The sequence below is a fragment of the Rhipicephalus sanguineus genome, unplaced genomic scaffold, assembly GCF_013339695.2.
Source record: "Rhipicephalus sanguineus isolate Rsan-2018 unplaced genomic scaffold, BIME_Rsan_1.4 Seq1364, whole genome shotgun sequence".
NCBI lineage: Eukaryota > Metazoa > Arthropoda > Arachnida > Ixodida > Ixodidae > Rhipicephalus > Rhipicephalus sanguineus.
Genome location: NW_023614593.1, coordinates 1 through 52864, shown reverse-complemented (window position 1 = coordinate 52864; position 52864 = coordinate 1). Strand labels below are relative to the sequence as shown.

The window sequence follows — 52864 nt, the reverse complement described above, 5'->3', positions numbered from 1 at the left end:
AACATATATTCTTGTTGATATATAGAAAACAATGGGTATTATATACTTTTCAAAATTTATATACAAAACAAACATTCGGGGTCAGTGGACCCTGAATGCTTAGTAATAACCCCAACAAGTTCTGGCAGATAACCAACCCTAACTCATCCCTGGCATCGGAATTTCTAAGGACTGTGAAGTTTTATCCGACCTAGACTTGCCAATATGTTTTTAATTCTGTTTGTTCATATGTTTTTACAACTGAACCTCTCATGCATTTTTCTTGCATATGCTGCTCCTGTCATGCCTTCAATGCCTGATGTTATTTTTTCACCAGTCAGAATATCTGCACTAAGTGACATTCATAATTAAGTTATCCTCATCAGCCAGTGCTGATGAAATCACCTCAAAGGTTTTAAGAACTGTCAGCTAAGATCTCTGCCATGAATCTAAACCTGCTGTTCTCACGACCATCGCTACCAGGCAATCTTCCAGACGAGTGGAAAAAGAGCAAGGTAGTTCCAGTCTACAAATCAGGTAATGCCAATCGCCCTTAAACTATTGCCAAACATGTCCCATATCCATCACTGGTGTCGTTTGCAAAATCATGGAACACATCATATTTTCACATGTTATGAATTTTTTGAACAGCAATAACTTTTTCCATCTGTCACAACATGGCTTTCATAAGGGTCTATGGTGCAACTCAGCTTCATTTCCTACATGACCTCTACCCAAATCTTGATAATAAACATTGTAACCGACATATTTTTTTTTTTTAGTTTGCAAAGACATTTGATAAAGTAGCTCATCAACGATCACTAGCTTGCACTCTAATGTCATAACATGGATGAAATAATTTTTTCGTAACCAATCACCATCTGTCATTATTAACAGTACTGCTTCATAATTTCTCCCAGTAACATCAGGCGTCCCCCAGAGTTCAGTTTTACGTCCCCTCTTATTCTCATATGAGTGGTCTACCATGTCTCCTCTCACATTCGAATGTTTGATGACTGCGTTCTTTGTTGATCTGTCAATAACAATAACATTTTATTGCAGAATGATTCATTCTGAATGATTTAATACTAAGAACTGGTGTGACCAGTGGATCATGGTCTTAAATACTTAAAAATGTAAATCCATGCCAATTTCTCACAGCCATAATCGATATCACTTCCCTTTCAGACTTGAGAACACCTCCATTGACAGTGACTAATTCAAGTACTTTAGGCAGTACGATCATACATGACTTCAATCAACTGCATGATGCTCTCATGTGACCAACATCACATCATCTACAAGCAAAACTTAGGTTTTCTGAAACGTAACACTTGCGCGGTGCTTCTCAACATGTAATTTTACTCGCATACAAAACATTGCTTAGACTTAAACGTGAATATCCCTCACCCTTATGGAATTCTCACCAGATCTACCTCAGCAGCACTTAGAATCCGCACAAAATCGCGTCGTAAGGGATATTTATTCATCATTCTCATTCGATATCAGCGTTTCGTCGTTAAAAGCCGATTCTGGTTTGGACCCCCTCGCACAGGAGTCCTCAAACGTTCTGGCTTTGGAGAACCTCAACACGGTTTTTCCAGAGTGCCGCGGAACCCCTAACTTTTCTTGAGCATGAAGACAATCGAAACCGGGGGGTGACGCCTATCTACGCGTGCAACCACAGTATAACACTGCCTGCGTTGGCCTCTCTTTCTTTAATATCGAAGGCCATCGCCGTTGATGTAGAGCTCCCTCGCCGCTCCGCGAGTCGCGCAAACCGCCCGCCGACCATACACTGCATGCTACAGGCACCGCACAGCGTAAGCAATGTGTTCACGCAAACGAAGTGCCGGACGTACAGAGGCCTGTTTTATTTTTTGCAAAATGAAAAAGGAGGCATGCCCATCGCACAGCGAAGCGGCCATCGACCGATACACTGGTGGTAAAGCTAAGCCTAAATGACGGGTCCGCATAAGTCGTGCAAGTTTCATGGCACGCACGTACTAGACGACGAGTCTTTAATTCTGCTACTACGCGGGTCTCTCGCTGCCCGCAGACGCCCGATATGCGGATGCGGCGTACGATATGGCTTCGATCGTTAAATGCAAATGCAATGCAAATTTGCATGTCTCAATAAATAAATTAGTTGCGAATGGGACTGAAACGGGAGCGGGTTGTATTCGTTCTGGCCGCTCGCGGAACCCTAAGATCTATGTCCGTCACTGAACCCCTGGGTTCCGCGGAACCCAGTTTGAGACCCATGCCCTAGCACATTGTTCTCGTCTCGCGAACTTATCATTATATCATAAATTTTGTAACAGTTTACTTCGCCATAGACCCAACAATTAATCGACCCCTTCGTGCATTTCACTGTGCACAGGCCATCAACTTAACGTCGCTCGCCCGAGTGTGCATACGTGCATACTGTCGCTTGCTCATCATCATTTTTCCATTGCACAGCCAAAGGCTGGAACGGCGGAACGGCCTCGATCCCCAACCACATCGCTCCCATCACCACCTCACCTGCATACTTTGCATCTTGAAACCCTTCTCTCCAGCTTTAGAATCTCTGGCATGCATTTAACTTTCTGGTAATGCATATCCAGTTTTTTTTTTTTTAGAACCCATGCATATGTACCAGAGCAGTGTTACGGAATGGGCGCCTCCATTCCATTCCAATTCCATTCCGGGGAATCAGAACTTGCCGCAATTCCATTCCTTTCAATTCCTCGGAATGAAGAAACTGAGCCTATTCCCACTCCGGGAGTGGCTGGGCAGTTCAATTCCATTACTGTAATTCCTCAACGTAGGAAAGGCATCTTGATAGTTTTATCGAGTTAAGAATCAATGCCCCATAGCGCTGATGTCATCAGATGCATTAAGAACTGCAAAAGTACACAAAACACGTTACCAACGTTGAGGAATAGTAGCTTGGTGACATATCTTGTGCAGTACAACCACCCTACTAATTCCGATAGGGGCAGTATTTGCATGGTCAGCATGTTTGAACGAATGGTGACGTTTTAATATTGCTTAATAGGTTAAGTGTGTTAGTGATTAAATGACGGCATAGCATACTTTTATACTGACAAAAGTAGTATTCAAGAAGACTAAGCAGTTTCCCCGCGTCTGGAGCAGTCGTGAATATGGAGAAAACTAAGATTTTGTTAATGGGGAATAAAACCCTCTAGATCTGCTGGTATTAGTTGGAACAGTGCACCGCTCGGGCACCTTGTGCCTTTGCATCGAATACGGAAACTGCGCCACACTGCTCGTCAGCACTCACGCTTGTCAAGCGCGCCTCGCAATCATGGATGGGGTGAGGAGAACTTTCTGTGTTCGCCTGTGTGCAGGTATGCAATGTCTTCCTTGTTACAAAGGTTATTTATGTGTGTCAGGTACTAAACTGCTTGTGAGATAAAGATCAGACTATGCATAGATGCCACTTCCATGTTGGGGTATCAATGGAAACCAATGCGCAGGGATAATTTGTTTCTCCCTTTGGTATCTGCTGGGATAATGCATTTGTTTGTACACTAACTTCTGCCTTGGTTTGTAGTAGGCGCATTGCTTATTAATGTACCGTGCTTGTAATCAGCCAAGTCATTTTAAAAATACTGCCTTATTGTTAAATCAAGGCTCTGACTTACTAATGTTTGAAGTTTGAAAAACAGCACGTAAACGAAAACGTGCTCTATTTTTGGAAAAAGAAGCAATTCCATTCCCATTCCATGCAAAAGGTGCTTACTTCCATTCCCATTTGTCCAAGCGTTGTCCCCATTCCACTCACATTCCATTCCGGGGTCGCGAAAATGTGGAATGATTCCGGAGTCATTCCAGTTCTGGAGTGGCAGCTCCTCAACACTGTACGAGAGAGCTTCTGCTTATACTTGACTCTTAAATGAGATACCCTACGGTTTGTGTGGAGCACTTGTTCGGAATGTGCTTGGTAGCACACACTGCGGGTGTACTATTGAATACAGCTTTTTTTTAGGAGGGAATCGAACAGCGCTGTAGATGAAATAGAGAGAAGGCAACAGAACATGTATTGTGTGCATCATTTTCTCCCAAGCTTGTCTTTATGGTGCTGTTCAATTTCTTTCTCATAAAGAAATGCATGGCTTAATCCAGCCCATGCAGATGCAGCCTACTAATTAAGACACCTGCTAAATGTGACCCAGCAAGCACAGCCCTAACTTGACGCAGGATATTTTGGCACTATTGTGTATCAGAAGATTGCTTAGCATAGACACATGCTAAAAAAAAATGAGCGGAGGATTTAGTCATAACAAAAGAAAATAATTATATTCAGGAGGGCGTAGATGCAATATTTTTTCTCACCTTGGTCTCTGGTATTTATCTGTTTCTCTGTTGACACAATCACATAACTCTGTTTAACATAGAAAAGAACCCTGTGAGCAATTTGTCACCTAATCCCTCCCCCCTACTGGGCTTGTTTGAATGAATCTTTACCATAAAGAAGAGTGTTTTTCTTTGCTGTGTTTCACGCAACATGGCTAGAGCAGTACAGGGACTATGCATGTGCCCCATGGCATCAACAAAGCCAGGGCCGTAACTAAGGGGGGGGGGATGAGGGGGTTCTGACAGCCCCGAAATTTTTTCATTCTTTAACTTTTCGGGTGATAGTCAAATATTTGCATGCCTTCACAGCGACCACATGTTGCCAAAGTTGGCCGTTCTACACACAAACACCCCCCAAAGAAAATCCCTGGGTACGGCCCTGAACAAAGCCACAGAGGAAGCAAGGGTATGAATATCATTTTATTTTAAAGCACACAAGACTGTCACATCCTATTTTGAAGCTCAAGGGTATGAGATAGAGGAAACCAACTTTTTTCGTACACACTGTGAATGAAATACAAAATTTATTGTTTTTACAAGCTCGTCCAGCAAGAAGGCAAGAATTAAGGTGTGTCAGTAATTTGGCAGCATGGTAAACATGATGGAATACAGCATGATGGAATAAGACATATAAGACAGTAGCCCTGTTAGAAGCCCCTTTGTGGGTGGTCTCCAGGCACACATGCTTAATTCCAGACAAGGCATCCAGCATCTAATGCTTTAAATGTTTGGGTGTAGAAAATGAAAAATAGGCAAATGAGTCCATTAATGTTAACGAAAAGTGTGATGTGGCAAAAGCAATGTGGTAATGGGTCGAGCACAACTTGTGGTCTTGATCTTGGTTTTTTTGAGCTGTAGAGGATGGGCACGTTTGGAAATGGCTCGACCTGATTGCACAGGTAATAGTAGCAATACTTCGAGAAATATTTTCAACAGGTGGCTCATTGAGCCCAGTGCTTTTTAAGGGCAGTGGGAACTCTTCATGGAGAGGACAACAATAAATTTATCTGTTAGAAGATACAGCATCTGCCATACATTAAATGACAATGCACCTTCTGCTGCTACCTGCAGTGATGTGAAGCACAATAAAATTCAAGCGCATCTTTGACTTGCAGGTCAATGCTTGTGTCTAGTGAGCCCAGAATTCAGTCGCTATAAGACACTGACTTCATATATCAACTCCTATATTGAAAAACAAAAAGTGATAAGTGGAAATGGACAGAGCATGTAGCAGTGAGGTTTTTCAGATACTCACCACAAGCCTGATGTGTGTGTTGTAAGCAGCCATGCAAGCAATGGCACCTGTGTTGTTCTAAAACCTAATGGGATATGAAGGGGGTGGGTCTTTTTTCGAAATTTCTGTTGGTGTGGCAAGCTACCACTGAATAAACTGTCTTCTGCCTGTTGTCTTCTTCATATATAACGGAGGCAGTGAGGATGGTATAGTGACCAATGGCAGTTGTGTATGAGTAGAAGTTCAGTCACTATGTTGGGCACAGAGCCAAGTGCAAAAGCCAGCCAACTATGCATTGGACATATACCTCAGCTCTGTCCATCAAACAATAATCTGGAAGCCTATATTAAGTGCTTTGATGTGTTTGCTTGCATGAGCAGTTTCATTGATGAGCAAGAGTCTGGTATTTTTATCACAGTGCTTGGAAACAATGTCTCCACTATGATGCACAATGTGCTTTACCCATGTGATGGTTCTGTTTTGGTTTGGCCAGCTAAGGACGCCGAAGAGCTGAAGCGAAGGAGGAGAAAGATGATGAAGTTGTGCAGGGGCCTGCTGCCGAGTTCGATTGGGCCCTTGACTTTGGACCATGTGTGCTGGGCAGCCGCTTCATGCGGGTGCTACTGAGCCCACAACTACAATGCAATGGTCCCACACTGCTACCGACACCCTCCTACACAGCTACCCGCATGCCACACGTGTGGCAACAAGTGCACAGTCAATTATACCCTTGCCTTTTGGTAAATTTAGACTGTGTATTCGCATGGATACACGAAGATAGATGGCAACAACAAAGGGCAAGTTCGATTTCACTCGCTCGCTTCATGGGTATGCTGAACTATGCTAACTGTACTGTGAGAGCAGACTTTTGGGAAAGTGAGACACAAGGGGCCATTTTTGTACGTTCTGTACCTGACATTATCACAACTAGCCATACTGGTATGTGAAGTCACCAGAATCAATACTGTAGCTCACCATTGTCTGAACGTGCACTACGTGAAAATGGACTTTAATGTCAAAATAGAAGATTGCCACATGTGCTTGTTTTATTATTTCCGTGTGACTGGGCTTCACTCACGAAAATGGTTACACGTGTTACCACTTGGTGCAGGCCACGCCAGAACGCGTGAGCACCTTCACAAGTATATTAGACAGTTCCAAGATGACATCATGCATAAAAGACAGAAGCCGAGTTTTGCATGGGTAGTGCATACAAAAGACGTATTGGAATTTGCTTAAAAATGAGTTGGTTTCAAGAAATGCTCCGAGAATGTGCCCGATCAACAACTGTGCTTGCCGCTATCATTGTACTGTGAGTGTACTTATTTTTCTCCACACAAGCTTAAAGAGTTTCATTTTTACCAGATTGAGTTTCGTTCACTTCACTGTCACACCCACGCAATAATACATTATGAGCATTGACCGAGCTTTACACGTGCTTACAGCCGTGTCTGTATACAGGAGATAACAAAGTGCAGTGCAAGGCACTGACGAGGTCAATAATTACGCAATGCATGTGACAACTGCTTGGCCAAAACAGCATCACCGCTGGGCCAAGGATCAGTTTTGTAGCATGGAGGACCAATCAACATGCTCAGTGCTACGTCAGGATCCCGGTGGGAAATATTATGCCACTTCGACCAAAAAGAACTGGTCAGGCAACGGAGGTGCGGGAATTATTTCCCGAAATAGAGCACATGCGCAGCTCTGTGATGGTTGTTAAATGTGATTGCCACAGCCTTCTGTATGAATGAGCAAGCAAGTTTAGGAGGTGTACAAAAAGAAGACTGGGCCTGTTTACCAGCGCAGCTCTATTAAGCAAGTCACGTCAAGTCCTCAGTTCCCACATTAAAACAGACTTCGCATGAAAAGCGTGACAGTGGTGAACATATTCACAAGACCTGCCATGCTACAAAAGACAGACTTGAACAAAAGTACCCTAGCTGTCCAATGTATTCTTGAACAAGGAAATGCAGCAATTATGAAAATCTTTTGAAAGGTGTCAGACAAGCCTGCTGAAGTAAAAAAAAAGCAAGCAGTGCAACTGCTCAAGAGCCTTAATCCAGGAAAGCTGGTCAATGGGGTAAAGAAAGAGGCAGGCCACTCTCTAGAGGTCTTATTTTCCACTAAGACCCACAAGCCTAACATCCCTTTCCAAACCATCGTTTCTGAAACACTTGGCTTCAGGTGATGTCTTGGTACTTGCAGAAGAACTTGAAATCCCTTGTTGTTGCCGACTACTTCCTTGTGTCCAGTTCCAACATTGTTGTGGAATACCTTAGGCACAATTATTCGGGAAGGTTAAGGGCATTTAGTCTTGACATTGATTGTCTATAGCACTCTTTACCACAAGTCCCTCTGTTGCAGAATGCAAAGGACTGTATAAGCAATCAGGATGCCAAACATGCATTCACTACTCGCTCAGGTGTGTCTGTTGGTGGTCTCCTTGAGGTGCTACCTGGATTTGATGTTCATCATATGGAAAGGGAAAGTTTTTGCACAGCAATCTGGTGTGTGCATTGGTTCTTGCGTGGCACCCATTCTAAGCAGCGAGTATGACTGCTTTAGCGACGGTAGATAGGGCCACTCAGAGCAACCTTTTTGGCCTAGCAGACAAGATTATTCATTTTGTTGACGACTACTTGTTCTTCACTGACAGGTGAGATTTCAATTGAAAAATGGTTGACGTAATGAAGGTGTTCAGGGAACAAGGGCAGGGACTCATGTCCACTTCAGAAACCCCCAAGAACGATAGATTGCAGTATCAAGACATTAGTGTCTCTACCACGACCTACTGTACTCCTGACCTGCCCAGATCTTCCCTCTCCAGCGCCCACGTTCTAGTTCATGCCTCCTGCCGCTAGGGAAGTAACCTACGAGCGTTGTGGCGCTAGTCAGCACCTGTTCGCTGACATCAGCTTTAACGCTCGTGGTGATGTTTCGCCAGCGTAGAGCGCTCACATCGTGTAATTAGTATGCATAAATGCACAATACTTTTAAAATAAAAATACGGAAAGTGAATTAGAACGTTCTTTGCATTTAAAAGGACACAGCCGTCCTACACTATGCAAGTCTACGGCTTCTCACGTTAGTCAACCAGTGCGCAGTAAATACTTAACCGCACTGAATAGCTTACTTGACCCTTGGTCTAATTTTGCAGAAACAGTCACATAATGCCGGCAGTTCGTCACATAATACGGGCGCTTTTACTCCAGCGCCGTCTAAACGGTTGCAGAGTAGCAGACGAACAGATTATAGGAAGCGCCACCTAGGGCTAGTGTTTGAACGAGAGCGGGGACGCGCGCTCCCATAGGAACCTCACTATCTGGGCAGGTCAGGAGTACAGTAGGTCGTGGTCTCTATGACTCGACTGCTCTAGTCATAGACCACCCAAAAGTAAAACAAAGCCAGTGATTAGAAAAAAACAAGCTTATTTATCTGACACATCAAGAAAAAGGAAAGTCCACGCAGCTCGAAAGGTTCACTGGTGACTGACATTTCTTGTAGTTCGCTGAGCTCTCCTCCTTGCATAACAAACACTCTCCCACAAAAACAGCTATTGACAGTGGTGCATGTGTCCCCCATTTTATAGCCCAGTTCGGAGGGGATTACAGTAACAGTTTTAGTCAGGCGCGCTTTGAATGCTCAAAGGCCAAGAGGCACGGGGGCTGTATGCTCGATGCGTGGAACTTTCAAGAACTCAAAGAGCCAAAAAAAGAAAAAAGAAACACCTGTCCACAACATCCACCCTGATTTGGTTTTTTGCCCTGATGAGATACGCTGGCAGTATAAGCCAAGATTGCAAAAGGGTTTGCACAGCTATCAGTCTGGCCACTCTACACTTGTAGAAAACGGCATTGCTAATTCATTTATCCAGACTGCCATTTCAAAATCTTGCCTGCACCCATAGGCGTGCGCAGGGGGGGGGGGGCAGGGAGGCGGCCGGCCCCCTGGTCACCTAAGAGGGGGGGATGCAAAGTCTGCCCCATACATTGACTTAATAGGGAGGGGGGGAGGGCACTGTGATGAACCTTCGCACCCCCTGAAGGGGAACCCTGCGCACACCTATGCCTGCACCTGATGATAAGAGACGGGTTACCCTGGTGCAGTAATAGTGGCTACAAGTGATAGTGGCAAGTTGGTGCCGCCAGAAAGAAGTGAAGAAAGGCCACTTTGAGTGATGCCCTATGTTCATGGTGTGTCCCATCACTACGAGTGGTGACTGCTATAATGTGAATGTGATTTTTTCCACCAAGAATAAGCTAAAGGGGATTTGTGCAAGACTTCAGTATTGACAAAAAAGAAAAGCAAGAGGGGAATGCACCGTGAAACACGGCCTTTGATTTGTGCCGTGCGTTAAGGGGGTAGTATAACTGATTCTCTTTTCATGTGAAAAAGTTTACGTAGGCCAGACTGGCCACTGTATGAAAATTCGTCTGGCAAACACCGCACCTCTTTGAAACGTGCTCCGACATCAAATTTGACCTTGCAGTGCAGTCACTGTGGATGCAAGCCGCTGTTTGAACTAGCCTCTGTTTTATTCCGTCACAGGGTACAAGTAACTCAACAAATAACTGAGGCTTGCATTATCCAGAGGCAAGGCTCCGTGTGTCTGTAGACCTCTTTGATAAATAATTGTCATTCCTTAACATACCTGCCTAATGTTGCACTTTGTAATTGCAATGCGTGCATGGTTTCATTTTGATGGTTTTCTTTATGACAGAGTTATTGTTGTGTATTTTTCGATACTGCATCTTTGGGTATCATTGCAGGCGACGCATGCGGGGTTCCTTACTTGGTAGGGTCAGTTTCTTCCTTGATAGAGTAAAGGGTTTTTTAGAACTGTCATTTATAAGCGCGATGCGTGAGATCTTCGTGATTAGAGTTAGTATATATTCATGTATGTTCCCAAATAAACATGGGTTGAAGTTCAGCGCTTGTTCTGTCTACGTCTTCTTTGCCTCCGTTGTTTATGCGCTACTCATTCCGAAGTCATGCATCTTTACAAACCTGCCAAACTTGCCGCACTTTCGATCGGATGGAATTTCGTGACCGCAATGGACTCCCTTCCGCATAAGGCAATCGCGATTAAGGAACTCGCGCTCAATCGCGATCGAAATGTATTCCTCAATCGAGACGGAAAAGCAGCTTCGCTGAGCCGACACAATCGCGCAGTTTGCCGAACGCTTTGTATGGTCATGCAAGTGAAAAACGTACTTTCCTTGAAACGCGCACAGTATAACTGGTACAACCAGTACAACGAACGGATGGCCACAAATCGACCACCGCACACGCACCACACAAAGGCACCACACAAAAGCCATACCGAGCACAAATTACGTAAGTGTGCAGCCGATAACACACGCATTCAAAGACCAACGATCCCATTATTCACTCCTCAACAAGCACACAAGTGTATGGGTGTTCTCTGAGCACACGGGCAACGATAAATAGCCGCACACGAACATCGACGTAAGTGTGCAGTCGATAACACACACACAAAAAATAAAAAATAAAACATGCCTATTGTAGGTTGCCTGAATCGTCGTCGTAAAGTTTAGGCAAAAAGCCACAATCTTTCACAGATCCAAGCCAAGTTGCGTGAAAATAGCGTTTGCTTATTCTGACCCGCGTCAGAATAACGAAGCGCTATTTTCACGAGGGTCGGAATAGTCACTGCCTGATGGCTGCTTTGTTCACGTTGGTGTGCTGCATCGTTGACCGCCGATTTATCGAGGAACGTTTCAGTACGGCTCCTTTAGCTTGATCGTTGTTGGTGTTTTGTGCTGACTTCTCGTGTGACCGCAATCTCCGCCGATGGCAACGCCAGCGAACCGGCCCAAGTACGACGCCAATGACTTCACGACCAAAAGTAGAAATTTTGCGTGCTCTGAATAATGGGCTCTCCCTACAAGAAGTGATGAAGAGTGATGAAAGGGGATCCTTGTATCGGTGGCAAAAGAAGCAAGGAACGAGTAACCGTACTTTTAGCCGCTAACGTGACAGGAACAGAGCGCTTGCCGCTTCTCGTTATCGGAAAGGTTCAAAAGCCACGCTGCTTTAAGAACATCAACAATCTTCCCGTGGATTACCGTGCCAACCGAAAAGCGTGGATGACGGGTGAAACTTTTGCGGACACTGCAGACATCATGCGAGCTGCTGAGCACCTTGAAGGGCCCAGAAAAATTGTGTCCGCGCGAATATCTGCTCAAAAACAGACAAGCATCCGCGATTACATTGTTAAGTAAAGGTATGTTGAAAAAACTCGTGCATTTATTGTGTTTATTTCGACCATTCGATAATTCGGACATTCGGTTAATTCAGACATTTTTTCCGGTCCCTAGAAATCCGAATTAACGAGCTTTTACTGTATAACATATTTTACTGGCAATAGCTTGCATGCTACTATCACTTAAATTCTGCTACTATTTGAATTTGATGCTAATTACTGTTTGCTTTGACTTTGCTTGCAACCAAGAAAGCTGTATTCGCACAAGCCTGCCTAGGCTTAAAAATTCCACCACAAACTGCATTTCGGCACCAGTGGTTTAAAGCACTGCTGCACTAAGTTTGTTGGCCTATCAACAAACTCCTTTTATAAGTTACACAGGTGCTCACTACTATGACCTCAAATGAAAGAGCGAGAAGTGAATTTACATGTTGAGTTCTTTTCTGGCCACAAATTTGCCCCACTAGAAACTTACATCCTTCACTGACACTTCTCGGTTGTGTTCCTGCGTCCACCGTTACAATACGAGCATGTGGTTGATGAAAGCACATGAGAAGCCATTGCTGGTGTTCAGAGACAGTGTGCATGGTCAGCAATTATCACTCTTTTTACCTGTCATGTATTTGCATACAAGTGTCAGCTGCTCTGATATATGTTTCCTGTTAACATATTATTGTGCGCAGCTACCCCCCCTCCAACAAGTAATGGCCACAGGGTACATTGGGCACTTAAGTACAAATAAATAAATTCGAGTAGGTAGCCCAGCTCACACTTACATCTGTTCGTGATCAGTGCGCAATCGCTCTTGAACACGAGCCTGCATGAGTGAATGGATGCGGACCAGCTTGCCCGACAGGGATGCCAGTTCTGCCACAGCCCTTTCGTGCCCACCGACACCAGCACCACCTGCACCAGCTGGGGTCTTGCTGTCGGTGGCTGCCACTGTGCGGAAGGGTGGAACCGTGCCCACCGGTTTGCCCGAGATGGATGACTGGGCTGCGTCTTCGTCACTGGGGCCCTGACCTCCGAGCCCATTTTCCGAGGAACCGCTCACACCGCTAGGTAGGCTGGTAGCGAGGCACTGGTTTGGCCTGTGTGAATGCAACGGCCATAAGTGCAAGTGGGCTGCTAAATCTTGTGACAACATCAGTAGCTCAATCACAGCTCAGATTCATAAGGCTAGTGCCAAGCAAAACACAGGGAATGAAGGACCCGTGCATTGCACAGACAAGCAACCATATCAGTCGACTGGTTCTTGCCTCAAACTTTACACAACTATAAAGAGAAGCAAAGAGGAAGCAGGAAACATGTGATAGAACTGTTGCCACAGCTATGATATCTTTCTTCATGCATTCTAAGAATGGCATGCAAACACTGAGGTCTCCTTCAGGATTGCCAGGTTTGGCTACTTTGCACCATTTTGGTAACTTTTTTTAGGTTGGTGGTGGCAAAAAAGACATCTTGGCTACTTGGCTACTTTTGGCTACTTTCTCGTTCCCTCAATTTGAACCAAATAATCATATCTTGTGATGTCGCAGCCACTGGCATTCGAGTATGCGGGATCAAAACATGGCGGCATAGGAGTGCTTCCAGTTTGAAAAATTGAATTTGGTCCTTGCATTACACAAAATAAAATACTTTTGGATATGTGGTTGGCCCTTGGAGGAAAACTGTTGCATGGGTCCAGTGACCACGTATTGCTGAACACAACATTAAACTGTAATTGGAAGTGAACAGGACAACCAAAGCGATCTGAACCCAGGATGCTCTGCACTCATCAACATTAGAAATTGTCTGTGGTATTTCTTGGGATTAGGTACCAACTGTGACTCGGGAATATAAACTGCTCGGACTCCATCATCATGTGAGAAACGATTGTGAAAGAGACTGCAATTTATGCCTCAATCCCACTAACTGGTATTTTGAGCACACTCATGTTTACTGTCGCCATAAGGCTGGCACTTGTAGTAGACACTTTGAAAAGTCAAGCAAGACGTGGAGAGTTTCATTTTGCAACAGCGATAGAAGCTTCATAATCCTTCACGAAATGAGTGCTAAGTCAACAATTCATACTTCAATCTCAGCAATTATGATCTTGAAGGGTTCTTGCTGTACTTCCCTAGATTTCCATGAAAAGGTTCTTGCATGGAGTCATTTAAATAAAAAAGTTGCAGTTGTTTTTACACATGCGTGGTCACTTTTGGCTACTTTCACAGCCCTTAGGTCAAGTTAGCTACATTCTGGCTAGTTTATTTAATTTCTGGGCTATTTTCTGTTTTTTGACCTAGCAACCCTGGTCTCCTTTTTGTGCATAAGAAAGGCTTCAAATATATTCTGGGTGTTCTGCATTCAGTATTCCTCAGTGATGTGGCTTACACTTGCACATGCTACAGGGCATAGGCACCACAAGCTTGCTATAATATACTACAGATATACTAGTTTTTACCCTACTGCAGCTGAATGAGTAGCAAATAAGTCCCAATGGAAACTTTGCAATTGCTTGCTGAACATGTATACGCGATGAAGGTTGGACAAGAAAATAATGCCAGAAGGATGGGCCACATTAGACACCAGATATCTGCTGCGAACACATCAATGCACTACTGATGTAGACCCTGCTATTCTGTATTCCACAGAAATGCATCACACTCAAGCTGTCATAGCCTTGTTTCCCCACCACTGTCGAGTGATCAAAGGGTGATCCTCACGCTGCACAATGCAGTTTTTTTGTCCTGGCTACTGTGCAACTGCGAGAGAAATAAGGTTTACCTTCATTTTTATTCATAGGGCAACTCTAGCTCATGCTAATGGAGATACCCACAAAACACTAAAATGAAACATGATGAGTTTTGATGAAGTATTCGTTCAAATTTAGAATTTATTTCAATTTATCGCACCAGGGTTCATTACAAAATTGAAAATGAAAGCCAACATCAATTCCTAAAGTCTGGTGCTGAAATCACAGCGCCGGTACACTGACATCAAGGACTTCAAACCATCCTTCTTGTATTTGCATGATTGTTACTCCAGTAACAATGAACGAAAAGTTGCTAAAATGGAGTCCATTTTTAGCCAAGAAAATGGAAATCCTGAGGAAAGATGGTGTGGGAAGAGAGAGGCCTGTCTGCAGGAGCAGCAAATTAGCTAAGAGGTGAAACAGAGCTTGCTTGGCTGCCTCAATCAAATCACTGCCAAGGGATTGATGCCAATCTGTCCTGTGCCATGTGTGTTGGCTTGTGGAGATGGCAAATCATGCAGGATGCTCTCCGCAGATGTTCGCCGCTTCAAGGCCATTCAGTGGTGATCCAATGGCAGGTGTTGTCTGCTTTGGGATGACTAAGTAGTAGCTCGTTTGAAGAATGGCACAGCGGGTATTTAAGGGCATTATTCGGTAATAACTGTCGCTGAACTGAGCATCACTTCTGTTGTTTGATATTACCTGATATCTGAAAAAGCACACAATATATGTGATATATATTTTTCTTGGTCACATTCACAGGCATTCATGAAAATGATGGCAGCACACTGGATGCAACATCTCTTGTGCTCTCTCATGAAGCCTCCTCGCCCAGCCACAACTCTCGTACTACTTGCGCATGAGCATATTTCTCTCCTCAAATACAAGGGTTGTACCAAAAGTAAGGTCTCCCATATTTTTTACAAATAGAAGACATTGTGTATTGTCATTAATTTATACATTGTTGAAAAGCTTACACTTTTGTCTATTTTTCAACATAGTCTCCATTTTTTTCGGCACACTTTTGAAGACGGTGCCCAACTTTTGTATTGCTAAGTTGAAGAAGTCTCCCGCCAACCCGTCGAGGAAGCGTGTGACCTCTGCTTGCACTTCATCGTCGCTCTTGAAGCGTTTGCCACCTAAGCGTTCCTTTACCTTGGGGAAGGGGTTATGATCGCTGGGGGCTAAGTCAGGGATGTACGGGGGATGGGGCATAACAGTCCACCCAAATTTCTTCAAAAGCTCCCGTGTTTGACGAGCGACGTGGGGTCAAGCGTTGTCATGAAGAAGCGCTACTCCCTCCGTCGGCAGTCCTCTCCGGCGATTCTGGATTGCTCGCCGAAGTTTGGTCAATGTTTCACTGACGAGATTGTTGTTTTGTTTTGGTGATGTAATGAAACACCCACATTTCACCTCCCCTGTGACTATAGAGTCCAACAACTTCTCCTTGTTGCCTCCCCCTTCACATTGTTGAAGAAACTTGCGAGCAGAGTCAAGGCGTTGCTCCTTGTGTCCATCAGTCAGCATCCGGGGAACCCAGCGAGCACACACCTTGCGAAAACTCAACGTTTCTGTTAAAGTTCTTTCACTTGTGCCATGGGAAGCTTCAGGAATTCATTCAACAAGTTCAGGGACAGTGACCCTCCGATCTTTGAGCAGCTCACTGTTGATCTTCTGGGCAACTGCAACCAAAACCGGCGGTCTTCCACTTCGTTCTCCATCCTGAACTTCCGTGCGACCCTCAGCAAAAGCTCTGCACCATTTGCGGACGTGCTAAAGAGACATGCACTCTTCACCATAAACTTCAGTCAGTTGCCCATGAATCTCCACGGGCGGTAACTTCCTTGCATGGAGAAATCACATTATTGCTCGAACCTCGCACTTGGCAGGAGCGGCGATCAACACTTCCATCTCTGACGGCTGCCAAGCGAACACTGAGCGACGTAGCGAATTGCGGACGGGCAGTCTCAAGAGAGGGGGAACTGCGCACGGCACTGTTGTCAGATTTAGCCTAGCGCCTTCCCGCAAGGTTGTAGCTCAGTGGGAACCTTACTTTTGGTACAACCTTCGTAGTTTTTCACTGTGCTTTGCTCGATCGCATTCTCCAGCTTCCCAAGCCTTCGATCATAGTAACAGTGGCTTTTGGCAGTGCAGAAGCATTTCCCTCTTTAGTGTTTCACTTAATAAAATATTAATCTGTTGGCCTTCACTTTAATATCTGAGCTGTTGAAACCAACTCAATGCCAACAAGCCACTCTGACCACAAGATTAAGCAGAGTCTGAGCAGTCAGACCTAGGTATAATTAAGTTCAATGTTATGAAAGTGCCTCCATAATCAAGAATACTGGATTTACTCGAATTTAGGTAGAGAGATGCTTTCCTTTCAAATACCGTTGTACCAAACTCTAGGGTCTGCTTAGATTTGAGGATTTGAGAACACACACCACAGTTTATGATCTAAACTGAGAAAAATATGACACACTGCTGACACTGCCTAGAAGAGACAGTATCAAGGCAGCTGGTGGCTGCGCCAGTAGTCAACCAAGAGCACAGGTGTCTGCTATCATTCAACCAGCCTAATGACCATAGAGATGTATTCACTGATCGCTCAGGTCATTGTCTCGTCGTATGCCTGCCAGTTCAAAATGCACCTCGAAACGCAAGGTGTGGCCAATGCCATGCTTCACAACAATATACAGGGTGTTTTTTTTATACAATACAGATTTTTTATAAATATCCTATGACAGTAAGCCTCTTGCTGTATTTGCACATGAACTCTATGTCGAGGCGGAAAAACTTTGCCACAGTTAAAATGACACTGTTGCCACTAATTAACAAAAACTTGTTAATTAACTTTTTAAAGGAGCACTGACACCAAAATCTTGCATCTTGTTTTTTCTGTTGCGATAAGTAGTTAACGACCCACTTATCACGGCTGGAAAGCTCGTTTGCTCGAGTGCGCAACCGTTAATTATTAGGAGACGGTTTTATAGCGCCCAGTCGCAGTTTTGGTTTCAGAAAGCGCCGAGGGAGGCAGGACCCAGAGTGGTGGCTATGTAAACATAGCTGGCTACGTGAGCACACAAAACCGCGTGCATGTGAGCACCGCGTCGACAACTCTTTTCAACGAAGGCTTCCTGGGTGCTGCTACAACGCCCTCTGAGGCGTTGTAACTATGCGTGACCCCCCCCCCCCCACCCAAGATGCACTGCCGAGGCGAGGACATCAGCCTTTGTACTCCCGTGCAAGTCTCCCCTTCTTTCCGTTGAAAAGATCTGCTAGGAGACAGTGGGAGAGAGCGCCCGCAACAATCGTGGCAGCCAACACAAACTCGTGATGCAGGTGGCGGTTGGTTGTTTACAAGGACACCAAAGGCGCGTTTCGCGTGGAGTGGCGCGACGCGCACTTTAAATGCGATTTTAAATATGTTCTAGGCTATATTATCCATTGATATTTCGTAGATGATGCGTGTGTGTCCACACAAATCCATCGCATGGGTTATCTCGCCTTCAAAATTTTGTGTCAGTGCTCCTTTAATTATTGACTTGATGGCAGGTGTTTATGTTAGAAAGTTGTAGTGTGTGTCAATTTATGGCACACCCATTTTTTAGAAATCACAATAGTTGCACGTAGTTCGAGATATTCATCATCAAATTTCAAGGGCGAAATCGAAACCGATCGCGCCCGGCGCACACAAAATGCGGCGGAACACCGGGACGACACGTGACAGGCAAGTGATGAAATTTGGATGAAGGCGCACAGAAGCAGAATCTGGGCAGAAAAATTGGCCAGTGTTCTGAAATACACAAGTAGACAACTTAATGTTTGTGTACAATGGGTAGTGCTTATGTGTTTCTTTCTTAAACTATAAAGAGGTGCGAATAATGATTTCGCTTGTCTGCAAGAAGAAGCGCTGAAATGGCAGCCCCTGAGTTTTATGCTTACCAGACAAAGAAAAGGTTGATATCGTGGTTTTCTTGTGCAGAGTTCGAAAGAAATGGATAAGCACCAAACACTACGCACGAAAATAAGGTGATTCACGGGCACAAGTGAGATAACTTGCAGCTTTTCATGAAAACATACGGCTGCGGTGCACCTTCATTCAAATTTCGTCGCTCCCTTGTGACTAGTAGCTCCGGTTTGATGTAGCAGAACAGTTGCACTTCATGAGTGCCTTGCGCGATCAGTTTCGATTTCGCCCTTGACATTCGATGAAGAATATCTTGAACCTAATGCAACTTTTGTGATTTGTAAAAAATAGGCATGCCATAGATTGATATGCATTACAACTTTCTAATATAAACACCTGCCCTCAAGTAAATAATTAAAAAGTTAATTAACGAGTCTGTTAATTAGTGGTAATAGTGTCACTATAACTGCGGGAAAGTATTTCTGCCTCGACGTGGAGTGCGTGTGCGAAAACGACAAGAGCTTTACTGTCATAGGATTGTTATAAAAATCTGTATTGTCTATAAAAAAACACCCTGTATATTTTGCATTTTCAGTTACAGATGCCCGCCAGCCAATAATAATAATAATAATAATAATAATAATAATAATAATAATAATAATAATAATATCTTGGGTTTAACGTCCCAATTATGTCAGATTATGTTAGATTTCCAGATATTAAGTTCCAATGGCACATCGTTAATATGAGACATGCTGTAGTGGGGTGACTACGCATTGATTTAGATAACCCAAGTTTCTTTGGTGTCCACTTGAATCTAAGCACTTGAATATTTCTTCATTTCATTGCCGTTGAAATGCAACTTCCATGGCCAGGAGTTGAACCCACATTCTTGAGCACAGCAGCACAACACCTTAGAAATTATTCTACCATGAAGGGACCAGATCCCAGAAGGCAACAGGCTCGCGAATATAATGTTGATAAGAGGCATTGGAGGCCTGTGTATCAATGCACTATATCACATACCCAAAACTGCAGAGAGCCGGATCCTACATTTCGCATGTTCTTTTGTATCAGGGCCAGATTCGATTTAAATTTGCAGCACACAGCACTGTTAAGAACAAGGTATGAAACAAAAGCATCCTACGAATGCGTCATCATCTAAAGAACTCTTGTTCATGCCTCCCTGAGTAGCTGTGTATTCGTACCTGAACATCACTGCGCCATCGTCTACACGAAATCCATTGGTGTGGGACACAGCGGGACTCCTTGCAGACTGAAGACCCGCCTCTTCGTCTATGGAGCCCGCAGGTGGCACCTGGCCCCCGAGTCTACCTTCCCCACTCACACCATTGCAATCCACCAGGGTGCGCTCCACAACACACAAGTTTCTTCGCTCGGCCAATTTGTCGTGCACTTCACTCTCGCCATTGATGGGCAAGTCTTCACTCCGTGCCAAGAGTTGGGAGCCTGCGGCAGCCTGCAGGATCGCATGCACGAGAGAACTGTGCTCGGCAGAGGTGCTCGGTGGAAGCTCGTCGACGGGCGTGCCATAACTCGAGTCTGGCTCGGAGTCTCCGTTAGCAAAGGAGACATCCAGCGGTGCCAGTCTGTCCTTGCTTGGTGGTGGCACTGCTGGTGCAGGTGGGTGCTCGTCTCCAGAACCTTCCAGGTCGTCCATGATTTCATCCAACACCTGCATCGTAGAAGTAATAAGAGATGGAAGTGGCACTGCAAAGTGCTCAATAATCTCAAAGTCACTAGCTTAAATATTTCTGCAATCCCTTGATGCAACCTGGACAATGATGAATCTAGAATAGGAAGAGGTTTTTTATTACTTGCAAAGATGGAAACTATTTCCCTTTTTGGAAACACTTTATTTTCAATCGAAGTGCTGTTAGGCAGATATTTTCAGTAGAACTGTGCGAATAGCAAAATTTTGGGTGCGAAGCGAATTCAAATATTGAAGTGTCAGTGCAAATCGAATCAAATATTTCTCTAATATTTCTCGGATATTTCTAGAACATTTTTCGCATACTTCGAAGCGAAAATGCAGAAAAAAAAGTTAGAGAGGATTCCTAAGCATATTCTTATGAGATAGCAAAATGAAGGTGTTTCTTTTCGCTAGGTTGATGAAGCACTGGCGGGGTGGTGTTTCATAGTTGTCTTATCAGGAATGAGGCAATGTAGAGGCCGAATTGTATTTATGTACATGATTTGGTGCAACCAAAGTGTTGCCGACAACACTTTACACGTGATAGGCAAAGATGCCATTTCCTCAGCCTCTCCTCCTCTTTCAACTTCTGTGGAAGCCCAACTAATGTGGCGGTCAAGGGTGTGCTCCCTTCAAGTCCGGAGTTCAAAATCTGCCTCGTAGACGTCGATATATAAGAACATCTGAAATTTTGGATGGTAAAAAGCTTTGGCTTCTGATTTTTCGGACTTCCTGCCCAAATTTCAGGTCCAAAAGCATTAATTGAGCCCCCACCTCTGCCACATCTTTCATCTCCATGTTGGAACCGGCGTTTTCTTGAGTTAATACATTTGCGACCGCAGCAGAGCTTGAAAGGCAGCTTTGCCGCAATACCAGGGTGTGATGAGGTGAAGCATATTGAAAATCTGAAGGGGTCACTTTCAATCGGACGTTGACTGCATTGGGAAGTTCGAATAGTTCGAATAGTAAAATTCCAGTGCGAATCGAATCAAATAGCAAACAGTATTAGAAAAATATTCGAAATTTCGAATATTCGCACACCCCTAATTTTCAGAAAGAAAAGCTATTATTCAACATAATGTGACCTGTAGGCAGGTTTATGCAATGCAGAGACTGGAGTTAACCCTTTGAGGGTTTTCGTTGTACATGTACGCATAGCCTGTACGTTTAAAATGCACGCCTTTTTTGATCATTTCTCTTGCTTGGTCTGTGCTGCCACGCTTCCGGAATATGTGGAATTTTTCTCAAGTGCTGATGTCTCTCCGTTGGTGTCGCTTTCTTGCTTTGCAAAGCGGGGCGCCCGTGGTGCGGCTGGTTTAAAACACGCATTTTTCTATAATTTCTCTTGCTTGAAATGTGCTGCCACGTGTCAGGAATACATGGAATTTTTTTCATGCACCGATGTCTCTCCGTTGGCTTTTTTTTTTTCTTTTTCCTTCCAGAAGCGGCTCGGTGGCCTTCACTTGTGCATCAGAACACGTGCACGCGGTGCAGCTGGTTTCGGTGTTGTCTTTCGGGTGGTTATCGCTTCTCGCGCCCGCAAAGTTCATGACTGTCTGGTTTCTAATTTCTCAAAGGGTGACCGCTTGTGACTCTCGTTCATTGCTCCCCGGAGCGCGATTACATCTGTTTCCATGTGGCGCTAAATTACACACACGGCGCCGCCGTGGTTGCGTTTCCTGTTTTGGGCAGCACAAACATTTTTTACCGGAGAAGTACTCTGGTGCACTTATTTTTGTATGTCTGTGAGCTATGTTTAATACAATACATCATTTTTATTTATAAAGGATCGTGTAAGTGCTATTTTTATGATTTTGCTTGATGTTACTACGAATAAACCATGCATATGTAACAACAAAAATGATTGTTTTGTCACTTTACGGTCACGCAAAAAAATTTTGACGATATTTTTATTATATTTGCCTGAAGGATTTATTTCAGCAATGAAAAAATTACACGTTTTGGACTGCATTTCGCAAAAAAATTCGAGCCTCAAAGGGTTAAGACATGTTAACAGGTGCCTGCTGGCAATGCGCACTAAAGGGTTGTGCACAGTAACCATCAAGTGCAAATTTGCATCTCGTGACATGCATCGGTGCTACCAACAATATGGTAAGTGCACTGCAAAGTAAATGTCGCCTAATGAACCTACTGCAAGGCCCTTTCTTTCTTTACACCAAAGTGCAGAAAAACTTCCAGCACTCTCGCATGACCAACTGATAGCATGCAGTGGCAATGGCAAGCAGCATTTCAAAATCATTAAAGGTCCCAAACACACAGCGAGTGGACACACGTATAAGCTATTGGCCTTCCTCGAGACGTGCGTGCACGCCTGTACTTAGTGAAAACAGCACAATTTCACTGAAACGCAGTGCCACTACTTGTGTGCAACAGATTGTCCCTGGCTAATTGCGTGCAATACATAACCTACTCAGCTCATGCAGTAACTGCCGGGATGCTTGTTGTATTGTATGTGGCGCACTTGCTGCCTGTGGTAGTGTTCTTTGTACCCGCTTCAATCTTGACTGTACACAAGTGCAGTGAGTATTTAACGGGGCAATGACGAGCTTCTTCCCTAGCAATGCACGAGCAATCCTACGCAAGGAGGCGGCAATGAACAGCAGGCAACAGGTGTAGGTTGTTGCATATTAAAAACATGCAGTACACTCACAACAGCACTATGCTTGCAGCACCATACGTGGGAAATTGCTGAGGTAGCATCAGTGCAGGGAGGCTTCTCCGCACTCACGCCATTCCTGATCGTGCACGAATGTGGCAAACTCTGTCACAGCAAGCTGCTTTCATTCAAGCAGCTCATTCAAGCATTCAAGCTGTGAATGAGCAAGGCAAGGTGACGTGCACTTTAAAGCAACGTCAGAAAGGAGGCGATTGCAAGTGGTGCAGTGCATTTAGGTTGTCGTCCGTACAAGGAATATTAGATAAAAATGAAGGTTCTTTAGAGCCCTATGCAACAATGAGGTCTTGAAGATATTTTGTGTGAGCAGAGGCCCCGATTTGCTTTGCTATGTAGAGCCGTCACACTTTTATTACGCCGGGGCTACACTGCACAGGCCCTTGACAGGCCTTGCATTTGAGTCGATGCCTGGGTAGCTCAAATGGAGGATGTCCAACACACCTCCGAGTCAAGCTGCAAGTGTGAAGCAGCGAAGAGCACACTGGTCTTGAGGAAGGCTTGGAGCTTGGCCGACAGCTGGGCCAGTGCCTGGCTGCTGCTGGCCGTGGCTTCGGCAATGGGCCGCTGACACTCCAGCTGCGATTCAAGCTGGGACAGCCGCACACTGCAAAATATAGCAGGCAGTTTCATGTTAATGCTGCGGGAAGGGGTTTAGCTACTTAAACAGAAAAAGAAGGCCGCATTTCCACTACTTCAATTTCATGCTGAGAGCCCAGTGCCTGTGGCATCAAAGCTTCAGTATAATTTCTCCTGTGTTGGTCGACTTGGCACGATACTTTACACTTTCTAAATTTATTTTTGGCTCCTTTAAATTATGATGTCATCCATATTTAGCCATAAGTGATGAAGCTCTGTGTAGATGCTATCAAAATTATTTATGTGGCACACTGGCACGGGAACTTCTCAAGGCAGTCTTCTGTGTCTTTTCTGGTGGTCTTCACTCACTGCAAGAGCTTCTACACTGGTACGTAAGATCTTATTCTCCTTTATTAATTCAAAATGCAAGAGCAGACAGTACGGCGTGAAACTGCAACTCATTCGGACATATTTGGCTGGGCACTGATCAATTTAGATGATCCTCGAATAACAACAAAAGAGCAAAAATTGAAAAAAAGATGAGGAGTCCTAACTGCTACAGTCACTCACAGGAATTGTAGAGGGATGCCTTATTTAAGTATTCATCACCATGCATGACATGTTGGCTGTGTGCCTTCAGAACTGCATGATCACCATCCATCGTCACATAACTAGCTATTATTTCATCGGCAGTAGTTAAGTTTCAATTCGGTGCAAGGCATGTGCACAAGCATGGTGGCAGCCACCATGGATGAGAAACCTGACTCAGAGAAATGCAGCGCGACATAGAAGACAGGAAACACAGACACATCTGTGTCTGTGAACTTCGCCTAAGTCGCACCGAATTTCTCCGAGTATGAATCAACTTGCTCGAGTCAAGGTATTATCTACACCTCAACAATGCCTGTGCACTGGTGTAAACTCCATCGCCCACATTGCAATGGTCAACCAGTTCAGTGATGGCAAAATAGCCAAGATTTCTGTGCAATAACTAAAAACACATATTGTGACGGGCGAAATAAGACAGACAGCCAGGAGTTTACGTCTTCCCCAGAACCAGACCAGCAACAACAATGTTCCCTTCTTCCTGCACTCGCGCGTACGTGCCACAGCGGATGGCTCATACATGATGGCATGTGGCATTATTGTACTCGGATTAAGAATAGCTGTGCTGCAAGTCACTGCTACAAATTCAAATTAACCATGTGTATCATATTTACTTGGATCTAACGTGCATGTTTTTTCTGATAAAGCGAGCCTAAAAATTGCCGGTGCATGCCATTACAATCGAGTAGGGATGGACGAATAGTGAATTTGAGGTTCGAAGCGAATCCGAAGCGAATAGTGATTTGGTCGAATAATTTCGAATCGAATAGTTTTGAACAGTATTTACCGCATATTATTAACAAAAATGAATACTTTTGTCATGACCCTTGCACAATATTTTTAAGGATTGAAACTAGGTATGAGTGAATGTCACTTTTTTGGTTTTGAAATGAAGTGGAAGCAGCCTTGAATAGTATCAAGATTTGAATAGCAGTAGGGTGCTTGTTATAAGTGGACGTTACAATTTAAAAATTACTATACTTAGCGCATATAAGCCCATATAACACGCTTTTAAACTTAAAAAAAAAAAATATATGCACATTTAACCTTGAAGTGTGGCTTCGCGGCAGTGCAGATATCTCCTGGATGGGTCGTTTCACAGCACAGCAACCAGATGCTGCAGTGAAACCACCTTTACAGGGGGTTATGTGTGGTCAAATGTATAATTTCGAATACTTCGAAATTTCGAATAATCTAAATTTGTATCGAAGCGAATTCGAATACTGTAATATTCGTTCGAATATTCGAAACAGCCGAATATTCGCCCATCCCTACAATCGAGTACAAAACCGTCTTCACGGCATTGGCAACAGCCGACCATCAGAAGGGCAGATGCAGGGTCATTGCCACCACAAGATGACCGTGCAAGTGTTGACGAAGAACATTTTGATGCGTGTTCGCGTAGGTTGATTCTGTGCTCAAGTGTGACCTGTGCGTGTCTTATCTGTTCCTAATACAGTGGGAATGGTGATGCGTCACTTTCTTCATGAAAGTGCACGTCAAAGGAAAGTCACCTTGATTGCTGAAGATGGCTGCCAGACAGCCTGTGTCGTGTCTGTTTTGCATGCGTGAGACCTGTGTCCATAAGTTGTGCAAACAAGGGGAGATCTTTAGCTGCATGTCAGTCAGAAAAAGTTTCTACGGGCAAATAACCAGCGCTTGAAGAAAAGCCTGCACACTTTCTCAACGGGGGAGGCAGTTTTCAGACATAAAAGTGTTTTATTGTTTAAGCTGGGCTGATGAAAACTTCAGTGATCGTGTATTTTCATGTACTGATATGAAATATGAACTCAGTTTTTATGTAGACTATGCCATTAATTTTAAAATGAACTAATAATGAAAACATTATTTGATTATATACACTCAAACCTCATTATAACAGTCGCATGTGCCATGAAAATAACTTCGTTATATCCGAAAATTCGTTATAAACGTTTACTTGTAACACTGTAGCTATGAGAAGACTATTCTTCATTTACTTCGTTATAACCGATAATTCGTTATATCCGTGTTCGTTATAACGAGGTTTGAGTGTATTAAACTGGCAGCACAGACCTTAGTGAATTAAATCACATGCCACGTGACGCCCTATGGCAAAAAGAGTGTTCCACACTCGCCACTTGGCCTACGAGCGGCGCTGGCTAACACTGCCTGGGAATTACATTCACAGAAATAGCCAACGAAGCGGTTGGGGAAAAGTCTTCCAACATAGCTCAATTGGTAGAGCATCGGATGTGTATTTCGAAGGTTGTGGGTTCAGATCCCACTGATGGAAAGGGTGATTTTTTTATCATCTCCGATTCCTTTCCATCTACATCACTATTAGTACAGTACAGTTAAAAGACAACAATTGCCTTCCTTTCCACTTTCCCAGGCCTCATTGTCTGTTTGACTCATTTGTTTGTGTCAAACATACAAACGAGCCCTTGGAAAAAATTCCCCTTCTTTCATTCGCTCATACCACAGGTAACAAAAGATAAGCTTTCATCACTTTTGTCGACACTCATTGCAGGTGCTCAATTTTACATACACCTGTTATGTTTTCATGTGTTTGGTGTGAGCGACACGAGATGGAGCACTGAAAGGATCTTTTAAATGTAATAGTGGCTAAACGCAGTTGGCAAGCGCAGAAGTGTTCATGACACTAAATGCTCAAGAAGAAAGGTATCTCAGGCATAATTAGAGACGTGAGTTGGGCTAGTTGGTGCGTATTAACTGCAGACATGACTGAATAGTGCAAAAAACCACAGACAAGGTAGAGACGACAGACAGGATGGAGCGCGGGTCCTCCTTGTGCTCCGTCCTGTCTGTCGTCACTACCTTGTCTGTGGTTTTATTACGCTATTCAGTCATGTCTGCAGTTATCCCAGGCAATTCAGTATGTAACATTTATATCGGTGCATTACAAGAAATCGTTGAATAAACATGAATTCGGTGTTCCAGCTCATATTGCACATGATAGTGTGTCTTGACAGTATCGGCACGCAATAGCATGCGTGCTTCACAACTGCTACATCTGATCATGGCTAGACAGGAGAGGCGTGCAGGTGTTCCTTTCTACGGCCTTCGCTAGAACTTCGAAGACAAGAGACCGAAGAAAGTACACGACACAGTGACTGTGTCGTGTATTTTTTTCTGTCTCTCGTCCTGTTTGCGCTGGCTGTCATGACTGATGCCACTGCTCACCACACAGGGCACAGCGACCCTGCTGTTAAAGGGGCTTTTGCTGGCTGCTGCCGTTCTGACTTTTCTTCTGTGTTGTGTGTTGCTTGCAAAGTGCACAGTTCACACAGTGGGAGCCGCTAGCCAGATACGTTGTGATACTTGCTGGTTGCTTTTATGTCCTATGGGACATGCTTTACAGTGCGAAGCACTCAATGGCTCGTTGCGGACTGGGCAGCACTGTTGTACTATGCACTGTAAATCACAGTGACTTGTGAAATTTCCTCCCTTCAGCTTGCGAGTAATGCAGAACTGGTCACCAAGTGACTGAAAAACACTCCTAAACAAAATCTCAACAAGTCTTTTTTTAAACTGCATATATTCAAGAGGAGGCAGCCTACCATGCTGCATGCAGTCTTTTCTCCGATTGTGCAGCACCATCCCTTAATTGTTTTTAATGCCAGCACTGCGCAAGCAAAACTTACAGCATTTCTGTTTCAGAGCTACGACAATTTAAGCTCAGCGTTTGGTTCATTACCGTGCAGACACTGCACTTCACTTGGAAATTTCTTTGCTGACTTAGACCCATTTGGAGGCATGACGATCACTATGCAGTGGTCGTGCAGGAATAAGGGCCAGAAAGCCTTACGGCATGCAGTTATGCGAGCATATTTGGTTGAGAGGGGTGCGAACACATGCTCGCGTTGACACTGCTTGGACAGCAGTGGAGAGCGCAGCAGCAGGATCACAGCAACACCCTGGTGGTGCGGCGGGAGGTTGCAACAGCCGCACTGCGAAGGCCATTAGAAGGAACGATCGCAAGCCTCTCCAGTTAGGCCATGATCCGATACACATCTGTCCGGTAATACCTAGACCGACTGTGTTTCGTGACTAGACATACACGCAAATCTGTTCGGATATTCCTCTCTGCCTTCCGATAAATTATCTCCCTCTCTCTCTGTTCGGATATTGTAGTACAGTAGAACCTCGTTAATATGTACCTGCCAGGAGCACAGCAAAACTATGCAATAAACGGCAGTACAGAATAACCGCCCAGTGCAATTTGCATCTCCTGACGCGCGCCGCTGCCACCAACAAAGAAATGCGACGCCACAGCAAATATTGCCTAACACACCCGCTACAACGCCTTTTCTTTCTTTTTGGCAGATTGCAGAAAAGATTCTGGCTCTTGAGCATGCCTGTCTAATAGCGCGCAGTGGCGACACAAATACTGTATTTACTCGAATCTAGGCTGGCCCCGATTCTAAGCCGAACCCCGAAATTCGCAAGGCCAGAAAAAAAAAAAACTTAATCATTGTACTCGAATCTATACTCAAATCTAAGCCGACCCCCCACTTTCGCACATCGTTTTTTTCGAGAAAAAAAAAAAAAAAAATCGGCCTAGATTCGAATAAATACGGTAAGCATTTCGAAACTATTGCAGGGTCTGAGAAACACAGTGACTGACAGTGCATACGGAAGCACGTGTCGATATACTTTGTGAAAATAGACACCGTTTCATTGAAACACGATACTGCCACATGGGACCGATCGGCCCTGACCAGTTGCGTGCAGCGCATTTCCTACTCTGCTCACGCCATCACGGCCGTCACTGCCGGGCTGCTTGCTGTACTGTGCACAAGCGATTGCTGTGGGAGTGCTCTTCGTACCTGCCCTGTTCTAAACCATGTGCAGATGCAGCAAGCAGCTAGCTGGGTCTTACGCGGTGGCGGCGAGCTTCCTGCAAGCGATGCACACTTTGCGTCTCTGCGATACTATAGCAGAGGAAGGCGCATTTGGCTTGTCACCAACAAAAGCGCTTACAACAGCGCTGCACTTGTTGCACAGAACGTGCGCGTTTCGCATGATAATAGCGTGATTATAATGAGGTCTCTCGGTGCCCAAGCCACTCAACTCGGCAACAGTGAACTGCTTTCGTTTCTACAATGCGACGGGCACTTGAAAGTGGTCCCGCACAACGAGGTGGCAGGTTGTCGCCTCTTAAAAGCGTGCAGTAAGCTCAGAATAACGCTATGCCACACACGTGGCTGAGCAGATAGCTGAAGATGCTTGTTTTTCTACGGTTGTCGGTGATAAGTCATACTGGCGCAATCGTCGGTGGCCTTCATTTCACCTTCGTTCTTTTCTAATGCTTATCCATAAAAGCATCAATGTAACTGTGTGGAAGTTGGAATGATTGATCGACTGGTCTCTGCAGTTGTCAAAGAGACAGAAGGCCTTTTGCGGCACATTGTGGCATCGGCGAGTGGAAGGGCGCAGTCAATTTTATGCAATAAAAAAATTACACACATCTCGCCATGAGGGAACCCTGATGGGCATGCGAAGCAGCTAGGGATGACGTGAGGTTCCCGTAAATGTGTTCCGTTTGGTGCACCTCGGTGATGGGTTGTTCGTGGTTAGGGTGTAGTTGTTGTTTGTTGTTGTTGTTGGTGAGGCGTCGCCCCCAGCTGCTTCGCATGCCCATCACGGTTCCTTTACGGGGAGATGTGTGTAATTCATTTATATTGGGTTGTGTGGGTGTAAGTGGAGAGGCGTTGGTGGTGTTGTTGGAGGTGGATGGAATTTGAGAGACGTTCACGTTGCGCTGCAGTTGCACGAGCGTGGAATTCCGGGTCCACTGCCCTGTGCTGACGTTTTGCTGCAGCTGCGCGAGCCTTCGTCTCTTCAGAAGTGGCGTGGCGGCGTTTCCGTCGAGCTTCAGCTTCCCTTGCACGAAGTTCAGGGTCGACTTGGCGCCGCTGCTGTTTCGCGGCAGCGGCTCGAGCGCGCCGAGCAGCAGCTGCGGATGAGTCAGACTGCTGTTTACCGCTCATACCGGTGCGCTCCCATTGAGTGTCGCTGAAGGTCATTGAGTGTCATTTAGTGTCACCGCGCGCAACCTGGGTTTATGGCGCGCGGACCAGCACCTTGTAGCGGATTCTTCAAGAAATTCTTTGAGAAGCGCCTCCAGCGGGAGGAACGGTAACTAGAGTAGACGGCGTCTCACACGGGAGGTAGGGTCGAGCACAGCTGCTTCCCATCAAAAGTTACCACAGTAAGCAATAATCAGTAGGCATAGGACGAGCCATTTAAGTAGCCAGCAGATACATTAGGCTCTACGAGACTTGGTCGGAGATTCGTTGCAGGTACGTTTCATCGGTTTGTATGTTTTGAAGTGGGTACATACTAACGAGGAGTTTTACTTTATTTACAATGTACTATAAATAGTTAAGAAGCCGTTCTTTTTGTTTCGTGCTCCCATGGTGCCAACAAGCAGTGGGCAATGAGCAGTCAAATTGCTTGACTTACACACTTTTCCCATAGCACTCCGCTTGCCCATGGGACGCTCTGGGATGGCTTGAGAAGGTCTATTAAACCTTTCACTGTCGGGTGTTTCTGGCCATGACAAACCCCCAGTGTCAGCTCGCTTTCGGGAATATCGGAGAAGCTTGAAATGCAGAGAAATGGCACATTGTGAAGTCAAGATGAGAGATAGGGATGGTTAGGAGATACGATAGCCTTGTTTGCTGCTGATAGCAGCAAGCGAGGCTGCGGCGAGCGAGCGAGTGCAGGGACAGAGTCATGTTTTGGTCTGTTGGAGAGGCAACAGCGAGCGCCTCTGAACTTGATGCACCGTGGCAGACACGCCTACAGAATACAGAAAAAAAAAAAAAAACCTTGCGAACCCGCAGCAGATGGCAGAACAACCCATGTAGCCATAACTGCACACGCACCGCATGGTAGCTCAGCTCGAGAGAGTAGCGTGTACGGAGTGACCATGTGCCCCAGCAAAGAAGGATGGGCTTGGTTGCTTTGTACTCTTCCAATACACGTACCAACACAGCGAGGGCCAAAAATATGTGCTCTAGAAAGATTCTACAGATGGCGCAACCAAAAGAATTGCCTTACTTTGCACTTTGGCGCAAATTTTTTAACCCACAATGGAGAACATAACAGTACGTCAGTGACACTGTGGCAGGGGGGGGCATGGAAAGCAAAAGGGTTAAGGAGCTCACACTCGTGACAATGGCCCGCTCTGAGTTTTGGTATGCTTTACTGCATGGCATCTTTACATTGTGGCAAAACTGACTTCTGGTAAACCCTAGGCTGCAAGTTGATCGGCACACAAGAGCAGTAGCTCAAGGCTGAAAAATATTTCAGCCTTCAGCTTCAAATAATGCTGTTTCAGACCTTCCATCACAGCAGAAAGTCTAAAAATTCAGATGCCAAAGAGTTTCAGCATGCGAGATTATGGGACGTGTGGCAGTGCAGTGAAAATGTGTCTTTTGTCTGTAGATGATGCATGCTTCTGCTACAACGTCACATCATAAAGCTGAAGGTGAATGAGCCAACATTTTAAACTCGAACTGTCGTGTGTGCCTGCCCATTTTGTAGACCGACACTTTTTCACGGTACAAGCTTTAATGATACAAATCTCACAGGATCGCGCAAGATATACAGTCAAACCTCGTTTCAACGAACACCACATTAACGAACATTTCAAATTAACGAACTTTGAAGAAATCCTGTGACTGCTTATAGTTTCAATGTAAAAATATTTCACTACTACGAACTTCAGAATAACAAACATTTCAGAATAACGATCGTTATTTAATTCCCGTGTAATCTTAACAACACCTCAGTACTACGAACTTATATCCCGAAATGCGAGGATTCTTAGATTTCAGTGTATCGGTCATGGCAGTCGGAGCTGTAAGGTAGCAGACGACGCAGCGCGAAGAGCGGACGCCCTCCCGCAAAAACCTGACATGGCGCGGGAGGAGAAGGACGCGGGCGGAGAACTACATTTTTTTTTTCCCTTTGTTGCGGAGGCGACAACGCATCAGGTTTTGTAAAGGCCCAACCGCATGCATTGCACGTGACTACCACGCGACTTTCGAGCGAAGGCGACTGCAACAAACGGGCTCCGTCGCGCTGTCGCGACGGGAGCACCCACATGTTCGTGACAAAGTGTCACGGTTGCTCGATTGAAAACTATTGCGTGCACACAGGCAAATTACGAAAAAGAATTACAGAGTAGATGAATGACATAATGCCAAATTTATTATTGTCTTGTTTGAGATAAGGATGCCATAAAAGCGTTTCGTGACTTTCTTTTTTCGCAATCTTATGTTTAACCGCGACAGTAGTATCTGCTGTGATCGCATGGGGCGCCCGGAAGCGTACGCTGCCTACGCTACGTCGCACTTTGCAAACTGCGTTGACATTGCAGCAAGCTACCACCGAAACATCAAAACGAACCGTCGATCAAAATTAACGACAAAATACGGTCGCTGCCTCGTTCTCCGCGTGAGATGGTGCTGTAAAGAAGGTAGTCTATAACTTGCATTCCTTGAAGTACGCGCCGATTGGAAGCATCACGAGCAAACTGCAACCGAAGCGAGGGTCAGAGATGCTGCCATGTTGCCGGATATCGTCATGCTCACTTCCGGGTGACAAGCGATGTTTTCTGGCTTTCCAGAAACCTGCGACGCGACAAGCGATGGCGATGGATGGCCCTCCGCGACAGCAATTCCTGTCGGCCGTCGCTCAAAACTCGCGTGCATGCAGTTGGGCCTTAAAGGACTGCATCGATGACATGGACGACGATGTCACGGTAGCACCCGAAGATCGCGACGAGTCCGTGTCGGCCACAGATGCGTTGGACTACTTGAGGAAACTCCGCATATTCATAGAAAAAAGCGGAACAGCGACCGAAGCGGCGCATAAAAATGCGGACGGTCTAGTATCGTTCGTGACGCAGAGTTTGCGCTGCACCCGCCAAAAAATGATCCGCGGTTCCCTGAAGTTCGTTATACCGAGATTTCACTGTACAGTAATACCTCGTTAACTCGAAGTAGTAAAAACCAGAAAAAATTTCGAGATAAGCAGATTTTCGAGATAAGCAAACTTGGGCAAATTCCATTGAGAAGTTCAGTTCTATCTAGAAACGTTATCCCTACTGACCAGTTTCTTAACAAGGAGCGCCTAACTGGCTCTTTGTAAAGGTTTTGAAGAAAAATAATGACATACCAGCGCTATTAACCAGCTGTGTTTTTCGGCACTGCCTTTTTATCTAGTGCAGAGTGACCGACTAAGCTGGTCTGCCTCTCAGTAACACTTGCACCTAGCAAAGCTTTCTCGAGTTGCTTAACACAGCGCATATGCCGATCATCCGCGCCACTGCACTCAAATTTATTTCGCATCAAGCGAAGCATGTTTCTTGTTTCGGCGGATGTCGTCAACCCCTCGAATAGCTGCGTCGACGCTGCCGCGATCACTGTGCGTGACGCCACGTTGTTTGGCTTAAGAAAATGGTCAAACCAGCCGATGTTGCAGGCTAGATCAGTTTAGCCCACCGCTAAGTCCAGAGAATCGGCCTTATCTGTCGATGTGACTGGAAGGGGCTCCTCTCGCACGATGCCACACATTCAGCGCCGTTTTGACGTCCGGAAACTTCGAGCCTCGAATCCGTTTCTTTGATTAGGGCTACCTTTCTTTGCAGCATCAGTGACTTGCTTTGCTTTGGTGGCGTTATCCTCACCACATCGCATGGCCGATGAAAAAAATGCACGCGACGTGCCTTGCGTAAATAAAATCCTAAAATCGCATCTCTGACGGTAAACAAAACGTGTACGACCCGAGCTATTTTGCAGGGCCTGCTTATGTACACGTTTATAGCGTCACATGACGTGACACAGGGTTGCTTGACAAAGTTGGTATGCCGCTAGGTTCCGACTTTACTTTCGGGAACAGTGTCCACTTCGCCGTAAACGCGGCAGCCTCGCGCGAACCTTGTGAAACGTATGGCATTTTGCCGCTAGTATTTTGTGAAACGGTTCGGCGGCGAAGTTTTGGTTCCATTCTCAGTCGAGATTTCGAGATAACCGAAAGTGGGCACGGAAATACTTCGAGATAAAGGGCAATAAATACATTGCACCTATGGGTAATTGTTCGGTACCGCGGAAAACTTCGACTTAGCCGATTTTTCGAGATATGCAAGTTCGAGTTAACGAGGTATTACTGTATACGCATAACTGAGAAGAGCTTAAAGCAGTGTAGACACCAAAATCAGACAGTAACGTGACACGAAACTGACTACAGCAGGAGCTTTGCTTGCTTGCAAGGAATGCTGACAGGAATTTTGACAGAGAATAAACGACGTAAAGCTAATTTATTTGAATTCTGAAGTCTTGAAACGAAGCGGGCCTTCTGACCCCTTTATAGGTCCAGCTTGCGTGTAGATGGAAAGCATAGTGCACTCACTGCTTCACTTGACAGCATCATGATGACACACTACAGGAGAATGCAAAATGCTCCCGTGACCTCAACGACCACGAAATTAACTGTATATAAGCCGAGCCACAACAGTGAGCAAGGGCTTGTAAATGAATTTTGTCTGATGCTGGAGTTGCAAGATTTGCTGAAAGTGTTCTTGCACAAGAATTTTTGAATTTTGAAAACTGACTCCAGAGATGCTTTGTTTTTCGCAATAAAAAGGACTTTTTTAATATACAGTTAAACCTGCCTATAACGAACCTCCATGCAACGAATTCCTCGATATTACGAAGTTTTTCTATTTCCCACTGTTACTCCATAGAAGCACATGTATTTGCAACCCCCTCTGTAACAAAGTGGCAGCGAGAGACATCCTTGATATAAGGTATTTTTGCCGTCGACAACCTAGGGACTTCGTCCCAAATATTGTCATTTTGCCACGAGCAGGAGCCGCATGCATCTTCTGCGGTTATCCCACCGACGAGAGCGCGAAGCAGCGGCGGCGCACATGGCATGCTCGAAGCCCCGGTGACTGCAAGGTGAGAGCTTGTTTGTGCGTGCGGGTGTGCGCAAGCACGCTTACTTGCTGCCGCGGGCGCAGGCGCAGGCGTGCCCCCCCCTCCCTCTCTCCCTCAAAAGTCATCCAGCCGCTCGCGGGTGCCACTACGCCAACCACGCCGGCTTTCTTAAAAAAAAAAGAAAGAAAACTAACTTTTGCGCTGGCAGCGCCACTCTTCGGTTCTTACAGTAGTCTCTGAACTGCAGTTTGTTAATTTGACACTAAAAAAAAATCCTTGCTCAGTGTTGTTATGCTTCGAGTTTGTGCCGTATATGTGGGGCCGCGTCGCATATGGAGTTCGCTCTTTGTTTTTGACACCGTGGGCGTGTGCGTGGTTTCAGTGCACGTGCATGGCGCAGCCCCTGATGACGTGCAACTTTTGCGATTTTTTTTTAATGGCAACAACAGTGTCGTCACTACCGAGGAGATGTCAGATTAGGCGCCGGTGAAAACTGTCCGTGACCACAGTGACAATGACTGATCTTCCGAAGTCGACTTGTCACTGTCGTCATGCGCTTTGCCGTCTTGTGCCGCGCCGCAGGTTCGCGAGACCTTAGCCTCTAAGACTGGCTCCGGCAACGCACTGTCGTTGCGGGAGCCAATCTCGGAGGCCATGACTAGACAATGACGAAGCAGCGTTGTATTAATGTCCTACGAACGTTCAGTATTGCCATCTCTCACAAACAAGCAATAGAGAAAAATAACGCAGTTTTTTGCCACTAAATAAATGTTTTGGGTGAGCTCTGGCTTCAATTCCCCTTGTGTTTAATTTGTGCCTTTCTTTTCCGAATTTTCGTACTGAAACTGGATACAACAAAAACCTGTTTATAACGAATTTTGGGGGAATTGGTCCATTTCGTTATATCCAGCTTTATTTCCCAAGACCTGGCAATGGCGTCGGGGCTTTATGGAGATTGTACCACTCTTCGAATTCACTTAGAAATTAATTGATAGTGTTTGCTATTTGTTTCAACTTTGCTTCAGACCAAGAAAATGATATTCGCACAAGCCTAGTAAATTTATGTGCTGCTAAAAAGGTGCCACACAGTTATCTTTTTTTTTTTAATATCATGCAGAACATAAAAATATAAAAGTATTCAGGCAGGACAGAAAAAAAAATATGTGAGAGAGTCAAAGAAATAATTTGTCCCCTATTAGAATGCAATTAGCAAGGAAAGTTCTCAGCTTTCCTGAAATGCCTGGAAACAGCAGTGAAAAATGCCTTTAGTTCTTGGCACAGACCAGCAAACATGAAATGTGCCATCCTGCAAGATCGCATTTGTCCTTCTGTTCATCAAATCGTGCCTCCATTAGTTAACAGCATGCCACTTTCATGCGTACATGATTGTGTCTTGTCTCCTGCGATTGCTTACACTCAAGAATCGTTAATGTGGCAGTCACAGATGCCACACCCGATGTCATTGCCTAGGGTTTAGCGGCATGCATTAATCGCAATGTTGTGAACGCATAAGATGCAGTTGAGATAAGCACCTCTTCTGCTGGCACTTTGCAAAGAGCTTGGCACAGCGCTGATAGAGGATGCGCGACGTCTCCAGGGCTGCCTCGAGGAGACCACGGAGGCGACGCATCTCGGCCTCGGACTCGAGCTGTGCCTCCGCCAAGGTGGCACGCTCCGCCTGCAGGAACTCGCAGCCTTCCCGTGCCTCACCAAGTTGCACCTGCACGTAACATGCATCCCCGATACAGCAACTTTAAGGGGACACTAAAGTGAAACATAGAATCGGTCTAACTTGATAAATATCACTCTGAAAACTCTAAAGCTTTAATTAAAAAAAGAGAAAATAAAGGTCAAAGTTTCATTTGTAAATTTCGCACATGACATCACAGAGTTCCAAGTGCATTTTTCGTATTTTGGCAACATCGCCTCAACGAAATTTCCTATAATATGAAGTAATACATGGAAGAAACTATAGCCTCATCATGCTTTTGTGTTGCACGAGACAAAGACCTTTGTCACCTGCAAGTCGTGCACGCGGGAGCGCTGTGCCTCGTGGGTCGCCCGCTGAGCTTCCATCTGCAGCTGGTAGTCGTGCAAGGCATCCCTGCATGCAGCCACCTCTCGTTCACTCTGGGCCAGGGCCTCAGAGAGCCGCTCGCACCGGCCACGAGCACGCGATAGCTCTGCGAAGCCAAAATGCGTTGGCCTAGAGGTGAGGCAGCATGCTTCACACAACCTGTTGAAAACAACTTGATGACCTACTGCATTTACACACAAGGACAGCACTTCCTCAGACTGTCTCAAAAAAAAAAAATGAGACAGTCTGGCCTTGATTCATCACGGGCGGAATGCTTAAGTCACTTTCGCCACAGTACTGTGGTGTCATGTGGAAAAGCGTACTAAGATTGGAAAAGGGCTACTATACTCAAGGACAACTTTTCTTATCTATGAAGCAAAGGTTACAGTGCCAAATTGTGAGTACCCTACTGCCAATGAATGTAGTTCCACAATTGCGTCCGTATTTTTTATGTGAGATATAAAAACTACTCCTTTATTTTCTACATGCAACTCTTAGAGACAAGACACAGCACACACCAGTGAAAAATTTCGATTTATTTCACTTTATACGCTGTCACTTTGTGTTTTTGGACGTGTGAGAAAGTCCCACCTTTTATGTGTACCTTAAACACTAAAAGGTATCTGTGTCGGTATGCAACACTGATTGCGCGAAGCCATATGAGACGCGCACAAAACCAGACTACTTCGCATAGGACTACATGTGAAGAAGCTCAATCCCCAAAGCTTTCCCTTCATTGCCAAGAAAAGTTGTCCGCAAGTATAGCTGCCACGGGTCACAACACATTTTGTCCCTTAAAGGAACCCTGACACCAAAATTGAAACCTCAAGATGTTTGAGTTGTTGGATTGTCCTGTATGCGGGGGAACGTCTGACTGATTATTTGTGGAGGATGTTAGCTTTAAGATATTTTAATTTGGTTTTAAAGTAAGTATGAGTGCTCATCTGAGTTGCCAGCACCTCGCGACATCGCCACTGCTGTGACGTAGATCAAGGCCCTGCATGACGTTCCACGAGAAAAGAGAGTATTGTCAACGTCACAGAAGATTTGCGGGTCGCACACAATACTGCATCTGGCACCTGGCACGGGCTGCTCTCAAAGTAGTTCTAGCTGCTTAGGCCAGGAATGCTTTTTTTTTCCTGCGGGGACACGCACTTTCACAGGCTTAACATACCGAAGCACCCACATCATTTTATTCATTATCGTGTGCAAAGCCCCGATTTAAAAACTGCACTTTCAAGAGCGTTTTGAGGTGACGCAACATTGGTCACAAGTAACGGTGCTAGCATTAATGATACGATACCTTAGACTATTCACGATTCAGTTTTGGGATTATAGACACAAAGCAACAATTTACAGTAAAAAAGTCACAAACCAAAATTCGCTTTTAGGGGTGTTTTAATTACACAAGTGTGCGCAGGTTATCACTTGTACTATAAGATGAGCACCAGTATGATAGTGCTGACTCTAAAAACATTACTGGCAATCATTCAGGGTTTTCTATGACGCTCAAAATAAAAGCGTACGCCAGTTTTCTTTTGACACATACCTTCCCCCCACCCACATTTACGAATCTCCCACTGTTTGTGGTTCCCAGGTTGGTGCATACCATATTTTCTTACATATAAGGTAAAATATATAGAAAATTCGGAGCTAAAGTCGGGGTTCGAGTAACATGTGAATTTCAGTGTGCAAGTTGGCTTCACAGCACTACTTCACAACAACGCACGAGAGGTGGCTTTAAAACAATACCCTGGGATTTTATTTTCTTAGTTGTATTTTTCTGCAGTTTGTCGTTGGGAGTGCTGCTTAAATGCAGGGGGGGTTATACGCAAGAAAATACGGTATGTACGTATTTGTGAATGTTTCATTACAACATACTGTGGTATGTTGTCCCGGCTCATATTTATGAGAACTTCTGATTATTCGAAGGAAATCCTCAGGTCTCATCGAGTTTGAATTATCGAGAGCCCACTGTATATTGCTGAACTTGAAAGCCAGTGGCAACATTTAAGGTTTTAGTCACACCTACATAATTCTGTTCACAGTGGCCACACAGCACACATAATGCCAAAAGAAATGCAAGTCCTACGCACTGTAGTAATCAGTGTAAGCAGAGCTACTGTGCCCATTATGCTACTGCAGCTTGTTATCAAAACCTTGGATGTTGCCCTGAGTGGCACAAAAACACTAAACTGAGCCAGTGGCTCTATACTCAAAATGATGCTACTAACCTGGGTCACTTCAAAGCATTTTTTGGAGCAAGTAAGAATTCTTGTCAGAATTTGGGGGGTAAGTAAAAAGAGCGTTTCGCCACAGTATTCCCACAGAAGCAATTGGAAAACTATTAAATAATGGAAACTGCAAATGCAGCACACAGCATTGCATTTAGTACTAAACTAAGCTTACAGTTACCCATGCTAGTCACTTGACATGCAATGATAGCAATAACTAGAGCTGTGCGAATAGCAAAATTTTGGGTGCGAAGCGAATTCGAATAATAAAGATTGAGTGCGAATCGAATCGAATAATTTCGAAGTAAAATTACAGAAAAAGTTGCACAGAATCCCTAAGTATGTTCTTGTGAGATAGCAACATGAAAGTGTTTCTTTTCGCTAGGTTGATGAAGCGCTGGTGGGGTCATATTTCATAGTTGTCTTTCTTATCAGGTGTGAGGCAATGTAGAAGCCGAATTGTATTTATGTACATGATTTGGTGCAACCAAAGTGTTGCCGACAACACTTCACACGTGATAGGCAGAGATGCCATTTCCTCAGCCTCTCCTCCTCTTTCAACTTCTGTGAAAGCCCAACTGATGTGGCGGACAAGGGTGTGCTCCCTTCAAGTCCGGAGTTAAATCTGCCTTGTAGACGTCGATATATAAGAACATCTGAAATTTTGGATTCTAAAAAGCTTCGGCGTCCGATTTTTCGGACTTCCTGCCCAACTTTCAGATCCAAAACAGCATTAATTGAGCCCCCAACTCTGCCACATCTTTCATCTCCATATTGGAACCAGCGTTTTCTTGAGTTAATACATTTGCGACCGTAGCGGAGCTTGAAAGGCAGCTTTGCCGCAATACGGGGGTGTGAGGAGGTGGTGAAGCATATTGAAAATCTAGGGACCACTTCCAATCAGACGTTGACTGTCTCTTGCCTAAGTTCGACCGTAGCGGAAGGCAGCTTTGCCGCAATACGGGGCTGTGATGAGGTGAAGCATATTGAAAATCTGAGGGGGTCACTTTCAACCGGACGTTGACTGCATTTGTCTTTGGGAAGTTCGAATAGTTCGAATAGTAAAATTTCAGTGCGAATCGAATCGAATAGCAAACACTATTCGAAAAATATTCGAAATTTCGAATATTCGCACACCCCTAGCAATAACCCCAAATCACATGCTGATGCGAGGCACAAGTGACGCAGAATGCAGACTGCTCTGCGTAGACTAGTGCACACTAGGATGCGCCTAGCCTCCTGCATGCTATCCCTCTGCAGAGGCAAGGAAAGCGTTCACGATTCCTCTGGCCTCCCAGCCACAGCCACTAAAGGCGCTGCTCTACTTTGACGGCCGCTCTCCAATGTGTGTGTGGCATGTTATTTGAAAAATGCCTTCCCAAAAAAGTGCACGCAATTTAACCATTTCACCACTGGTACCAACAGAAGTCTAAGTTTATTGCCTCAGTCTTTCTTTCCGGCAGCAATGAAATTTCATCATACTGAAATGACGAGTAATCAAGCTTCAATACATTCAGGTTAAAAATACATGATGCCTATGAAGTTTTAAAAAAGTAAATATCTGTTACACAAAGAATTTCTTTATATCAAGGTTTAAAGGGACAGACAACCACTCAGAACTCGAATTTAGATAGCCCCACTAATGAAAAGATTGTTGATCGCACTGGCTAAAACGAGTTGTGTTTTTCTCATTAGGCGCAGATTTATATTATTATTTCTTCACTGAAGTTGCTTTCGGTGCCCCACGGGGCAGAAAAGTGAAGATATGATCCTGATCATGTGACCTTTAAGTGATGCACACAGTTAATGATCCTATATCAGTGTTGAAGTACAGCACACTTTTCTGTATCATAATCTTTTATAACTTAAAAATGTGCCCGTACACCTTTGTTTGTAGTGAGCAGAACAGTGGTGCCGCCTTCGCTTCAAGTGCGATTCGATGCTCATGAGCGGCAGCATGTGGCCTCCGTGATTAGCTCTGGCAACTTGCCACTGCCGGAGCTAATCACGGACGCGTGTTGCCAGAGCTAGTCGTGGAAGCCACAGGCAGCATGAAAGTTGTTAGCTGAGGGACTAGTGGTAGCTGTAGTGGCTTGCGAGGCACTAAAGGGATTTCACGCGACGACGAGTGTTCGGAAAATTCTACCGGCTTTTTAAATTAAAAAATAGTTTAAAATGTTAAAATTAAGGTGGCTAACCACAGTTACACTCACTTCTGTGAAAGTAGAACGTTTAGCGTGATGAACAGTTTGCGAGGAGGTCCATCGGGATTGCTGTCACTTCTTAGTGTTGCTGGAGGAGAGATTCGTACTTTTTTTTAGTGGCTTCTCAGAGTGAGAAATTCTGCTTACAAAATATCCACATGCTTTTGGCATCAACCGCTGCACGTTTAACCACTACCGAGGAGCAGCTTTTCGATGAGCTGTAAAAAACTTGGTTGAGAACAATCAGTTCTCAGTCTCTTTACTAACTGCCATGGGATCATGCAGTATGACAAGGACTTCTGCTAACCTGCTGTTTCTCCTTTTCACTGCCTTCCTTTTACCAGCATTTATGCATGTGCAAGGTCTCTCCATAGAGGCACCATCAGCAACTGTGCGTGAGCAAACATTATCCGAAGCCACTTTTTGATCCGACAACCTCGTCAAGCAAGCTTCCCAACACACTATAGAGTGAGACATACAAAACTGCAAGACAAACGGCACAAAACAAGACCACATAACAACGGAACATTGAAACCTCTGCCAAATAGAAATACAACAAAAAAAGCAAAAACGGCAAACGGAACACCGATGGCGTAGGATGTGTCCGTGGCTACGGCCACTTGATTCACCTACAAGATGGTGACGCCAAGGATGGCACCAAAGATTGCTCTTGACATAAATACGGTGCAACGGCACAGCATTTCCTCCCCATAGCACTTCCATGGCTGAGTTGAAGGAACCTCAGCAGCTTGCACCAAGTGCAATTCGGTAGTCTTAAGCTAAGACATGCCTGTCCATCCCCCATCACGTGAATCCAGTCCACAATGAACAGAACGCAGTTTGAACAGCTCTCATTCGTACAAGTGCATTGAAGGAACACGCACCAGTGTCCCTCTTCTCGAGCTGTGACAGCAGGTCCACCACGACTTCGGCCGAGTCATCCCCGCAGTCGCTGCCCAACACCTGAAGCGAGGGTCAACAGTCACTCTTGCAGTCACCAATCTGTGGCCACACAGCAACTGTTATTTTGGTCAAGTTAGTTAGAACACAGTTAAAAATGCACGTATCAAAACATTTAAATAACATCCTTGATGAATAAACAAACAAATCCCACTAAATTGAAACTGACAGGACGAAAAAATTTGCTGTCGTGAAATTTTGCTGCAGCAACATTTTATGCATAGGCTGCGCAAGTGTATGCACTGTTCAGTGGCACAAAACTCTCGCCAATTCGGACATATTTGTCTGCACTAGGAGTTATTATTTGGATGAATCCGTAAGTGTGCGGAGTGTGCTACAAAACTCTGAGTTACTATTTCCTCTACCGTGCGCACAGGAGGTGCATGTGGCCGAGGAAAGCGTGTCTAAGATGGATCACGTCTTGTGACTTGGTCGACCTGCAAAATGAATCACGAGCATTTGAGAACTTGTCAAGTTGCCATCAGAATTTCGTGGAGTCTTGAGCAGGTGCTGTTTTCATATCTGGTGACATCTGAGAAAAATTTGTTGAAGTGGATTTACTGAGAAAAAATATTTGTTGTGACAAAGATTTTATCATGTTATTTTTGTCAGCAGCTAACATAGAATCATAGGAGTTTCATTTACAGTGAAAATTTTGTTGTAGCAGCATTCGTTGCAGTGAGATTAGACCGTTTCTGATCATTTCAATTAAAAGACAGCTTGTGTCTTCAAACAGTAACAATGTTGACAGCTGGGTTAAAGTTCTTGCTCAAATATGAGACTTTGGGAGAGTACAAACAACTTACTGATCCACATCATCACTATATCCCTACGGTATTCATGAGAACTAACAGACAATAATGCCAAGGAAATTACTGTGTTAATTCTCATTAACAAAGAAAAGTCTAACAAAGAAAAATGAGCCCTTAAAAGTCATCTTCTTTCCTATATCCCAACAGGTTATTCCAGTGAAAATACCGGGACAAAAGTCCTGAAACACGACCTTTCATTATAAAGAATGCAGTGCACCAGTGAAAATTTTGGTAAAGCTCCAGTAAAAGCAAGAAAGGAAGCACGCCCAATTTGTTTCAGTTCCAACATGAGAACAGGACAGCTTGTGCTAGTAACTGAACAGGGGATTACTTGATGACAGATATGTCAAAAGGTGTTCCCTCGTAAAGAAGCATAAAAGTCCAGTGCAACTTCGGGTGATTCTTAGCTGCATCATGCAGTGTGTGAATTGTTAGTACCAGTGTGGATGACATTCCAGACACAACAGTATTATATGTTTGCATTACTACAGAAAGTAAACGTGTGTTGAGGAACAAAATAACCTCCTGAAGGGAGTACACTTTACAGAATATATATGTTGACTGCAGAGAACTGCTTGAAGCTCACAAACACAGCTACTCAAAGAAACTAGGCTGGTGACAGCACAGTGCAGCTACATCCACGGCGGCAGCTTTTTGAAAGGGCAGTGTTTATTTTCTTAGACAGAGATGGGGTTTCCATGAGAAATTTTCTGATTCGTGACCACATACATTCAAAGAATATTTTCACACCGAAAGCTACTGTCCCACTAGCCTTGCCTCTCCTTAACAGAGCATCGCCCCGATGCTAAACCAGAACCATCTGCGTTCACATACTCAGCAAAAGTTCATGGACAGGCGATTTTTGCAATGTGCAGTTTTTGAATTACTTCGGCATGCCTTGATTCTTTAGGCAAACGTTAAGCTTCTCCGATACTTCCCATACTCATAGCTCTCATAAACTACAGTAAACTCTTGTTAAGACGAACTCAGTTGAGACGAATTCTTGCTTATGCGAAACAACATGGGGACTTTTGTTTGGTTTCCTATAGACATAATGCAAAAAAATATTCTCTTCAGACAAGCCGCCTAACAGGCACTTTTCTTTTGCTGCGAACAGAACAGAACTTTTGCTGCGATCAGGGGTGCAACAGCCGAAATAGGATTTGGAGCAATTTTTGGAGCAGGAAAATGTTGCTTTTGGAGCACAAAAATGCAGATTTGGAGCAGGTCACGAAGAAAAGCCTGATTTTTTTAGCACGAAATACCAAATTAGGAGCAGTATAACAAAGAAGGCTTACTTTTAGAAAAGAAAATAAAAATATGTACACACCATTCAACATCAGCTAACTCGTGCACAGTGCACGTGAACACTGCTATTTCAATAAAAGCAGTGTGCTAAGCCGGCCAACAGTGCGAACAATGAATAAGTCCACATTAGCGTTTGCAGGGTCTGTCAAATATTTCGACAGGCACTGCAAATGCTAATGTGGACCTGCGAACCTGGCAACCTCGAAATTCGGGACATTCGTAAAGCAGGAGCAAGTGGGGGGAGAAAAAAGAAAATTGGTGTACGTTTTTGTCTATTTGTTTCCCAAGGCTGCAGAAACACCGTACACAGCAGCTCCAAATGACTACCAATAATTTTTTAGACGCCAGCGATCATAGTAGTACTCGTAATTACACGGTGGGTGCACGAATGAGTAATTAAGGAATAAAATGTGCTGTGTCCCTGACAGCTAGTACTAATAGCCCCTTCTAAACCTCAGTACGCTTTTCCACAGGACACCAGTGTACTGTGGCAAAAGTGGCCTAAAAAGCACTCTGGGCGCAATAAAACAAGCATCAGGAAATTTCAGAACCACTGTCCTTTTTTATTGTGACAGCAATTATATGGAGGACACTCTCAACGGGTTTTTGCTGTCATGTCCCGTATAAAGTCCAAATTGATAACATCCCCCCGCGCATAATGTGTTCTACCGCGGGTAAAAGCGCGCAGGTGCGGGCGACGAATGCGGCTGAAGCAGAGATCAAATGAGCCGGCCCATTTCCGTCGCTCGGAGGGTGCACGTGAAAACACCACTCCACTCGAGAGGCCTGCCATCGAAGCAGAGAGGAAACACCCCGCCCGTCTTGAATGAGCATGAAAAGACGCGAGGGCTGGGGGGATGTCTCTCGAGCAGCAACTTTGAACATTGGTTCTAAGGGCACGGTCGCGATCGCTGGCACGTGCACTATCTCGGCAGCCTTAGCGGGTGGCTCGTATCTCAATGTGAAGACACTGTGCAGAAAGGGCATCTTTCCCTGGAGTGGCCGCATTCCCTTACACCAACGTTTTGTAGAGTTATGTGATATCAGATACAAAAGAGTTGGCTGCCATCCTCACTTCGGATAACATAACAATTTCTTGCTATCGCATTCACTGCTTCGTCCTTGTGCTGAAACTGCGACTTTCTTTTTCCTTCGCGGGGGATTATGGGTTAGGGTCTGCGCGTCTGTGTTGGATGACGCCCACACTTCAGATGACCAACGCGGCCTCCATTTCTCGCTAAAATTTGCTCAACTGCGAAAATTTTGAAGGTGGTCGGGCATTTTGGCACAGCGTGGTGCAATTTCAACAAGTTTCACGGTTTAGGCTCAGCTTGGCGCAAAAATAAGGAATTGTTTCAAATTGGCGCAATTGGTGCAGCTGTAGCACCCCTGTGCGATGTTTCAATTTCTTCGCTGTGCGATTCTGCACAGTGAACACTGCAGGTGGGGCAATCAGGTGACTGAGGGAAATAGAAAATAATAAAGTCACAGTTTTGCCTCAAGGGCAAAGCAATGAATGCGATAGCAAGAAATTGGAATGTCAAAGGAAGAACGGCAGGCAGCTAGAAACTCGCTGCGTGCTACTAAAGCACAAAGGACGCAGGAAAAGAAAACACACAAGGCGAGTGGGAACTAACAACTGTTACAGCTCGACACTTCCAGAGCACTGTTCAAACACAAAGGAGACACGAAAAGAATGCACAGGTATACATAGGATGAGCGTGAACTGTCACACTTTTTACTTCAACGAACCAATACTTTGGCTCTTCTAGCTAACAGATCACTCATTTCGCAAACGCGGCCGTTGCAGCGAGCAAAGTGACCTTCGTGTGGTGTATAGCTTCAACGCAGACCTTGCAGTGAAAGCACAAGACGTAAAAAACTCCCCTTCAAGAGCTAATCGTGTGAGCACGGTCGACCGCGCCCTGTATGTCAAAGTACAAGCCGAAGGTGGACTTTACTTCTTTGTCCTGCACTCATGGGAATATAATTTCATGTCTTCGCGTATCTAATACACTATCATGCCTGTAACACGTTTTGGTTTACAGCTATTGTTGTGTGCGCATGTGCAGTAAGGTTGCCTTGGGCTGATATATGCATTGGTGTATGAAAGAATAAAGCAGTTGTTATACAGCGCTTGTGTCGTATGTTTCTTTTCTTCGAAGGTGTCTTGTGCGTTTGCGCTACAATTTTAGCCTCAGGATTCTGGTCGCGGTGTAACATATATACTGTGACTCTGGTTCAGCCATCTCGTTTCTTCCCTCCTGTGGCCTGAGCCTACAAGGGTCAAAGCGTTCCCACTAGCTTGCGCCACCGCGAGCCATGGGACGCTCTTCTTTTTCCCTGGCCGACTGACGAGTGGGGTGGCGCTGCAACCCCAAAATGGAAAACTAGCGTGGGTTGCCAGCGATACGACACAAACGCAGCACGGGCAATGATGCAGCATGGCCCGCGTCTCGCATAATCTTAATTTCGCCACGTGTGGCGTCGCGTGCGTTTGTATTCTGCCGTTAGTATCCTGGAGACAAATGAGGCATGGTGTAATTGTCTAAGGCAGCGAGCTGCGGAGCGAGGGGTCGCAGGTTCGAAACCCCGGTCGAGCGCTTCGGAATTTTTTTCTTTTGCATTATTTTTATTTGTGGCTTTTATTTATACATACATACATATACAAATCTGGGACATGACGGCGACGGCGATGGCAAAAATCCGCCGAGAGTGTCCATATAATTGCTATCGCCATAATAATAATAATAAAGCACTCACTGGTGCAAAAACGTGCAGCGAATCATGCAGTGCAAGGATGGAGCATGATAAGCAAAAACGAAAGGTCGAAGAATAAAGGCGGCCCCTTTTGTACCCCCCACATATGGGTAGGGAGGTGCAGGCATTATTAGCTAAAGGAAACAAAAAAAATGGAGTCGGGAGTTTTAGTACTGGGAGCGCCAAACTATCGCATCCTTTCATATTCTCCCAGCGTTCTACTGATCCCCAGCTCGAGTACAAAAGAGTACAGAACACAAAAGCTTGGGGCCCAGTGGGGCCATCGCATTGGCCATGGGAAAAGAGGCAAACGCAAGGAGTGGGTAAACAAGGAAAACGAAAGTGACAATGTAAACAAAAATTGCTTGCACATTATAATCGAGTACAAAACTGCAGCAGTGTCCACAGCGTTAGCAGCAGCTTGCCGCCAGAGGAGTAGGATGCATGGTTGTCACCGCCGTCACACAATGGCAAACAAGCACATTTCATTGTCAGTTCACGTAGGTTCTGTTCCTGTGAAGTACAAATTGTGACGCTCCACTTTCATGTGAAAGCGCATGACAAAGGGAAGTTATTTGCCCGCTGAATATAGCTGCGTCATGCCTTTTTCGTGTGCCCCGAGGCTACTACGGGCCGAAAACAGGACAATATCTGGACCTTTTTATTGCTGAATTAAATTCCTCACACGAATCTATTTAAGAAAAAAATTCTCAAAAATTTTTTCAGGTGACCGTAAAGTGACCGAAAAATCATTTGTGTTGTTATGTACCCACAGTTTATTAGCGAGTAACAGCAAGATAAATTCTAAAAAAAAAACCTATACGACATTAAACAATTATACCTTGAAATAAACGCATGTGTAGCTCACTGACATACAAAAATAAGTGCACAAAGTGGCCTTAAATGAAAACACAAGGGAGAAAAGCCACTTCTGATTCAGTCAGCTTTGTCTTGCTGCGCGCGCTTTTGAGATGTCACTCGTTCATCAACACCAGAGTCTTAACTCATAAGTAACTTCTCATATGACGGGCTGACATTTACTGAATCAGATTCTGATTTGGCAGTCGAGCGGCGATTCCTCCGAATCGCCGCTAGACTCGCTTGCGGCAGAGAAACCGTCGCGCACTTCCATAGCGCAAGCAAACTGCACGGGTGAGCGCACTGAAAAAAACTGCGTAGTTGTGAGTGCGTCCGGAAAGCAAGAACAAGCTCAAAACCTATAATAATCATTCATCTTATCGTCAACGAGATAAAAGCAGTTTTTGTGAGTCCCCAAAACAGGAAATGCAACCACAGCGGCATCGTTTGAGTCAGTCAGTGCCCGCGCGGTAACAGGTGTAATTGCGTACCAGGGAGCAATAAACGAGGGAGTAACAAATCGGTCACTTTCTGCGGGTGCAACAAGCGGGTACCGGCCAAAGAACGAAAAAAATTCAATGTTTTCCCGCTGTGTGGCAGCACATGTCAAGCAAGAGAAATGATTAAAAAAACGTGCCTTTTAAACACACAGGCAATGACATACATGTACGTCTTTGACCCTCAAAGAGTTAACTGTACTGCATTTTTAATTATGACATGCTGGTGTGATACGAATAGGGTGAATGGATGAGTTTTTTTCGCAATCCTGGATTGAGACCAGATGAGGGACGCATACTTCTGAGTTTTGCACATACTGTTACTCCCAAATTTCGCACAACTGTTAGGTTGTTCGCAGATGATTGCCTAATATGCTGAGAAATGAATAACCATAATGATCAGGCATCACTCAAGCGAGCTCTTATAGAAGTAGAAGGTTGGGCTGCTAAATGGGAAATGAAAATCAATTACTAATCGAAATCAGTCATGCTCAGACTTACCAACCAAAAAAAGCAAGTTATTAAAGGTAATTATGAAATGAAATACACCACTCTTACCGAAGCTGACACAATAAAATACTTAGGCCTAACAAATTCAAGCCTAAAGTTGGAAACCACAGGTAAACCAGATTTGTACAGCTGCAGAAAAAAAGTTATGGCTCCTTCGCCGTAAACTAAAGCTAGCAACACCATCCATTAAACTGCTTGCATATTTGACCTGCATAAGACCAACGCTAGAATACGCCAGTGCAGTATGGGATCCATTTCAATCGGGGTTGATAAATCGCATTCAAGATATACAGAAAAAAGCAGCTAGGCTAACTTTATCGCGGTATTCTCGAAATGACTCAGTTTCTGAAATGCTTCAGTTGCTTGAATTGCCTACGCTGGCTCAATGCCGGAAACTTGCTAGACTTAAATTTCTTTTTTCTTTCTTACCAAGAGGACACCTTAATATTGAAACTAAACCTTATCATATTCCCAGGCAAACCAGCAATGCCAGATCAAGCAATCAATTTTTGTTTTCGGTTCCAAAATGCCATCTTGACGTGTACATGTGTTCTGTTTTCCCCCAAACGATAAAGGAGTGGAACAATTTGCAGTGTCTGTATTGACTTCAACGAGCATTGGAAGTTTCGAAGAGTGCATTAAAAATCCATTATAAAATTGATTATTGCTAGTGTTGTACGTACACTGTCATGACGTCCGAAATTATATCCTGTAGTTATTTCATACTACAGTCAACTGCCGATTTTTCGGACTCCCTAGGGACCGCGAAATCGTCCGAAAAAACAAATTCATGCTTTTTTATTCCGCTCAAGTGGTCAAATCGCCACAGCCACGTCCGAAATAGCTTTAATGCCTCCCGTACAATTATCAGGCATTTTGGTGCGCGCCCAGGCTCTCGCAAATACATTCGGTACCTGCCGCGAACCCCGCTTAAAGGGACACTAAAGGCAAATATTAAGCCGACGTTGATTGTTGAAATAGCAGTCCAGAAACCTCGTAGCGCTGCTTTTGTGCCAAGGAAGTGCTTATTTTGAAATAAAATCACGTTTTTAGTGGTCCGCATCGCGTTAGCGCGCTTCAAATCTCCCGCCTGAAAATACGACTCTCATACGTCACTGCTGCCGTGCCCAACGTTGCCCGCTTTTACTGCGCGGCCGCCGACAAGTAGCAGTCAAGCGGAAGTAGCGGGACCCACAGAGCAACAACGGCGCTGCGGCAAAGACTTGCTCGGATGGGCACATTCAAAGCCGTCACAAAGTTGCGGTTGGTCTCGTAATCCTCAGTACGAAAGTGCAGCGAGCACACACGCAGAGGTTTTGACTGTTTAGCACACTGGCGCAATGGCATGACACTAAGCCACTTCGAGCGTAAGGGTTCATTCCGCGGCACCCAGTGAAAAGACACACCGGTTTCCTTGCTGCAGCACTGGCGTTGTGCACCATTCGGGCATCCGGCAGTATCACACGCATGCGGCATTTTGTCGAACTTCCTGTCAGAGCGACTTTCACGAGCGCGCAAAACACGCACGGCAGTACGCGATCCCGAAACTACCACTGAAACGGGCGAGGTGCAGTTCGGCGAAAACGGAACCTTTGAACCACGCGCGCCGTTCCCCATGGCAACGCCACGGAGGTTTTGTTTTTCATGAATCAAGCGGAAACGAACAAACAGCATTTTATTACGTCTTTTGATGCTCGGAATGTTCTTTTTTTACTGCTGCTAGTTTGATTACTAGTGATTTATTGTAGGCCGACTTCCCTACGTCATCTGGATCACTTCGAAAATGTCCCACTCGTGGCGCTCATCATGTGATACATTTAGCTTAATTTCTCGGTAAGTAGGGCACTGCTGTTGATAATATTGCCGTTTTAGAAGTTGTCATACATTGGGCTTTCACTCTGACATAAATTGTTATTTGCCTTTAGTGTCCCTTTAACTACGTACGTGCCAACCGCCACTTTTGCATCTCGTGATGAGCGCCGCTGATAACAGCAAAGCGCGGAATAGATTACGGCTATCTCAGATGAAGCGTTTGTAAACGATGACGCGGAACACAAAGACTGGCGGAAGAGCGGACGACTCGTCCGGCTTTCTCCGATGCGTGTGCACATGTAAACGATGCACACACACATCGCAAAATCGCCGTCGATACGCAGCATTTGCTGCCGTGTCAAGCCGATCGTTTCTAGTTGTGTGCAGCACATCGCCAACTATGCTGACACCGTCACTTTACTGTTGCTGTATCGTACGCACGCATTTATCATGAAAGGGTTTGTGATGCGCACTTAGTTCCTGACCGCACACGGGCGCGGCAATGGCGAGCTGGTTTCGTCCGCGAAGGCAACGCGTCTATGCGGCGCACTTAGCGGTCTCGCACAAAGACGCAGCAGGAATGGCGGCGCGGCGCATTTGGGTTCTCGCCTATTAAATGCGTGCAGTACGCATGCAACTGCGCTAGGCCACGTGCACTACCGAGCAGTTAACTGAAGATGCTTATCGTAAGGGTTGTCAGCGATTAAGCCGTACTGGCGCTTTTGCCAGCTGCCGCTATCACGCCTCCGTGCATTTCCGCTGCTTATCCGTAACATCGCCGCACAGCACCGCAATAACGGCCCCTTTGAATTTCTGGTCTGCTTCACCCCATAACGCTTCGGCATTGCGGCTAAGTTGGCTTTCGGACTCTGCTACTGTCTCGAACAGATCGACTCGCGAAAGCGCTGGTTCGTACCTACGAGATAATAGACGCGGCAGAGGTGGGGGCTTCAAATAATGCCTTTCGGACCTGCAATTTGGGCAGAAAGTTAAAAAAATCAGACGCGGAATAGCTTCAGCGTCTGAAATTTTGGACGTTCTAATACACTGAAGTCTATGTGGTTGGTGACGGTGCCGCGAAAGCGTCCGAATTTTCGAGCATGTCCGAAAAATCGAGCATCCGAAAAATCGGCAGTTGACTATACCACCGTCAGAATGTCTGTCTGTATGTTTTTTTCTACAGTTTCGTATTTTGTTTTTGAAAAATATGTATTTTTCTACAGCTTTGTTTTCATTATAGTATGTTGTTTTATCACAGATCGTCCCTCATCACATAGCGTCTCATTCATCGTGAAATATCATTAGATAGTATTCCTCACCATGTCCTTGTCAACAACAATACCAGGTTTTCAAAGCAAAATACCTAACTTTCTTTTACGCAAAATAAGATCGAACTATGGCAGATTTACAGCTCGCTTCTATGGTATTCATCTTTGGAATCGCATACCTCTTCATACTAAATCATCTCGGTCACTGCAATTTTTTAAACACAACATGAAAAACATAATGTTAAAGGAACCTTTTGTTCATCTGTAATAAATTTATTTTCATCATCACTTCACAGTTGTGTATTGGTATTTTTAAGCTTTGTATAATGCTGCTATGGTAAATATATTTGTCTTTTTTAGTACATAGATCGTTCTGTTTTGATTGCATTTTTTGTTTCTTCGCTCTTTTTGCTGCTGTTACCTTTTATGTACGCCACAAATTGTAGGAGGTCCCCCTGACAGTCTCGTACTTTGGGACCTCCTGATTCTGTATGTATTATGTAACCCATTTTTTGTACATGCAATAATAATGAATAAACTTGAACTTGAACGTGTACTTAC

The 52864-nt window shown here is 44.9% G+C and overlaps 1 protein-coding gene across 1 annotated transcript; it reads right to left on the bottom strand.

Annotated features, from left to right (window-relative positions):
- Positions 1–12574: 12574 nt before the first annotated feature.
- Positions 12575–42492, bottom strand: LOC119376545 (uncharacterized). Its single transcript, XM_037646337.2, has 6 exons — positions 42403–42492; positions 37023–37186; positions 36536–36723; positions 23305–23467; positions 19663–20150; positions 12575–12898 (listed from the first exon to the last, which is right to left on the bottom strand). Exons 2-6 carry the CDS (start codon positions 37077–37079, stop codon positions 12580–12582), a joined length of 1215 nt encoding a protein of 404 aa, XP_037502265.1. The 5' UTR covers positions 37080–37186; positions 42403–42492; the 3' UTR covers positions 12575–12579.
- Positions 42493–52864: the final 10372 nt, after the last annotated feature.

Bases quoted from the DNA above. Each gene is read 5' to 3' on its own strand.
- LOC119376545 (XM_037646337.2), bottom strand. From the start codon at position 37,079: ATGGAAGCTCAGCGGGCGACCCACGAGGCACAGCGCTCCCGCGTGCAC. The intron at 36,724-37,022 runs GTGACAAAGGTC...TGTTACGTGCAG, and splicing joins CCCGCGTGCACGACTTGCAG to GTGCAACTTGGTGAGGCACG. The intron at 20,151-23,304 runs GTGTGTTGGACA...TCTACGATGCAG, and splicing joins ACTTGCAGCTTGACTCGGAG to GTGTTGGATGAAATCATGGA.